This window comes from Capra hircus, chromosome 2 (genome assembly GCF_001704415.2).
Source record: "Capra hircus breed San Clemente chromosome 2, ASM170441v1, whole genome shotgun sequence".
Taxonomy (NCBI): Eukaryota; Metazoa; Chordata; class Mammalia; order Artiodactyla; family Bovidae; genus Capra; species Capra hircus.
In genome coordinates this window covers 120,013,821-120,085,909 of record NC_030809.1, presented here as the reverse complement: position 1 = coordinate 120,085,909, position 72,089 = coordinate 120,013,821, and positions in this window count along the sequence as shown.

Sequence of the window (72,089 nt, the reverse complement as noted above, 5' to 3'; positions counted from 1 at the left end):
CTTTATATTTAAATAGTCTATCCTAGACAGAATCAAGTTGCGTCTTGCTTTTTATCTGCTGTAAGTTGAATATGCCGCTTTCCATCCTCTGATTCTTACACTGAAATCGTAAGGTGACTAGGTCATGAGGGCTCTTTTCTCATGTGAGGGCACAGTGAGAAGACAGCTGTCTATGTATCAGGAAGCAGACTCACCAGACACCAACCCTGCCAAGCGCCATGGTCTCGAACTCCCAATCCCAGAACTGGGAGAGTGAAATTTCTGTATTATATAAGTCACTCAATCTATAGTATTTGTTGTAGCAGCCTGAACAGACTGAGACATTATCCAATCTGATAGTCTCTAACTTTTAATTAGTGTTAAAAATTAAGCCATTTTAAAAAAGAGTAAATACGGATATAGATTAACTGAAATCTATCATTTTGCTATTTGTTTTCCATTTGTTGCGTCTGTTCTTTGTTCTTTCTTGTCTCTTTCTCATGGCTTAATTTTGATTAATTTACACAATTCATTTTATCTCCATGATTAGCTTATTATATGTACCTCTTTGAGAAAATGTAGTAGTTGCCCAGGGCTTTCAATATACATGATTAATTAATAACAGTGTACTTCAAGTATGATGCTGCTTTATTTAGAGTGCAATTCGTATAACAGTATATTGCCAATGGTGTATGATGTCATCCGCTTTAAATTTACATATGTATAAACCCTAAGGCATAGCTACTAGTTCTTTACATTCAATTATTTTCTGGAGCAAATAAAAGTGAGAAAAAAATGTCTTTAATATTTACCTCCACTTTATTTCTAGATTTCTTCATTTATACATATTTGTGTGGATCCAGGTTTTTGTCCAGTATCATATTCCTTTTGCCTAAAACCTTGCGTTGCTTTTCTAATTTCCTGTGGTGTAGGTCTGCTGATATTCTCTGATTTTTATATCATTCATTCATCCTTTAGTCTCAAAAGCTATTTCATTTTGGGAAGGCGTTTCTAGTATTTGTTCGTGACTATTTTTTACATCATTTTTTTGGTAAGATTTCATAGCTGTAGAGGCATGTTGAGTATGTTTTCCACTATATTTATAATTTATTACTTATTAATGATAGGTATTTAAAATTCCCTATCTGGTATTTCCAATGTTTGGGTCATTTCTGAGCCTGATTCTGTTACTTGCTTTGTCTCTTGACAGAGGGTGCTTTTTTCTTATTTTCATATATATATAAAACATATTTAAGCCTGGGAATAGGGATGCCTTTTCTGTTAGACCAATAGTATGAGAGGCTGAATCAAAATTTGCTGTCTCTGAACTGGTTTGAGTTTTGCTTCAAGGTTATCGTGTATCAATCTTGGGGGATATGTAGCCAGAGGTTTTTCCTCAAGGTTACTGTTCCACTGTCAGCTCTCAGCCTTTCCTTTGTGCTCGAACCTCAGTTTTCTTACATCTTTCTCAGGGACAGATGTCTGTTGCTTGTCATTTGAAGTAAGTAAAGTCGCTCAGCCGTGTCTGACTCGTTGCAACCCCGTGGACTGTAGCCCACCAGGCTCCTCCGTCCATGGGATTCACCAGGCAAGAATACTGGAGTGGGTTGCCATTTCCTTCTCCAGGGGATCTTCCCAACCCAGGGATGGAGCCCAGGTCTCCCACATTGCAGGCAGATGCTTTAACCTCTGAGCCACCAGGGAAGCTGTGCATTCTAACCTTATGACAGCAATGGTAGGGGGGTTCTCTGCTGTCCTGCTCCAGCTTCATTCTGAGGCAGCCTTGTCCCTTAGCCTTGAAATTGGAGGGGTGTCAATAATACTACTCCTAATCAAGTTTTTTTTTCCGTTTTTCATAAAAAAGCTTCTGTTCTAGGGGCCATAAAAGTAATGCATCAGAATGATTTCCTGTTTTTTCTGGAGAACCGAGTCCTTTCATAGGTCTGATAGTTTTTTTTAATGATTTAAAAAAAGGGATCTCTATCTTCGTACTATTTGTGATATTTTCTCCTCACACCTTAACTATTCTATTTCCTAAGATCTCCTTGTATCACAAAGTGAGTGGTCTGCAAACTACCTACCCTCTGACTCATGTACCTATGGGGAACTGTAGACGAATCTAGAACAGGTCCACAGATATTTTTCTTTTTTCTCACAACCCTTTCAAAACATATAATGTTAGCCTATAGCTGATTTGGTAATACAGCAGCAGAGATAAGTATTTGCAACAGAGGCCATTCGGTCTACAAAGCCTAAATATTTGCTATCTGGATCTCTATAGAAAACATTTGTTAACCTTGGTCTTGAAATTGTGAGTACAGAAATTGTAGGAATTATAGACCCCAGGGTCTAGAAAGATAGAGATGGGTCTTAAGTGGCTGTTAGGAGGTACCTAACCCAGAGGGCAACACAGAATAAGTCTGCTACACATTCTTCTCAGGTTTATATTTTTTATCAAGTGAAAATTTTCCCATTCATTCACTCATTTGTTTGCTGGCATGATTCCCACCACCCCAGTTACACTACCTGAGAGTTCATTCATATCACTTTTAAAAATGTTGCTTTAAATTTAATAATTCTAGTTATATATGTCATTAAAATATATCTAATAGCTTGAAAATCCTGCCAGTACTTTGCTTGTATAGCTGCTTTTTAAAATTCAGAATCCTGGCTATAATCTGATCAAAATTTCCAGTTTGGAAATAATGTCACAAGTTTTCCCCTATACATGCTGGAAAGGAAGCAGGCAAGCAGAGTTCTGATTCATGCCTAAACCCCTCCTGCCAATTTATTTCAATTTGCTTTTCAGACAACTGGCAGGAATGGCTTGCCTATGAATTTTCTTTAAATGAATCAATGTCCAACAAAAACATCAACAGATTTAGGTTACAAATAATGATCTCCTTTGACAGGCAGAAGTTAACACTATTTTTTTTTTAAACTGGATTGGAAATATCTACCGTAATCCCATTTTTTCTTTCATTAGTTAAAAAGAATTCAGGATTTTAGCCAAAGCAGGATTTCAAGTGTAGCTTGTATTTTTACGTGCTATAAAGTTTTACCCTTTGCCCAGCAGCATATAAAACTTGCCTCAGTAACAGCCTTTGAGCTGAAGCCTTATTTTTTCTTGATAATTTATAGATATGTTATATTTATATACACATATGTGTAAACATACATGTATATATCTATATTTTATATGCATATACTTTGCCTATCACTTTAAATTATAGATAGTATTAAAAAATCATGACTTAAAGCTTTATATATAGACAAACCAAAAAAAATCATCTTCTAATTTAAATTTAGTTTATATTTTAGATATGAGTTTGTATTACTCTCCTTATATTTTAAAGTTTGGCTCTCCTGAATATCTTCATTTATTGGTGAGTATATCAACTGCCATCTCCCTTCTTTCACATAATTCCTCCAATGGTGGAATAGTGATAATAAGCATTTAAATTTTATCTCTACCTGTAGATTTTACATAGGAATATAATATTATATAATGCCCTCTCAGAGAGTAGTCCTATTCTCACTCTAACTCAGAAGAAGAAAGTAAAATCAGTGTCAGGATTCAAAAGCCTAAGAGAGGAATTTAGAAGTCAATTTGCAAAATCAAGAATAGCAACATTTAAGGCCAGAGGCAAAAGAAGTATATAAGGAAAACACATAATCATGAAACCTTAGAACAAGAGTTAAAATACTAATATTTACAATAATTTAAACATGGCTTTAACACTTAAACATTGTTTTATTATTATATGTGATAGGAAGAAAATTCCCCTCCAGTTAGAATATATCTATGTTCTACTTTGCATGAAATGTTCCCTTGGTATCTCTAATTTTCTTGAAGAGATTGCTAGTCTTTGCCATTCTATTGTTTTCCTTCTTTGCACTGATGGCTGCAGAAGGCTTTTTTATCTCTCTTTGCTCTTCTTTGAAACTCTGCATTCAAATGGGTATATCTTTACTTTTCTCTTTTGCTTTTTGTTTCTCTTCTTTTCACAGCTATTTCTAAGGCCTCATCATACAACCATTTTGTTTTTTGCATTTCTTTTCCCTGGGGATGTTCTTGATCCCAGTCTCCTGTACAAAGTCACGAACCTCCTTCCACAGTTCTTCAGGCACTCTGTCTATCAGATCTAATCCCCTGAATCTACTTTTCACTTCCACAGTATAATCGAAAGGGATTTGATTTACGTCATACATGAATGGTTTAGTGGTTTTCCCTAGTTCCTTCAATGTAAGTCTGAATTTGGCAATAAGGAGTTCATGATCTGAGCCACAGTCAGCTCCCAGTCTTGTTTTTGCTGACTGTATAGAAGTTCTTCATCTTGGGCTGCAAAAAAAATAATCAGTCTGATTTCGGTATTGACCATCTGGTGATGTCCATGTGTAGAGTCTTCTCTTGTGTTGTTGAAAGAGGGTGTTTGCTATGACCAGTGTGTTCTCTTGGCAAAACTCTATTAGTCTTTGCCCTGCTTCATTCTGCACTCTAAGGCCAAATTTGCCTGTTACTCCAGGTGTTTCTTGACTTCCTACTTTTGCATTCCAGTCCCCTGTAATGAAAAGGACATCATTTTTAGATGTTAGTTCTAGAAAGTCTTGTAGGTCTTCATACAACTGTTCAACTTCAGCTCCTTCAGCATTACTGGTCGGGGCATAGACTTGGAATACTCTGATACTGAATGATTTGCCTTGGAAATGAACAGAGATCATTCTGCCGTTTTTGAGATTGTATCAAAGTAATGCATTTCAGACTCTTCTGTTGACCATGATGGCTACTCCATTTGTTCTAAGGGATTCTTGCCCACAGTAGGAGATAACATGGTCTTCTGAGTTAAATTTGCCCATTCCTGTCCATTTTAGTTCAATGATTCCTAAAATGTCAACATTCACTCTTGCCATCTCATGTTTGACCGCTTCAAATCTGCCTTGATTCATGGACCTAACATTCCAGGTTCCTATACAATATTGTTCTTGTGATCAGTGACCAGTACAAAGAAATAGAGGAAAACAATAGAATGGGAAAGACTAGCTGCTGCTGCTTCTGCTGCTAAGTTGCTTCAGTAGTGTCCGACTCTGTGCGGCCCCACAGATGTCAGAGCACCAGGCTCCTCTGTCCAGGATTCCCCAGGCAAAAACACTGGAGTGGGTTGTCATTGACTTCTCCAGGAAAGACTAGAGATCTATTCAAGAAAATTATAAATACCAAGGGAACATTTCATGCAAAGATTGGCACAATAAAGGAAAGAAATGTTATAAATCTAACAGAAGCTTAAGATATTAAGAAGTGGCAAGAATATACAGAGAAACTATACAAAAAAAAGATCTTTATGACCCAGATAATCACAATGGTATGATCACTCAACTAGAGCCAGACATGCTGCAATCCAAAGTTAAGTGGGCCTTAGGAAGCATCACTATGAACAAAGCTAGTGGAGGTGATGGAATTCTAGTTGAGCTATTTCAAATCCTAAAAGATGATGCTGTGAAAGTGCTACACTCAGTATGCCAGCGAATTTGGAAAACTCAGCAGTGGCCACAGGACTGGAAAAGGTCAGTTTTCATTCCAATCCCAAAGAAAGGCAATGCCAAAGAATGCTCAAACTACCGCACAATTGCACTCATCTCACATGCTAGTAAAGTAATGCTCAAAATTCTCCAATACAGCCTTCAACAATATGTTGGCTGTAAACTTCCAAATGCTCAAGCAGGATTTAGAAAAGGCAGAGGAATCAGAGATCAAATTGCCAACATCTACTGGATCATGGAAAAAGGAAGAGAGTTCCAGAAAAGCATCTATTTCTGCTTTATTGACTAAGCCAAAGCCTTTGACTGTGTGGATCACAATAAATTGTGGAAAATTCTGAAAGAGGTGGGAATATCAGATCACCTGACCTGCCTCTTGAGAAATCTGTATGCAGGTCAGGAAACATGACCTGCATGGACATGAAAAAACAGACTGTTTCCAAATAGGGAAGGGAGTAAGTCAAGGCTGTATATTATCACCCTACTTATTTAATCTATATGCAGAGTACATCATGAGAAACACTGGGCTGGATGAAGCACAAGCTGGAATCAAGATTGCTGGGAGAAATATCAATAACTTCAGATACGCAGACAATACCACCCTTATGACAGGAAGTGAAGAAGAACTAAAGAGCCTCTTGATGAAAGTGGAAAAGGAGAGTGAAAAAGTTGGCTTAAAGAGCAACATTTAAAAAACAAAGATCATGGCATCTGGTCCCATCACTTCATGGCAAATAGATGGGGAAACAGTGGAAATAGTGACAGATTTTATTTAGGGGGGTCCACAATCACTGCAGATGATGACTGTAGCCATGAAATTAAAAGACATTTACTCCTTGGAAGAAAAGTTATGACCAACCTTGATATTCAAAAGCAGAGACATTACTTTGCCAACAAAGGTCTGTCTAGTCAAAGCTATGGTTTTTCCAGTGGTCATGTATGGATGTGAGAGTTGGGCTGTGAAGAAAGCTGAGAGCCAAAGAATTGATGCTTTTGAACTGTGGTGTTGGAGAAGACTCTTGAGAGTCCCTTGGACTACAAGGAGATCCAACCAGTCCATCCTAAAGGAGATCAGTCCTGGGTGTTCATTGGAAGGACTGATGCTGAAGCTGAAACTCCAGTACTTTGGCCACCTCATATGAAGAGTTGACTCATTGGAAAAGACTCTGATGCTGGGAGGGATTGGGGGCAGGAGGAGAAGGGGACGACCGAGGATGAGATGGCTGGATGGCATCACCGACTCGATGGACATGAGTTTGAGTGAACTGCGGGAGTTGGTGATGGACAGGGAGGCCTGGCGTGCTGTGATTCATGGGGTCACAAGGAGTCAGACATGATTGAGAGACTGAAATGAACTGAACTGAACTGAACTGAACTAATGCTCTACTTTCTGGAAACTGTGAATATGTTACCTTACATGGCAAAAGGGACTTTATATATGTAATTTATCTTAAGGAGCTTGAGATGCAAGATTTTCCTGGGTTATCATAGCATGTCCTATTTAATTATAAGGGTGCTTAAAATGAAGGAGAAGAAGAGAGTCAGAGGGGGATGTGACAATAGAAGAATGGTCGCAAAATGCAATGTTGCTAGCTTTAACAATGGTGGAAGGAGACCACGCGCTAAAGATTGTTGACAGCCTTTAAATGTTAGAAAAGTCAAGGAAGCAAAACTTCCCCTAGAGCCTTCTGAAAGCAATGCAGCACTTCTGACACCTTGATACTAGCCCAAAAAGATACACGTCAAACTTTTAACCTGCAGAACAGTAAGAAAGTAAGTTTTATTGTTTAAGCTACTAAGTTTGTGATGATTTGTTACATCAGTAGAAAAATAAATGCATTACAATTATCACAGCATTTATGTTCCATTGGTTTTGTTGTTCAGTGATAATTTTCTTAATATCGCTAGCTCCCTGTTTGTATGCTACACATTTTGATTAAAATCTTAGCCTAAAGGACTGACTGTTTGAGGGTGCCCCATTTTCTAGATCTTTCCATATACGGGAATAACTTTCAGTTATCCTGTTCATAAATAGCAACTTGACCGTATAGAATTCTCAAGTCACAATCTTTTATTCCTTTTACCTTTTTAGTCTGTTATTAATCATCTTTTCCTCCTTTCTCTGCTAGACTATCCTTTTTTTTTTTTTTGGTAGGAAATAATTGTTTCCTGTCTACAATTTTCCTAATTCTTTTGTCCTAAAGATGCAAATCTTTTTTAAGAAAAAACTTTTTATTATTTATTTGTTTTCTCTGTTCAGTTCTTTACTCTGGTTTCTATTATTAGTATGTTACATCTCCCAGATCTGTTCTTTCTGTCTCTTATCTTTTCTCTCATTATTTTACCTCTTTTCCTAAATTTTGGGAGAATTATTGAGGTTTTTTTTCCCTATAGTATTGGTTCAATTTTATTCAGTCTAATGTGTCTTGCCCCCATTGTTCTTTTTAAATTACCAATCCTTTTTTAATTTGCAACCTCCTAAGACTGGACCAGGAAGAAATAGAAAATAGGAACAGATCAGTTACCAGCACTGAAGTTGAATCAGTAATTAAAAATCCCCAAGGTAAAGTCCAAGACCAGATGGCTTCACGTGTGTATTGTACTAAGCATTTAGAAAAGAGTTAACATCTATCCTGAAACTATTCCAAAAAGGAGAAGAAGCATTCTTGAACTCATTGAATGAGGCCACCATCATCCTGATACCAAAACCAAAGACATAACCAAAAAATTAAATTATAGGCAATATCACTGATGAATATAGATGCAAAATTCCTTAGCAAAATACTAACAAATTGACTCCAATAATACATTAAAAAGATCATACACCATGATCAAGTAGCATTTGTCCCAGGGATGTAAGGGTTTTTCAACATCTGTGAACCAATCAATGTGATACACTATACCAACAAATAAGAATAAAAGCCATATGATCATCTCAATAGATGCAGAAAAGGCTTTTGACAAAATTCAACACCCAATTTATGATAAAAAGCTTTCAGAAAGTGGGCATAGAGGGAACATGTTCTTGTTTAGTTGCTAAGTCATGTCTGACTCTTCACAACCCCATAGACTATAGCCAGCCAGGCTCCTCTGTCCATGGGATTTCCCAGGCAAGAATACTGGAGTGGGTTTCCATTTTCCCCTTCAAGGGATCTTTCTAACCCAGGCATTGAACCCACGTCTCTTGTGTCTCTTGCATTGGCAGGCAGATTCTTTACTACTGAGTCACCTGGGAAGCTATATATGACAAATCCATAACTAATATCATACTCAATGGTTTAAAGCTGAAAGCATTTCCTCTAAGATCAGGAACAAGGCAAGGATGTCCGCTCTTGCCACTTTCATAGTTTTGGAAGTCCTAGATATAGAAATCAGAGAAGAAAAACTGTTACAGTTTGCAGATGACATGATACTATACACAGAAAATCCTATAGATGCTACTAGAAAGCTACTAGAGTTGACCAGTGAATCTGGTAAAGTTTATACACAGAAAACTCTTGCATGTCTATGCATTAACAATGAAATATCAGAAAGAGAAATTAAGGAAGCAATACCATTTACTGTCACATCAAAAAGAATGAAATACCTAGGAATAAACTTACCTAAGGAGGCAAAAGACCTGTACTCTAAAAACTATAAGATGCTGATGAAAGAAACTGAAGATGACACAAACAGATAGATATACTATAATCTTGGACTGGAAGAATTAATATTGTTGAAAGAACTATACTACCCAAAGCAATCTACAGGTTCAATGCAACCCCTATAAGATTACCAATGACATTTTACACAGCACTAGAGCAGAGAATTTTAAAATTTGTGTGAAAGCGATCTTTTAGTTTCTTTTAAACTACATTTAGGCCATTCAGGTCTTAGTCTCATCTCATGTTTGTTTCCCCTAACTTTGTAAATGTATTATCCCTTAAGGAACATGAGTAAAAGACTTTTCAAAACTCTGTATTCTTCATTCTCTCATTTGCTCTGATTTCTCAGACTAGATACTGACCATCTCTTAAATTAATTGAAGTTTCTCTGTTTTCTTATCCAAAAAAGGAAAGTCATGACCAACCAAGACAGCATATTAAAAAGCAGAGACATTACTTTGTCAACAAAGGTCCATCTAGTCAAGGCTATGGTTTTTCCAATAGTCATGTATGGATGTGACAGTTGGACCATAAAGATAGCTGAGTGCCGAAGAATTGATGCTTTTGAACTGTGGTGTTGGAGAAGACTCTTGAGAGTCCCTTGGACTGCAAGGAGATCCAACCAGTCCATCCTAAAGGAAATCAGTCCTGAGCGTTCATTGGAAGGACTGATGCTGAAGCTGAAACTCCAATACTTTGGCCACTTGATGTGAAGAACTGTCATTTGAAAAGACCCTGATGCTGGGAAAGATTGAGGGCAGGAGGTGAAGGGGATGACAGAGGATGAGATGGTTGGATGGCATCACCGACTCAACAAAGCTGAAATTGGGTAAACTTCGGGAGTTGGTGTTGGACAGGGAGGCCTGACATGCTACAGTTCATGGAATTACAAAGAGTCGGATACAACTGAGCAACTGAACTGAACTGAAGAGAAACTCAAATCCTAACTCAGCTTTTCTCTAGACAAATGAGTTTGATCAAGGCAGTAAGTCTCTCTAAGCTCAGAGCCCTCCTTTATAGAATATTCATAATAATGGCACCTACTATGTAGATGGACAGGGAGGCCTGGCATCAGCAGTTCATGGGGTCACAAAGAGCCATACACAACTGAGCAACTGAACTGAACTGAGAGTACATGACTACTGATGTTATGATTATGACCATTAAAAATGAATATGATCGTTTATTATTAAATTCACTTATGATTAACTGATTTAATACCAGAAAGAGCTTAGCAGAGTGTCGTGCACATGGTAATTGCATAATAAATGATAGTTGCCATTATAATCATTGTTCTTGTCACCATGATAATCATCATCATTACTCTGTCCATGGAATTTTCCAGGCAATAATACTGGAGTGGGTTGCCATTTCCTTCTCCAGGGGATCTTCCTAACCCAGGGACTGAACCTGCATCTCTTGCTTCTCCTGCATTGGCAAGTGGATTCTTTACCACTGCACCATCTGGGAAGCCCCATCATTGTGGAGGAAGGTCTATTATTGACTAGGCAGAAGGTGAGACTGGTTTTGTAAGAGTACCTGGGTTCCTATTCTAATCTGACCAGTCTAGATAAAAGGCTAAAATGAAAATTTAGAGTTGCTGTAATGTTACTTTCCTATTTCAGAATCCCTCTTCTCTGGCACCAGCATGGATAGCGTCTGAGGCTGAGACAACAATGGTAGAAAACTTTACTTTTGGATGAAGGTGTCTTTCCCTTCATGGTTGAGGCAGTCAGAAATGTGCTGGAGTATTCTGCTTCAATCTCACTTCTCATACTTTTTACTTGCCCACTCTCTCTTAGTAAGAGGCAATCACAGCCAAATGCCAGTTCTCTGCCCGACTTTTGTCTACATCAACTGTGTTAGTATGGGGTGTAGTGGTAGAGAAGTGAACATCACCAAGGCTTCCCCAGCTAATATGGACATACCCAATTGGGGGTTCACCTCCAGCCTTTGCCCCTGTGAGTTAGTGGTGACCATGTGGCACTGGGGTAGAGTGGGGATAGGAGGATGTTGGAATCTCTTGTAGTTACTTCCCCTAAAAGGCATAACTTCATAGGTGGTGACTTTCCTCCCCATTCTTATATATATCATGTCTGTACTTACCTTGCAGAAACTGCTCAAAGTTTCTGGGCATGAGTATCTCATTCTCCTAATTTCCACTTGATAAAGCTTTCCCCATTCTTACATTCTATTTTCTATTTCACTAGTCAACTGAGAGGGAGGGCCTTAGACATGGATGCTCATATTAATGCTACAGAAAACCAGCTATTAGTCTTGAAATAACTTTTTTTTGGCAAGCTCATTTTATATCCAATAAAAGATTTATTGTTTAAAAATCATAATAAGCCCAAAATTTTTCTAATGGTTGCTTTCACATTATGACAAAGCTGTAAATGTGAATCTTTCTCCATTTTTTAAAAGTTCTCAAATCTTATTTCTGCTGCTTTAGAATCTATGTAAGGTCCAGTAACTTCTAAAAATACTTTGCTCTATTAACCTAAAATGATCTAGCATTACTCTATTACAATAACAATGAAAACTAAGCCAGGTTTTTATATCTATTGAATTTTTTGTATTTTCTACTACAGCCCAATTCTGCTGTAAAGCTGTTCATCACATTAAATAGGTAGTTACATAGAAGGAGAAAAGATGTCCCTCGATAATACGAAGCAATCTAAAAGGCATAAAAGGTACTTTTAAGGAGATCTCCTTCCAATTGAGGTTAAACAGATGTTGAATAGGTTTTCTGTTTTAAACACTGTCAGTATAGTGTGTTCAACTTTTCCTCCATCTAGCTAAGGATGAAATAATCAGACTTTAAAATTTTCCTCTTTGGATCATTGGAGATAATTGTTTTGTGATGTGGAATTTTTATTTTAGATCATACATTGGTTTATAAGATTCAATCAGTTTTTTACATCTCTTAGTTTGCTTTTTATGAATTTCCACTTAAAGCTAAAAGACTCTGAAATGAGTTTTATTGCCAATTCCTTGTTAAAATCAATTATGTCTACAATATCTATAACAACACTACAAAACCATTTACAATTGCAAATACAAAGAAAACAAAAGCGTATAGCAGGGTTGGGTTGGGTCCTATTTGTGGCTCTAACAATAGGCAGGGGAAATCTCTGATATTTACTTTAAAAAATTAGAAAAAGTTATGCTCCCAGTTCTCCTGAAAAGATCGGGCTTGTGTGTAGGAACAGTCCCTGGTGGCTCAGATGGTAAAAGCGTCTGCCTGCAATTCGGGAAATGCAGGAGACTCGGGTTCAATCCCTGGGTCAGGAAGATCCTCTGGAGAAGGAAATAGCAACCCACTCCAGTACGCTTGCCTGGAAAATTCTATGGATGGAGGAGCCTGGTGGGCTACAGCCCATGGGGTCCCAAAGAGTTGGACATAACTGAGCAACTTCACTTTTACCTACAAGCATTCAACCAAGAATTAGGATTTAAGGCCTCCTGAGAGGAATTATCTCTTATACTATTAAAAAAATCTCTTCTACTGACCTGCAGAGGAATATCTAAAGCTCTTGCATTAGCTACTCATTTATTTGACCTATGGGCAGATCTTTCTGTCCCTCTTTCCCTACCTTCACATCTGTCCCCCGGAAGATGGATATAATCTGGAAGAGCAAACAGTGTTTAGTAAAGGCATTAGACATATGAAATAAACACATACTGAATGACTGTTTTGGTTTTTATTCCTCTTTTTAAATACTCATGGGAAAGGTAAGATGTTAACCTAACATCTGTCAGGCTGGTTGCCAGAACTTCCCTGGGCATAAAAATCATCTTGAATGCTTATTAAAATGCAGATATCCAGCCCCACCCCTTTGAGATTTTGATACAGCTAATCCTTGGTCTACACTGACTGAAACCACTACCCTTGGGGCCATTATTTTGTAAAATAACTGTGACTTGAACACAAGCACTAGAATACCAAAAATAAGTGGAGAACCAAGGATTGTGCAGTATGTCCCCTGAGGACGGATTTATGCCACAGTCCACCTGATAACCAAGATAGCTACTAAGTGACAAACCTGCAGCATATATTGGGTAAAGGGTGATTCACATCTGGGTGAGATGGATAAGGACAGTGTGAGATTTCATCACACTACTCAAAACAGCGCACAATTTAGAACTTATGAATTGTTTATTTCAGTACGTTCCATTCAACATTTTCAGGCCTTTGTGGACCGAAACTGGTAACTAAAACTGCAGAAAGAGACACCACAAATAAGGGGGACTATTGTAGCTAAAATATGGCAGAGGAGTGATAATAATCATAATAATAGAGGAAGAGTTTCTAAACCATAGTGTCAAAACACAGATTTTTTTTTCATATACTTTCATGGAACGTACTACATGTATTTTTGCTAATAATAAAATGCTGAAACTTAATAGAATAGTTTATTTTTCTTCTGAGATCAGGGAAGATATAAGCCTATACCCATAATATGGCTCTTTCTGGGTTTGGTCAGTCTGAGTTTCGTCAGAAAAACAGAGTCCAATTATTCTAGAAATTATTCAGGAATAAGGGTTTGATATAGAAATTAAGGTTTGCACAAATGTGGCAGGAGCTGGGCAGTTACAGGCACTTGATCAAAGAAACAATCAGTATTGATTTCAAAGCCCTGGAGTGGCTGGGAAGTTGAGTTTGTGGTCAGTCTAAGAATATGTCATGTCTGGCTGGTAGGCCTGCAAGGCAGGAACCGGTGGGAAAGTCTCTCTGCTGCTGTATCTGATGGCTTCCCAGGATAATGGATTCTCTTTCATTTCTCCCTTTGCCTCCCCAGTCTTTCACTAGTGCCTCTCTTCAGAGATGTAGACTGAAGCCAGACAGGAAAGGAGGTCTGAGAAAAAGTCCCCAATGTCAGAAGGCATTAGTGGGGATGCTGAGTCAGTGCTACCTGGGGTCATGATATTTACTTTCTTAAGATGGAGAGAAAGTGTGAGGTTAAAGGTAAGACACCAAGAATTATACACAACAGTGTATCACCTGTATGGATGTACCCTTACAAAAAAAAAGAAAAAAAAATAGTTTGAGACATATGATGAGATGTATGTCTGAGTGGCCTATGACTGTTGAAGCCTGGTATGGAGTTTCCACACCTTTCCACAAGTGAGATCACTTTTTTTAGTTTTAATATTTTCATGCTAGATACCATAGAGGGAGGAAGAAAGGCAATTAAATCAATCTACTCATCTTCTGACAGCAGTTATCAACCTCAGGAGAAAATAAGAAAAAGCCATCTCATCATCACCTGTCATAAACTCTGTCTCAAGAGCCTCACCTGTACAATACCCCCTGTGACTCTGATGCTTTTCCACTGATGCTTTTCCAAAAAGATGGCTTTTCCACCACTGCTCTAGGATGGCACTGAACATCTGGGCAATTTAGCTCATTTATAAAACTAGCACCATAAAGCAAATCATTTAGAAACAGCACTGAAAATTCAAGGTATAGTCCTTTGCACAGATGAAAACTTAGGACCTTTTACAATAAGGCAATATTTACCTTTTAAGTGACACAAAATGTGCATATTTATTATTTAATATTTAATGAAGGTGAAGGCCACCAGCATGCTAGGTGTTATACATCACCCTGGGTATGCATATAGGAGTCTGGAATCCTTCAATCATAGCGTCATGCAGTGTATGGGGGAATGGATCATACCCCAAAAGCTCAGATGAACAACATTAATCATAACTGGTTTACATACTTCATTTCCATCAAGGTTTCATCTTTCTTGATACATTAACATTTATATTATACTTCACTGCTTATAGTGCGATTTATTAAAGATTCTGACTGCCTGGAAAGGAGGTAAGCTTTCTTTGTCCAACTGTAAATCACCCTAAACCAAACCTTCTTTTCTTTGATGTGTGAAGTACTCATCTATCTCTATTGTTTTTATGAGTTGCTGATGTAGAGCAATCTGTTTTAAAAAGGGACAGTAGCTGCAGTAGGTATCACATTTGTCAGAAAGGAGAGAAAATATTTTAAGGTGAAAAAAAATCTAAAAATAAAAGAAACTAATAAACTATGTGCCAATAATTGTGCCAAACACTTTCTCAGACGATTTGCCTATCCAGAATAGATTTTTCACCTTAGAAACACCATATTAAAGATTATGATCAGTTTTAAGTATTGAAAACCAGGACTGTAAACAGAAATAGTACTGGGAGATATGAATTTTAAAATGATGCACAAATGCACCAAAAAGTTCTTTGTAAATGAAAAAGAGTTCCCTTGAACAGTTGTTCCTATGCCATTCCATGAGAAAATTTCTTTTGGAGGAGAAAATAGATAGAAACAAAATCTCAGCTCCTTAGTTCTGATTCCTAACTTCTACAAGTTCTTAAAAAATAAGCTAGTCTTCAGTAAGGATGGTTGAATTTCTAAAATTTAAGGTACAAATGAGACCAACGTTATCAAGCTCAGGTGCTTGTAAATTTTTTGTAGTACAGCAGTTTCACATGTACTAATTGATTCACAAGACATTTCTATTACTTTCACAGCTGGGGCTGGATATAATCAAGAAGAAGTACTGTGGCACCCAGAAATAAACAAAAGTTAATGGAACTTTTGCTGAGCCACAAAGAGAGTATTTTCAGTGTTTGGCTATGGGTTCAATTTCACACTGGAGAACTCTCTAGTCAGTCTTCTCTTCCTCTGGTCAGTACCCCTAACACTTCAAGGAGGAATGGAAAAAAGGGAACCAAGCCGACAGGAGCAGTGTCTTTCAGGAAAGAAATACAGTTGCCAAAGAAGGCAAATGAGAACTTTATACAAGCATACAGCCAGCAGGGTATCTGGGGACATCATATTTCGTACCTCATTTCTGTTTACTGTGAGATGTAAAAACAGTCATTCGCCACTGGGGAGATGTGTCATGAATTGAGTGGCATAATTCCATAATCAGATACTATGCTTGTAGGGAACTAGATGTACTTTTCAGGAGATTTTTTTTTTCATATTCTGATCATAAAGCAGGTTCTAGTGATCCCTTAGTAGGTAAATGCTCATGGTTTAATCAGTTCTTTCCTGACCTGAACAAAGAACTTTATAAGTTATCATCCCTTTGCCAAATTCCATTTAAAGATAGCAAACTATTTTAAAAGGAACAATTCACTTAATTTGGGTTTTCTCCTCTCTCGCTCTCACATTTTTCTCTTCATCTCTTTCTTGCAGCAGTTATTTCTTTCCCTACCCTTTCATAGCTTCCCCATGGTTTTTTTTTTTTTTTTTTTTTTGGTTCATCTTTCAATTGTCTAGAACATAAGATATAGACACTTTCAAGAAGCATGCTTGAGTTGAATATTTCATAAATTTTTTGTATATTTAAGTAGAATTTTATTTCCTTGACTCATGAACTTTATGTACATGAACTTGTCTGGCTAGAGAGGTTACAGAGTCACACATTTCTCCCTCCAAATAATGTAGAAAATGCTTTATTTATACTTGCATCTAATATTCAAAGACAGTTGTAATGTTTCCCCCTTTATAGGTGATGCATTTCTTTCTTACAGGTGCTTGTAAGAGCCCTTCTTCAGTAAAATACTTAAAAAGGTTATCAGATCATATCTTAATGTAACTGTTTCCTTTACAAAGGAAAATGGAATGGAAAACACTATGAGTATCAAGACAGAGAAAATGAACCTAATATTGATATGCAATACCAATATGTTAAATGGTTGTATTCCTAGCTCATTCAAACTCATAGGCTGTGAGAGAAGACCTCAAACTGAGTAGTAATGGGGCATGACTTGTGCTTCTGAAGACAAGACAGTAATAGAAAACATTACACCTATGTTGTCTGTCTTTACTGTCAAATAGGGATAATGGCCAGGCCCCAAGTAGAAACAGGACCACCAGTGGCATTTTCACTGACTTGGCTTTCTAACAGCTAAGCACTTGCTGAAAATAAAGCTTAAAAGAGAAGGAAAGAGACAAAACCATATCCTTCAACCTATTTTGAATTACAAAAGACCTCTGTTATCTGAGGGGGAAAATGCACTGACTTACCAAAGAAAAGATCTGGGGGCTTACAACTTTCAACTGGCTTCTTGTTTATCTGCCCTTTTGGAACCAAAGCATCAAGCCAAAATCTCAAGACCGTTCCCTTTTCCATCACAGAAGAGAGCATACAACTACCTTAGAAGACAAGAGGTTTAAAATAAAGGCAGCTGGAAAAAAAAAATAAAAAAAAAAAAATAAAGAGATTTAAAGAGAGAACATACAGACAAAGTTCCCAGACTAAGTACTCAAGGCCACAGCTTTCACTCTACTCTCCTGGGACATCCAAGCCCTACCAGGGAAAGGAATTCAACATTCCAATTTTCAACTTTAAAAGGGAAAACTTATAGAAGAGCAGATAAAGATGGGGCAGAGTAAAGTTTCCACTCGCACTCTTTTGGCAGAAGTAGGAAACTTATGTAGGACTGAATATGTTAAAAATAACTAAGAGAAAAAAAAATTAGTATGCTATCGATGCAAAACTTCTCCAGCTCAAGGTGGAAAGACAATATGGCATGCAAAAGACAGTCAAAACACACATTTGGTAAAAATGTTCTCCAAAGCATTGAAGAAATTTTTGTATTAAGTGCTTTAGAAAGTGCAAAGAGCAGAATCAACATTGCAAAATATCCAAACATGGAAGGAGAACATGATAAAATGATATTAATGGTAAAAATTTAAAAATGAACAGAAATAAGAGCAAGTAGTGAGAAGATGCCATTTATGAAGATATTACCACTCAACTCAGAAATATTACTGGTATGCCTGACGAATTTAATAGAAAAGAATATTATTTTAAAATGCATTAAAGCAGGAATTTTGTCAAATTAGGAAGGCATGAATCTTTAGATATAAATGGTTATGGTTATGGACTTAATGTATCCCCCTAATATATTTGTTACAAACCTATGTTGGAATCCTAACCCCCAATGCGATAGTATCAGGGCTTCCCAGGTGGCACTAGAGATAAAGAGTGCCTGCAAATGCAGGAGATGCAAGAGATGCAGGTTTGATACTGGGGTCAGGAAGATCCCCTGGAGTAGGAAATGGCAAAACACTCCAGTATTCTTTTCTGGAAAATTCCAGGGAAAGAGGAGCCTGGTGGGTTATAGTCCACAGGGCTGCAAAGAGTTGGACACAGCTGAGCACACACATGCACAATTAGGTTATCAGGGATTGGAGTTCTTATAAAAGAGACCTAGGAGGAGGCCCTCTAGCCCTCTTTCAGCATGTGAAGAGACAGTAAGAGGACTTAGTTCTATGAATCAGGAAATAGACTTTTACTAGACACCAAATCTGCCAACCTTGTCTCGGACTTCCAAACCTCCAGAACTGTGAGAAATAAATGCTTCTTGTTTAAGCCACTGGGTCAATTGTATTTTTGTTATAGCAGCCTAAACTAAGATAAAAGGCAAACTCCATCCAAAGATAATTTTTTGGAGCCCACATATAGAGACAGGGAATATATATTGACTTCACAAAACTGGGTCTATCAAATAGCTGAGCAAAGGAAGGTACCACCTTGACAACGTCTCAGTAGCACATCATGTGTAGAAGATTAGAAAAAGGTATTTAAAATATTTTGGGGCCAGTCATAAGAGTATTTTAGGGTAGAAGATATTAATAGTAAGTATAGTTTAGGTAAGAAATGGTTAAAATATGTAAACTAGGCAAGGTCACTAAACTTCTTTCAGTGCTGTATCAGAAAGTACTCTTTGGGGTCTGTAACTTAAAGTTGGAGCTCTCCATCTGTTTCAATGAAAATTAAGTTTTATTCTTATTTTGTTAATTTTGTGGATTTCAGAAAGTAAGATTGGGCAGACCTTTTTCAAAGGTCTTGTTGGCTACTTTAACTATAGGATCATATGCTTGACAATCCTCTTACTCACCACCTAACACCAGGAACAACTGCCTTAAATCATCAAATTGCATCCTCTCCTTCCCTGTGCATAGGCACAGAAATATCCCAAGGGGAAGAGCACAGAATGTCTTAGTGGGCATCACATGTGTTATAGCAGGGCTTCCAGTAGACACAAAGTCCTTGAAAAACATATCATCTTATACGCATGCTGCACAATCTTAGAAATGTTCTGTTCCCTCTTATATCAAGAAGAAGATGCAGATATAAACTTCTTTTAATGTATTATATATAACTACATATTATATAGTTTATATATATATATATGGACATGACAGCATGTGTACAAGCAAAAGTGTATATGTGTGTGTGTGTGACTGTGTGTGTATGTATATGTATGTGTGTAGGCTTATATACATATTTGCTATGCTGTGCTAAGTTGCTTCAGTGGTGGTGAACTTTTTGCAAATCTATAGACCATACCCTCCAGGTTCCTCTGTCAATGGGATTCTCCAGGCAAGAATACTGAAGTGGGTTGCCACTTCCTACTCCAGGGGATTTTCCCAACCTAGGGATGAAACCTATGTCTCTTACATCTCCTGCGTTGGCAGGTGGGTTCTTTACCACTAGCAACACTTAGGGAGTCTTTTTATAAACATATAATTATTGTTTTAAAAACATATACCTTCTGGGTCTGTGCAATATTCTTCCCTCTTAGTGGTCTAAGAAGTTCTTAAACTTCTGAGTAGCAAAGTCCCTAAAGGAACTTACTATTAAAGTCCAGGTATAAGTCTTTGAGGCACTTTCAAATAATAATTTCTTTGTACTTTGTTCAATACAAAGGGATCTATTTCTAGATACTTCCCATAGCTACATGAATATCTAATCAGCCTACTAAAGCGATTGCACCCTGATGCACATGATGCTGCCGTTGGAATTGATTCTTGCACAGCACTGTAGACTCTATTCATTTTGCATCAGTCTTCTAACTGATTCAAGTTCTTGCAAGGTTCATAATGGGGTGCTTAGCCTCTAAGGATCAACAGTTGTCTTATGTCATATTCGTGTGCTGAGTAATTTTTCCCCTGAATACCACACCATGCCAAAGTGGCTGTCTTAAAGGTTGTACTAGAATAAGTCCTCCTTATTAACCTCAGTATGATTTTGTTTCAGTAGCTGCACTGCCTTTCTTGTTACTGGACCTGTACTGGGGTCCCTTTGCTTTATCTGGACAGTTTTTCCTACTGGTTCCTTTCCCTTCAGAAGCTATATTTGTAGTGCATTTTTGAAAATTGATCTATTCCTTCTCAAGAAGATACATATTTTGCCTATGGGTCTCAGGAAATGGCAGTCTTGATAGTCATAAAACTTTCTACAACATTCTTCTCCTACATGTGTATAATCAAAGAACACTGCTCATATGATGTTTGGCAGTTAATATGTTCAGGAAAGATCAAGGAGGTCAATGTGGCTGGGCAGGAGTGATTGGCACTGGGGGAGCATGTAGTGGGCATCAGTGGTGCCTGGTAAGATCCAGGAGATTCAGGTAAAAGGTTTCTGCTGGCCCATATGGCACCTATATGAGACTTAGGAACAGATGCATCAGTCAACACCAGGACTTGTGATCTGATGAGTGGATTTCAGTTTCTATTAGCCACTTCAGCCTGGTGCATGCAGTATGGAGCCTATCAAATACATGGAGCACCCCAGGACTTGAATATCATTATAGGGATACTGGTTTTTACTCTGAGTCAGACAGGAAGTCATTGAAGATGTGAAGTAAGTCAATGGGATGACCTGACCTATTTTTTAAAAGAATCCTTTGGGCTGATTTGTGGGAAATAATGGATAATGGCAGAGGCAAAAAAGCCAGTTGGTGAACTAATGCACAATTTGGATGAAAAATGATAGTGACTTCGATTAGGGTGTTAGCAGTTGAGGCAAAAATAAATGCTTGAGTTCTGGCAATATTTTAATGGGTAGGTCTTATGGTATCATGATAGAAAGAAAAGGGTCAATGATAGCTATAAGAATATAGGGTAAAAAGCTTCCAGATTTTACAAAGAAGGGAAAGAAAGTGTTAGTCACTCAGTCATGTCCAACTCTGTGACCCCATGGACTATAGCCCATCAAGCTCTTCAGTCCATGGAATTCTCCAGGCAAGAATATTGGAATGGATAAACATTCTCTTCTCCAAGGGATCTTCCCAACCCAGGGATCGAATATGGGTCTCCCATGTACAGGGAGATTCTTTACCATCTGAGCCACCAAGGAAGACTTTACAAAATCCGTCACTAAATGAATCATTTGAGGAAATGGCTTAATTCCACTTTCTAACACCATACACAAAAATAAACTCAAAATGGATTAAAGATCTAAACATAAGACCAGAAACTATAAAACTCCTAGAGGAGAACATAGGCAAAACACTCTCTGACATACATCACAGCAGGATCCTCTATGATCCACCTCCCAGAATATTGGAAATAAAAGCAAAAATAAACAAATGGGGCCTAATTAAACTTTAAAAGCTTCTGCACAACAAAGGAAACTATAAGCAAGGTGAAAAGACAGCCTTCAGAATGGGAGAAAATAATAGCAAATGAAGCAACTGACAAACAACTAATCTCAAAAATATACAAGCAACTCCTGCAGCTCAATTTCAGAAAAATAAATGACCCAATCAAAAAATGGGCCAAAGAACTATAGACATTTCTCCAAAGAAGACATACAAATGGCTAACAAACACATGAAAAGATGCTGAACATCAGTCATTATCAGAGAAATGCAAATCAAAACCACAATGAGGTACCATTTCACGCCAGTCAGAATGGCTGCAATCCAAAAGTCTACAAGCAATAAATGCTGGAGAGGGTATGGAGAAAAGGGAACCCTCTTACACTGTTGGTGGGAATGCAAACTAGTACAGCCACTATGGAGGACAGTGTAGAGATTCCTCAAAAAACTGGAAATAGAACTGCCTTATGACCCAGCAATCCCACTGCTGGGCATACACACCGAGGAAACCAGAATGGAAAGAGACACATGTACCCCAGTGTTCATTGCAAGACTATTTATAATAGCCAGGACATGGAAGCAACCTAGATGTCCATCAGCAGTTGAATGGATAAGAAAGCGGTGGTTCATATTCACAATGGAGTATTACTTAGCCATTAAAAGAATACATTTGAATCAGTTCTAATGAGGTGGATGAAACTGGAGCCTATTATACAGAGTGAAGTAAGCCAGAAAGAAAAACACCTGTACAGTATACTAACACATATATACGGAATTTAGAAAGATGATAACAATAACCCTGTATGCGAGACAGCAAAAGAGACACAGATGTATAGAACAGTCTTTTGGACTCTGTGGGAAAGGGCAAGGGTGGGATGATTTGGGAGAATGGCATTGAAACGTGTATAATATCATATAAGAAATGAATCGCCAGTCTAGGTTTGAGGCATGATACAGGATGCTTGGGGCTGGTGCACTGGGATGACCCAGAGAGATGGTAGGGGAGGGAGGAGGGAGGGGGGTTCAGGATGGGGAACATGTGTATACCTGTGGCAGATTCATGTTGATGTATGGCAAAACCAATACAATATTGTAAAGTAATTAGCCTCCAATTAAAATAAATAAATTTATATTAAAAAAATGTCATTTGAGGAAATGGCTTAATTCCATTATATTTTAGACTCTTTGTTTGTTAGATAAGGGTAACATTCCCCTAATCGCTATCCTGGAATGGTGTAAGATCACATGAAATATTGCATGTCAAAATATTTTGAGGTGGTAAAATATAAAATGATATTTATTATTATTTGAAAGGTTAACTACAAGTGATGTTTAAGGGGACCTTGAAGAAACCCTGCCCACACACCTATCATCTTTCCTATGGTGTGTCAGAGGCCTATAAGCACACAATTAGGGATTTATTTTGGAGGGGGTCCTGATTTTTTTTTTTTTTGAGTATTCAAAAGTCCCAGCTGCACTCAAATATTCCTTTGGAGAACAACTCCCTGAGTGATTATCAGTTAGTACCTCAGTGGGTACGAACTGATAACAGTGTAGGAATTTGGCATAGTGGGGACCAGTTTTCAGAGAATGACACCAGGATGGGCTGATTGGATAAGAGAAGACTCTCAAGTCTAAATTTCACCTGCTTCATTATTTTCTATGTACTGTGTTCCATAGACAGACTTTTTAATGGGAAGAAAGTTATAATTTTACATTTTATAGTTTTTAGAAAGAAGGTCAATAATATCCAGGGATGGCTCAGTCACAGTGAATAGATTTAGGAGCAATTTATTCCATATGAATTAAAGAAAAATAAGATGAGAAAACTCTTACTTCTATTGGGAAATCTCCCCCAAATGTATCTAAAATCAACAACCTGTAAGGTCATTGGCCTACAATGAACATATATGAGGAAACACTTCATATTCATTGAATTTAAGATTTCTTTTCCCTAATGAACACCTTTCTCAAAATTTTTTTTTTATATTTAGGATGTTGATGTGATGATTTCAATAATCTGTATTTGAGAATTATATGTGGAAAGTGATCTCGTTTATAAAGGTCAGACATGGGTCCAATATGTGGTATTCATGTCTTCCAATAAAATGTATAGTAATAATCATATCTAGTATGTATTTAATGATAGTCGTGTTCCTAGAAACATATGGCAGTGTTCAACTAGATGACTGAAACTAGTCACTAAACAGTTCTGGGACCTCGCTATCCCCACTTTCCAGATGAGGACACTGAGAGGACTATCAGTTGATATCTCAGTGGAGATGAGTTACAGGTGTAGAAAAACTTGCCCTATAAGAGGGCTGGCAGCAGAGGAAGGCTGAAGATCAAGGAAACTGAACAGGCACTAAATCGTAGGACTGAGATTAAAACCTAAATTATTTTTACCCTACTTACCACCAACCATTTTGTAATACTGTCTTCAGTGTAACTTCCTTTGATGAGAAATTCTTATTAGTGCTAGCCATAATTAAATAACTTTGAAATATGACTTTATGTATGATCTTGAAAAGTATTCAGATAATATACTTTCCTATACTTTCCTATAATATACTCAATATTTTTAGTATTGGCCTTGAAAGGAAACCTACTCAATATAAAATTTCTCATTATTCATAATGCCAACAGCATTTTTAGTTCTTAAAAATTTAAAAGAAGATGTGTTATAACTACTTACCTGTTCAACAATATTTATTAAGCACCTATTGTATGATAGACACTGTTCTGGATGTTGAGGATACTGGTAAACAAACAGCCATAATCCTTGTCATATGAAGCATTCCTGCTAACTGTGAAAAGCCAAACCATACAAAGAAACACTAAATTCTTGGTAGTATTACAGAAGGTAAATAGATCTGAGGGCCAAAACAATGTGCAATTGCAGTTAATTAGAATCTAGAGCCTCAATTATAAGCCATCTTTGGCTTTAAAAGTTGTTTTAGAAGTGACTGTTCAACTTCTCCTAGTGGCAAGCTTAGGGCCAAGCATTGGGATTGGGAAAAAATGATGTCAAATGGGTTTGAATAAATATCCATTTTAAGTTAACTGAAAATTCTGAGGAATTTCTTGGTAAATGTAAAGAAGATCTCAGTTTCTAGAGTTCTGTTTTGGCTGTGCTACGATAACCATATGAAGCCATGCGCTGTGTTGATCTACACAAATATTCATGGATCTTCTGGATTCCTTTCTTCCTTCAGTCTGTGACTCAGTAACAGACCCATTCACTATCCTCAATTTTCTCTGATTTCTCTAAGAGAAAAAAAAAAAATCAGAAAAAATTTGTGTCTCATAGAAGGGAATTCAGGCCAGCAAATGTAATTAGTGATACCACAAAGTGAATTATAACTATAGAATGAATCCCCATATCTCCAAAATGTGGAAGATTTAAAATGCTTAACTAGCTTTTAGGGATACTCTGAAGATTCGTTAATGGAGAGCCTTGAGGAAAAGTGTTTATAAAGCACTTGAAAAGGATAATTACAATGAAAGGCACATTACCAGGCATGTAGAATGTAGTTTAGTTTCCTTTGGTTATAAAGCTCATCACTGTACATAAAAACCCAGATTTTTGCATGAATGGATAAACCAGCTAGAGGAACTCTTGATAGTCAGTTCTGCAAGATATTATATTCAGTAATTAATTTTATAATAACTGGTTCACACATATAAAGTACTCTATTTGCATAAAAAATTACTGCTTAAATGACAAATCAATTATTGCACACAAAGTCAATTATTATACACTTGTTCAAAATTGAATATCATAATTAAAATTTGAGTAATTTGCTGTTTTTCCTGCTACAACACAGTACAGTAATTAGTAATCTAGTTCTGTGAGATTAAGTATCTCCAAAAGTCATTAAAATAAAAATCCCTAAATCTAATGTATAGCAAATGCATGATAACAGTAATCTTTCAAAGAGGATTTTTTCAATAGAAATTATCACTGAGCCTTCTTCTCCTTTCTAAACCTTATGAAAGAGTCCACATGGCTACTGGTTATTACACTTTTTCCTGAAATAGAGGTGGAGGTGACAACTGAGAATGCAAAGCTGGAGAGCAAGCACCTTTTTGATCAAATTCACCTCTATGAAGTAATTGTAATTCTTAAAAAGAGAGTAATTTTAATTCTTTAAAAAGTAAAAAAGGGACTTACTGGTGAGTTTTCTAACTGGAACATGTAACTCTCAGTGAACTAAACATAAACACAGCTTAATTCCACAGAAGTATATGCAAGGGAAAAGCTTTCAAATAGCAGCAGACTCATCAGGAGTGGGTGGAGAAAAGAGATTATGAGGAGGTATTAATGAGCTCTCACTCTGAAGAGGCCCACAGGGCCACATGGCCTTATGGATCAGGCAAGTTGCAGGCATTCACAAGTGTGTTTCTCTCTAATACTTTTCCATGAGCAAAGTACACACTGAATGTCAATTCTAGCTCCCAATTTCATCCAGAATCTGACTTCTTTCCACCTCCTCCACCCTGGTCCAAGCCACCATCGCCTCTCACTCGAATTAACGTATTAGCTTCTAATTCCCACCCTATGCCTTCTTGTATTTCAACAAAATAGCCAACATGGTCCTTTCAAGTCATAACTTAGATGAAGTTATAAGCAGATAAGTTGAGCAAATAACTTCATTCAAAGTCCCTGATGTCTTTGCTACGGAGAACAAGATCCACCTGACCCAGCCTAGCAGTGATATAAGTTATGAAAAACAATGAAGCAAGGTAAGATGTTGCATGGTGTCCAAGGTGCTATTTGAAAGGAGACAGTGAGGGAAGCCCTTTCTGAGGAAGGGCGTTTGAGAGGAGCCCTAAGTGGAACATGAGAGTTAGCCGCAAGGCATCAGGGAAAGAGCCACTGGATGAAACTACTGAGCGGATCAAGCAGAGATTGAGCTTGGTATATTGAGGAGGACGGAGTCCCTGAAGAGTGAGGGGTGAGTTTTAGCCAATTATGCCAGAGAAACATACAGGGCCTGGTTTGGTAAGATGGTTGGATAATATTTCAGTGTGCTGGAAAGCCATTGGAGGGTTTTGGTAGAAAGAAGAGTGACTGGATGGGACTCATATTTTACAAAAAAAGATCACCTGACTGTTGGATGGAAAACAGACTGAAAAGGAGCAAGTGGAGAAGCTAGGAGGCAGAGTCTTACAAGGGAGAATTAAACCCAGTGGTGGTGGGATATTACCTAGAGCTCCTTGGTAATATTTGAGAGATCAGAGAGAAGGCCCAGATCCACCAATCATCCAGGTAAATGAGAGAGCAGAACAACATGGGGCAACACCTCTCAGCCCCACCATCACCTCCCAGCCCACCATCACCTCCCAGCCCATCATCACCTCCCAGCCCATCATCACAGTCATTCTGAAAGTTCAGAATAGAAACCTAGTGTTTAATACATCCAGAATTAGCCTTCCTAGTACTGAAAAAGAAAAATATTATAACAAGAAATACAGTATTTTTCAACCTTTCATCTGCAAAGAGAGTAAAATAAGATCAGCAGAAATAACAGACTCAGGTCCACCCCATCCTCTGGGAAATATGTGGCCAGATTAGCCCCATGAGTCATTTATGTTCACATAAATAAGACATTCAGAGAGGAAGTCACCCTTAACCCCAAAGGGACATAATTGGTAATGTTCCAATGAGTAACATAATTGGTCACTGTAGAAATCTATTTTGCCTTTCACTGTCAAATGTACAGTTTTCTTTTGCTCTACTATTCTGTTAAATATAAGTAACACAGAAGTTTTATTTTACAATAAAAATATGCCCTGATACTCTGCATCAACTATACTAATTTCTTCCATTCTAATTAATCATCTAGTATTTGAATCTGTCATCTATCTGTAGCATAACTCCATTGACTGTGACCTACAGAGGAAATGATGAGTTAATAAAATTCATAAGTCCCTTGGACTCACTGAACTAAAGCTATCAAAAAGTGTGGTATTAATGTTTTTGTCCAAATCATACTTTGAAGCCTCTGCTGCTGCTGCTGCTGCTAAGTCACTTCAGTCGTTTCCGACTGTGCGACCCCACAGACGGCAGCCCACCAGGCTCCTCTGTCCCTGGGATTCTCCAGGCAAGAACACTGGAGTCGCTTGCCATTTCCTTCTCCAATGCATGAAAGTGAAAAGTGAAAGTGAAGTCGCTTAGTCGTGTCCGACTCTTCATGACCCCATGGACTGCAGCCCACCAGGCTCCTCTGCCCATGGCATTTTCCAGGCAAGAGTGCTGGAGTGGAGTACCATTGCCTTCTCCTTGAAGCCTCTACCTATCTGAAATTCCATGAAGCCTCCCGACTCCAAGTGTTCTTGATTGTTTCTGGAAGGGCCTGTTGTTCTCATGGGACTGGAATGCTTAATTTGGTAACAGGTCCACTTACTTCCAGGAAATTCATTCTCTATGGATTGAAAAAAAAAAAAAAAGTATAGTATAACATTTACCAGCTCAGGCTCTGAATTCAGACTGCTTGGATCTGAATTCTAACACTGCCATTTACTAGCTGCATGACAGTGTACAAGTTACTTTATCTCTGTATGCGTGTTTCTTGATTTATAAAATAAGGATAATACTACCTTCCTCCCTCCTAGTAATTATCACTAATAATTATCTTATGACTTAAGGACAATGTCTGACAGCTGATAAATGATTAATAAGTGTTGGCCATTATTACTATGGGGCTTCCCTGGTGGCTCAGTGGTAAAGAATCTGCCTGCCAATGCAGGAGACAGGTTGGATCCCTGGGTCACAAAGATTCCTTAGAGAAGGAAATGGCAACCCACTCCAGTATTCTTGCCTGGGAAACCTGATGGACAGAGAAGCCTGGCATGCCACAGTCCGTGGGCTTGCAAAGAGTCAGACATGACTTAGTGACTAAACAACATTATTATCATGTCTTGGGGAGAGGAGATGGTTTCAGCCCCACCACTGCACCACTGCCCAGGCTGAAGGTGTGTGTCTTGTGAATGCCAATGTTTAGACCCAGCATCCTGTATCCAAGTGTTCCACAGCTCCCCTTATTCAGTGCTGAGATCTGGACCGAGGCAGAAAGATTAACTCTCTCTTTAAAACTCGTGGTCAGGCCCTATCTCCTTGGCCCCAAACAAACTAACTGGGTCCACCAACTTGTCAAGTTCCTGGCCTGTAGTATCTCTTTCTGGTCTTCTCTACTCCCTCATTTGAGTGTTCAGATCCTTTGTGCTTAAACAGGGAGCAGACCTCATACAATCAGGTCCTTTCATTCCCCTACTGGCTCCTGCAAAAAAGAAGGCTAATTCCTCTCTCCCCCCTTAATTACTAAACAGATACTCCATATTTAACATTCAAACATGAAAAAGGAAAGAGGGAGAGAAGTATTTTCTGCACCATCAATGTCTGGGCCTAGTTCATCCAGCCAAATGTGCTCTATTACGTTGGAGTTTTATCTACCCAGTGGGGTCAGATTCAGATAGCCCAGGGTTACCTGTTTTAACAGATATATTGTATCATATACCTTTTAAAACAGGTTTAAGTGGGCTTAAAAATATAGAGGTCAAATGTCTATGGCTCAAATGTAATAAAAATCTTATTTCTTACTCATGTAACAGTCCATGGTGGATGTAACTGTTGGGCGGTTCTCCTCCACTTGGCAATTCAGGGAGTGACCCAGATTCCTTTCTTTTTGAGGCTCTGGACATTGTTATCATCTGTATCTAGTTTTCTAAAGATAAATGGAGCAAAAAGGAGGCATGCCAGCTTCCAAAAGCCTTAGTGCAGAAGAGCCCACATCTCTTCCACTATGAATTAATCACATGGCCACATCTTGCTGCAGGGTTTGTCACAGGCATTCCCTGGCCGAGAAGTCACTTCCCAGCTCTGCTTGTATACTACAGAAGGGGGGAAAAAAGTCTTTGGGTGGGCAGCTAGCCATCTCTATAAATACAGGAAACAACTTCACATGATCATAGTCACTTGATACTAATCAAGCTACGTAAACTTTTGAATACTTCTAAAGTGGAATACTTCAGAACTGACTCACTCCAGAAGAAAATTAAAGTGTATCATGAAGTGCTATGAGGTGAAATGAATTTTTTTTTTTTTAAAAGGGGTAACTTCAATCAGTATATGTATTCCTCCTATCACATTCTCTGCAAAATTTTATGGTTCAACTAAGAGAAAATATTTACTGACAAAGATTATTAAATTAAGTCTTCATTCTAGAAATAACTTTTTGTAGAATTTAACCTTGGTTGAAGAATATAGAAGTAAAAATAGAGATCTAAACACTTTGCTCCCTCATCATTTTGTTGTTGTTGTTGTTTTCTCTTTTCCTCTATCCAATAACCAACATAGAATTCACATAAAGAGGTTTCTGGCAAGGATGGAAATGATAGTATGTACCTCATGGTACTCATTAGCAATATTTTAAAGACTATTTTTAACCTTAATAAGCTAACTCAATTCATGCTCAGGGAGTTGCTAAAATTAAAGGATTTCAAAGTGTTAAACAAATACCCCTGACTCAGGAGGCATCTTTTTCTACATTACTAATGCATTACACATAAGCGTCCTAATATTGGTGCCACTGTGCAAACAGTACTGTCACTTAGCGCCACGTTCACCTTTTGTAAACAAATGATTCAATTAATAAACCTCACCAGGGAATAGTACTTTTGACTTAAAGGTTGCCTTTCTAAGATTGCTTTATAAAACAGCTTTCACTTTCCTGGAGCTTATGACCTACATGCATTCAAGGATTTGCTAATGAACTGCTCAGCTGCTGAGTTGAGTAAATAGAAAAGGCCATTTCTCTTTGCTCTTTTCACACCTTCTAATTGGAAGAACTATGTTTTGGTATGATTCATACTTTTACTTGTATGTGTTAGAAACTTGTGTGAATAAGAATTTGGTTAAAATTATACAGGCAGTAGGAGTCATATTTTTTAACATGGTCAGTAGAGTTGCTTTAATTCTATAGGACGAGGATTAATAGATCATGAGTGACATGATGGATTGGTTTGAGAATTACATTCCAAGCTGTGTGAGTTTTAACTCTCACAATGTGTCTGTCCATGTTTCTAAAGCAATTATTTTCCAAGTAGAATGCACAAGGTGGCCCAAGGAGGTTAGGAGAGATTGTATTAGTCAAGACTCTTTTCAGTTGCAAGCGATAGAAACACTTCTCAAAATGTTATTAAGCACAAATTGGACTGTTCCTCTTCATGCATATGAAATGCAGAAGGTTTGGGCTGATTGCAGGCAAGGTTAGTGTATCACTGGATGTCTCAATACAATAGCTGGTACACTTGTATTAGAATAACAAGAATGTTTTATTTGCACAAAAACTATTATGAAATTGAGGGAATAGTGAATGAAAATGAGCTGGTACATTAATCCAGGTTTTGTAGGAGTACAGCTATTACCACCTCTAGGCCCAATGATATGAGAGGAGGGAGAAGTTACTAGAACCTGGGAGGAATCTTGGCAAACCAGCCTGAGACAGTTCTGCAGAGAAAGCCCAACTACCTCCCCTTACTCTGCTAGTGCTCCCCAGTGTTCCACCCCTCTGGAAGCCAGAAGGCACTCAAACTTGTACCTACAGGTCAGACACTGGGGTGGGGAGCCAGTGGAGAGAGGTGGAGAGTAGTTTTGAAAATGAAAACAGAAGTTGTCCTGCATACCTAGATATGACACCCTCAGAGCTAGGCCTCTATCCACTAGACCTTTTTATTCTCCATCATCACTAGATACGCTTCTCCCATAGTAGCATAAAGACACCAGTAGCTCTATGCCTAACTCCTATCAGCCTGGCCAGACCTGAGAAGGTCTCTTTGCCCTGAGAATTGAACATAAGCCCCCAAATTGGCACACAGATCCTTCCCTGAACCAGTCACTTTACAGACAAAAGAGAGAAGATACTGACAAGCCAGCTTTTCACTATGTGCCAGACTCTGGAGCTGAGATGGATTCCAGCCATACTTCAATCACATGAATTGGGTTAAAGAAGACTGAATCCTCAAAGGGAAAGGCAGGATGTTATGATCAGAAGATAAAGGAGGAAACTGATGTTGAACAGGAAGCAATCCACTGAATAGATATCTATTTCAAGAACCAAGGCTGGAAGCAGGGTATGAACAAATACCCTCAATGTATGAGTTGAGCTCATCTCCAGTTACCTTTTGTTTCTTTTGATAAGATGATTGAAAAGCAGGTGACTCTTTTCTTAGGTAGACCCACTAGAGAATCTAAAGACTTAGTCTTTCTTCATCTCTTCTGAGATTGTCTCAGTTCAGTAATTTAGAAATTATTCTTCTCTTGAATGGAAAATGACTCTGTATTCCCACTAGAGGCATTATCAATGAGGAGAGGTGATACATTCTTCTTAGATTCTTAGCATGGGATCTTTTAAATTGTAAAGATTTTAGTTATATACTTCTTGTGAACGCCTGCAATTATACATGAAATACATTATTTTCCATTTTTTAAAGTGGAAGAGTCCATAGCTTTTCTTAGGTTCTCAGAGAGATGATCCCCAAATAGTTAACAGCCCCTGATGTCTCACCCCCTTTCATGAATAAATATCCTTTCTGATAGCTCATAGCACCCCTAGAGAGCAGCTATAAGAATACTGCATCAAGATCTGAGTTCCAGAGAATCTAGACTGCTGTTTCATCTGGTTTTCAAGTTGTAAGAAAACAGGCCTACTTTATAAAGAGATAGCCATATCTATAAAAAGAGAAGCTTTCTATTATAAAATACCAAAATAAGTCAGCTACTTAATAATGATGCCCCTAAAAGTGATGATGGTTCTAGCAGTTAGCTATATAATGAAAAGAAGTTCTAGTAAATATCCAGGGTTAGTTCTATTTTGAAAACTCATTTTTCTCTCTTCCCCATTAATTGTGTTTATAAATACTATATAGCATATTGGAAATGCCATGTAGTCCTATAACCAAAACACCTTTCCAATCTTGTTTGAACCAGATTTTTCAAACTTATTTGATCATGTAAACATTTTTTTTTTTCACCAACTCAAATTTATCATCTGGCAGAGCTAGTTCTGTGTGCCACACATTTGGGAAAACAATAGGCAAACATTTACCAGGACCTATTCTAGATTCAAATTTTTGTTGCTTTTCAAGAGAAGAGGAACAGAGATGTTGGAGAGGGGAAATTACAATTAAATAATTCCGTTTCTACTTTAAAATTTTTAGTTATTTGTTCTAAGCCCAGTTCCGTCTTTGGAAGGTAAACCATACATGGAAGCCTCACAGCTTAGGCAAAGCCCTAGTTTCTACATGGGAAAATTTACTAAAAATATTGTATCATTAGTGGCTGAGTATTTAAGGGTGAAAGGAAGAGAGTACCTACCTCCAGAATGCTAAGCAAATACACGAATGACTTCAATGGAGCACGGAACAGTCTCATTAGTAAAGTACGCCATGATTTGATCTAGGAGTGAAAAGCAAGGACTGCCTACATCTCAGCCCCAACTTTACATGTGATTAATCCTTGGCATAACTCTGAAGTCAGTGGTATTATCCTAGTTTCACATGTGATGTTGTAATTCTCTGCAATAGATAGCAATAGAGCTGGGATAGGAATCCAGATCTCTGTGGATCTGGAGAGCTATGAGATCCCCTATAGCCTATGTCCTCACCATCACATACTGTTCTGAAAAGATCCTGAAAGACAGGGATAACTTGTTGCATGAGTGAAAATTCCTTCAAGAAGGATAAGAAAAGCATGGGTTGGTCAAAAAGTTCTGTTCTTGTGCACAACATATTCCTCAACTTTAAGAGGGAATTTGTTGTCATTGTTATGGGTACTGTTATTTATGATAAACCTGGAAAATAAGAAACTACAAAAATAATTTTCTCAGACCTATGATTCTCTTGAACAATAGAGAGTCAAAAACTATCACTGGATTCTGCAGTCTGTACTGGATTTGTAGACCTGTGCTAATCGGCAAGAAAAAAAAAAATGAATATAACAATCATTTCCCATGGGAGAGACCCAAATGAGGATCTGTGCAGTGGTTGTACCTGATCTTCAAGATGCCTGCTATGTCTTTGACATACCCTTGATGCCGTAGCAGTTTCTCTGAAACTTATTAATGTCACCAGCCAGACAAAATTAGCCTGAAATGAGGCAATCTGGGATCTCCAAGAGGCTCCTGAAGCCATCAGTCTAAAACAACGGCCAATGTGGTTATATACCTCTGCCCCATGAGGGATACAGATTAAACATACAATAGCAGGAGTCCAAATGCAGCTGAAGAGCAGGTGGAACAGAGAAGCTTTCTCAAGACACTGCAGTCCAATATCACGTGGCGTGGCAGAGATGGGAATGAATAGGAAGCGTCCCTGGCAGACAGAACAATATGGCACAGAGTATCACAGATGGAGTGACTTTTTGACTAAAGGTGTCAAACAGACTGTGAGGAAATGAAACAGATTCTTAGATGGTAGCTGCAGATGAAAATGAAAGGGCAATCTTTGTGTGCCTGCAGCAGAGAGAACACTGCTTTGCATTTTTCAGCATCAGCAACACCCGTATATCCAGACTGTGAGCACTGACAGGATAGACTTTTTAAGTTTTTGAAAGATTTGACTCACCAGAAAAATCCTTACAGCATGTAGAGCCTTCTAGCATTGTGATTTCCTATGGGATTTTGTGCTCAGTGCAATCTAACCTCCAACTCATACTTAGTGTAAAGCATGCTTTGTATGAAAGTTTCTGTCTTTAAACTATGTGGGCTTTTTCTCCCAATGAAAAGATAAATGGGACAAGATGGGGGAAGGGGCAGAAGTATCTTAAAATGTCATTACATACAATTTTTAAAGAAGAAAGTAGTGGGGTTTAGTTGGAAGAAAATAAAGACGTTTGTTGAAGTAAATTGAACCCAAACGGGAACAAAGGGTCTTCATATATTTAAAAGACTATCCTGCAAAAGACAAATCAAATTGTTCTTGATTCAAAAGACCAGAAGAAAAATCAATAGAAAGAAACCACAAGGAAACAGATTTTAGTTCAGTACAATGAAGAACTTTCTAATTATGTTTCAAACTTACAGAGTAGATTGCAGTGCGGTAGCCACTTAGCTGGCAGTGGTCAGTGATGGGAGAACCATTTGTTTGGGATGATAGAGAATAATCTCATTATTGAGTCAGACGTTAGAGTAGGTGTTCTTTTTTCTTTTTTTGGTCTCTTATTCCTCCTACTGGATTGTATACCCCTTGGAGATAAGAATAGGATATTCTAAATATTTCTTATTTCCACACCTAACAAAGAACCCTTAAAATGTATGATTCAATTAAATTTATGACTTGCATCATCTTAAGACTTCTATGATATAAAGAATTCAAAAGTATCCATTTAATTCAATCCAGCTACATCAGTCCAAAAGTAATCAAACCAACAGCTTAGAAAATTACTACATTTTCTAAGACAACGTGATTCTCAAAAAAAGAGCTTAAAATCAGTTCACATTATTTGTATTAGGACTAATGTCAGATGACTGATAATATTTCTTACCTTCCAACCTATACTATCAATAAGATGTAACTATTTGCATGAGAGGGTAAAGATTATACCTTTACGGGATTCACAAGAGTTAAGCAAAAGTAAAATCAGACCACTGTCAATACTTTCTAAACTTTAGCCATTCGTGCATATCCTATTGTTTTAATTTGACTATAAGAAATTCCAGTTATATTCTTTTAACACTTCATATATGTTTGAATGACCTGCTTCAAAATATCATGTTGACCTTTGGAATTCTCCACTTGAGTCCATCTTCAAAAGTACAACACTGACGTTTTTGTCTTAACTGACCTTTCATTAAGGTCACTGCTACATCTGATATAATAAATAGAGGAGAATTAAGAGCTAACATCACTGCCGTAGTACAACACTGACTAGACTGAATTATGTGCCTAAGGAGAGGAATTGATTATTGGCAAACTCTGCTAAGGAGATTGCTGCCTTGAAAAAGTATTTCAGAGAAAAAGTATTTCCGTGAACAGTTTCCCTCCTCCAGCATATTTTTATTTTGATAAAATACACCCATAAATTAGAGTTATCTTTTAAAGATTCATACTGGGACTCTGTGATTTAACTACCCTCTAATGAGCTCACAGGGATCCCTGTCATAGCAGCGACTTGGAGCATACTCTATGAAAACCTGTCGTGAGTGCTCATTGAAAATATGAGTGGTTCTCCTGACCAAAGGGAGTAATCAAATTGCTGTCTGGTTTTTTAAAAAGGAGGAAACTGGAGAATTGTTGAAATAATGAGGAAATATGCTAGGTGTGCAGTATGGAGCATATACTTGGAGCTATTTAAAATACCCTTTGTGTAAAATGAAACTCAATCTAATTCCAAGTATGGTGAGCGAGCATGGCAAATCCAATGTAGCTAGAAGGCAGTTTACATTGTATCTTACCAATGTTCAATTTAAGAAAAGATTGAAGAACATCAGGCTGCTATAAAAACAATTTGCGGCAGAATAAATTTGGTATTTGCCAACTGCTTCTAGAGATAGCCTCTTTTCCAGCAGAGCCAGGATGTCATGAGACGTGGGTTATTGGTACTCAAGCAGAATGACTATTTGGCATAAAATTAGTTTAAAAAATAGACTTATAAAAAAATTCAATGTTTGAACGAGAGCAATGCCCACTATTTAAATAGTATTTAAATTTTTCTAACTGAGAATCAGTAGTGAGAAAAGTTAATTTTGTACTGAAGATTAAAGGATTTTTTTTTTTCTGTCAGATTTTTGCTACATCAGCCTACAAAATAATGGGGCTTCCCTGATAGCTCAGTCGGTAAAAAATCTGCCTGCAATGCAGAAGACCCAGGTTCGATTCCTGGGTCAGGAAGATCCCCTGGAGAAGGAAATGGCAACCCACTCCATTATTCTTACCTGGAGAATCCCACGGACAGAGGAACCTGGCAGGCTACAGTCAGTGAGGTTGCAAGAGTCAGACACAACTTAATGCCTAAATCACCACCACTGGTTGTTCGAAAGATTAAAAGAGATATATGCATGTAAAGCTTTTAGAATAGTGCCTGGCATTTAATAGATAATCAATAGAGTTAACTATTGTCATTACTATTATCACCATCTTCTTTTTCATTATCAGCATCATGTGGTTTGAAGTTCATTTTATTTATTCTCTTTAACTTCATTTTTATCCTTAAAAATGTGGCATATTTTGTATTTATTTTCACAAAGAGTAAATCAAAGGATCATGCTTGTTGGCAAATCAACATGGACTTTAGAAAGCATGGTGGTAGTGGTTTAGTTGCTAAGTTGTGCCCAACTCTTGCGACCCCATGGACAGTAGTCTGTGCAGGCTGCTCTGTCCGTGGGATTCTCCAGGCAAGAATACTGGAGTGGGGTGCCAGTTCCTTCTCCAGGGGATCTTCCCAACCCAGGAGTCGAGCCCCTGTCTCCTGCACTGCAGGCAGATTCTTTACCAGCTGAGCTATGAGGGAAGTCCTTAGTGTAGTTGCTTAAAAAACACACACACACACACACACACACACTATTATATCAGATTCCTGTTTTCTTTCTCTAGACGTATGAGTGGAACCCAGAGTTTTCTGTCCCTTTTATTTTGTAAAGCATTCAGTCCAATTTAAAAATCACATCTCACATATAATTCGAAGTGCTCTTCTTCCCCCAACCATGGTTTAGACATTTGATTGAACGGTATTAGACTGGAGAGTTAAGTGTAGCTGTTCTTAATACATCTCTCTTCCTCTGCCTTCTAGCTTCTTCAGTACTGGGGCGAAGGGGGTGGTGTGGCAGGATGGGAAGAAGGACAAATATCCTTTTCTCGACTGAATGAGGCCACAGCATTCTGTGTATAAGTTGTTGCTGTTTCTCTGGCTAACACTCACTGATCATCAGCGCCTTCTGTGTGGCTGGCATCAAAATGTTCTCTTATTAGGCACGTGTTTGGGTTCTTTGAACTGTCCTGCTACTTAATGGTTCACTGTCATGGAAAGTCCTTCTTTGGCTGAACCTCTTTCACCCCAACCCCTGATTTGGTTCTTGTCATTCATGGTTGATACCACAGGCTCTTACTGCCTGGATGTTCAGGCCTGATAAACAGCCTTCTTGGGTTAGCTATCTACTCTGGTAGCTTCCTGATGAAGGGGAAATTCATACAGCCAACCATGGAGAGCAAACGATTTCTCATTTCTTCTCTACACCCTACCATCTCTTTTTAGTTCTCTTCAAGATTACGTAGACTGGAGAAATGCTGTTTAAAGCTCAAATTTCCAGCTAGAAGATAAATAAGTCCTGGAAATCCAATCCACAGCATGGTGATTATAGTCAACAATAATTAAAATTATTATTTAATAAAAATGATTATAAATGTAAAAATTTCTAAGAAATTAGATCTTTTTTCTCACCACAAAACAGAAATAATATTAATTATGTGACATAATATAGTTGTTAGCTAATTCTACAATAGTAATCATATTGGAATATATAATTGTATCAAACCAACACATTATACTCCTTAAACTTACACAATGTTATGTGACAATTTCATCTCAGTAAAGTTATATTGTGCAGTCAGAGGAGCAGATCTGGACCTCTTCTCCTAAGCATATATTTAAAGGAGATGAGAAGCCATCCCTTCTTGCATATGCCCCCAACTTGTCAGTGACTCACCTGGAAGCCGCCCCTTTGCATAATGTGAAGGTAGCCCCTCTCTCATTCCTAGCCATCTCCCTCCTTTATTCTACATGTATGTGGCCTGAAAAGGAAGAAAGATAGTGGGATGAGATGTAGGCTTATGGATGGTTCTACAAAGCTGGGCAGGAAGTGTTTGGTTGGTGAACTTCTTCAGAATACGAGGTTCTTGCTCGCACTTTGAGTCTTTACTGCACTTCTGGGACAATGTGAAAAGTCCTCCTGCACATCCTATAACACAGAGTTAGTGCTCACTCCATCTATGGTGAATTTAACCGATTTTATGTTTATATTGCTAAATTCACTTTGCAAATTGCACTTCAAATGGTGCCTGTTCACAAATATAACCCTGACTTTTGGTAGTTGAAAATGTAATTTCTTATCTAAATTCCTATGGTCCTTTATTTAGCAACTCTCTGACTCATTACATATTCATGTGTTTTATGTTTATTTGTTATCATAATTTTTTTATTAATTTAGGTGGTGAGATTCTTGGAAATAAACTTTATACATGAATAACACTTGTATTTCCCACAGTACCACCAATACTCTTAGGATGAGATCATTCTTATTATGTGTAATTGAAGTAATTTTAATTCAGGGGACTAAACTCTACTTAATACAGCATCTTAGAATGTGTTAATAGGCATTACTTCTAACAAATGGTAGGAAAATTTTGTTATCAGCTTGAATGGTAGAATTGCTTACAAACATAATAAACTTCTAGAAATATATCATAAGGAAATAATTCAAGAAGCACAGACATACTTAAATGTACCTACTCTAGCATTATGTGAGGATCTGAAAACAACTTAGTATCCAATAGGAAGGAGATGGCTGCCATTTTTACTCATTAAGTAGATCAAAAACTGTGCAACCATTAAAGATATTCATTTTGAAAATATAAACTAAAAAGATATGGGAAATAATTAAAATAATTGAAAAAGAATAAAAATTTGAATAAACATGATTGAAATTGTTAAAACACTAACATATGAACAAAACTGAAAGAAAAATAAATTGAGTAGGGAAGGAGGTGTTATTTCGAATATATTTAATTGAAAAGTTAAAAAGACATTTAAAACACACATTGATGAATAAAATAACCTGATGGATAATGCAACAGGAAAAAGTAGCTTCTTTCTGTGCATTAATAATTAGACTGGCTTTGTCAGTGGCTGAAAGGTCTCCATGTCTTTTCCAAGTGATTATTATATTCCCTAGCTCAGTACTTTCTGTCATAAAGAAGTGTCATTTTTCTTTGGATCTCTTTGTCATTTTTTCCTTGGGTCTCTATTTACTCCCCCATCTAAAGTAGAAGTGTCAAGTGACCTTGACGAGTCATAAATGAGAACTTGGCTAACAGAGAAAGCTATTTAATTCTGTCAATCTCTATTAGACGCTAATGGCTGTCATGGTATCGATTTAAATCTTTTTTCTTCCTTATATTTTGTCATCAATGTTTTCTTCACTGGAAAATTGTGAGTTCTCTCAGAAGAACAGAGTTAACAAATTTGGGGTCTGGACTAGTTGATACATAGTTAACTGCTCAATAAATGAAAGCAGCAAAAATCTGTTAAAAAACAAATCACTGCGGCCAATCACCTCCACTTCTATCCAGCTCAGTAATTTCTGAAACATACACCATTGTTTCATTTTCTCTAAAATACTGACATCACAATAATGTATATGGGGGTATATATAGAAACTTTCCCCATGTAGCTAACTGAATTTAATGTATTGACCTAGGTACAACAAAATATTGCAGTATTTTAATACCCTCAAACCTTCACACTTTTAGTTGTTTGTGTTGTTAAGTTCTTTGGACCACAAAGTTCTTTGTGATTATGGGCTCACATTTCTGAGAACACTGATTTAGAGCCTGATGAGAGTTTGTTACCATAAACCATTAACAAAGTAACAAATCTGCCTCAGAATCAACTCTGTGTCCTTGTCCTTAATTTAGGCAATTAAGCTAACTAGCCACAACCACCAAATTTTAATAGTTTTTCCTCTTAAAATTATCATCATGTATGGTGCTGTTCTGGAAAATTGCCTTCTCTTAATAGAGAAGAACCATTTCAATTATATTCTTCCTTCTTCACACCACTCTAAGCCCTCATGTTCTCATGCCATTGGTTGTTGTTGCTCTTTGTTTGTTTGTTTTGAGGCAGTTTATTATGACAGTGAATTTTCTTTTGCAAAATAAACTCTACAATGGGATATTATGCCATTACAACCCTACCTTCAATTAACCTTCTTTCCAGTGATTAAATTAACACAAATAGATAGGATGCCATTCCAGGGTATATAACTTTAGGGTTATAGTAGTGGTCATCTCATAAAAGTAGTGCCTCTGTCAGAAAAAAAATATCATTTTGAATGCATTACTGCACCTAGATTTCATTTATCTCTTGGTCCCTATTATAAAGTGATATTCCTGGAATTCAGTAGGTACATAATGTCAGTTTATTCTGCTTTATTCCTCCTCATAAACTGGAATGTTCTAACATAGCCAAAACAGCATTAGGTCTTCCACATTACATTTATTAGTCAGGCAGGAACTTAATCTTCTGACTATACATGCAAGCTTCTACCTGTTCAGTAAGGCAATATTTACTTTCTTTTTATCCTTAGAGATAGAAAGCCTGATTCATAGAGGAAATTGAAATTGACAAGCCTTGAGAGGGACTGATTTCTGCATAAAATATTGTCCAGTGTAATTTCTCAGATAGAGATGTCCAAGCTTTTTATGATAAGGAGAGTGAATCTGTCCCTCAGTTAAGACGTGGTGAGTTGAGAGAAGGTGATGATCGATGAGTGAGAAATGAAGAAGAATTTCATATATAATTTCCAATTCATAATCACAATCACAATACTCTCTCTATGTTTCGTTGAAATTTAGAGGGATGCAGAAGGTGAGCCAACAATTGCCAGTTTGGATTCCTATCCTTTCTCCTAGAACCCCAGTTATAAATTCTGGAAGTCTTTGGGGAAAGAAGACTGACAACCATTGTTAGCCCGAAAATAAATATCTGATCTCCTTACTGAGCTATAGATTGAACCTCAGAAAAAATATGTATAGTAAGTATTACTTGGAAGTCACTGAATAGAAAAGACCCATTAAGAGATTCCAGAGAAGGAAATGGCAACACACTCCAGTACTCTTGCCTGGAAAAATCCCATGGACAGAGGAGCCTGGTGGGCTGCAGTCCACGGGGTCGCTAAGAGTCGGACACTACTGAGCGACTTCACTTTCAATTTTCACTTTCATGCATTGGAGAAGGAAATGGCAATCCACTCCATGGTTCTTGCCTGGAGAATCCCAGGGACAGGGAAGCCTGGTGAGCTGCCATCTATGGAGTTGCACAGAGTCGGACACTACTGAAGCGATTTAGCAGCAGCAGCAGCAGCATCAAGAGATTCAAGCCCAATTTACCAATGAGCTGGAAAAATGTTAGGAAATTATTCAACATATTTTAAAAATTATCTTAGATATTCAGTTCAGTTCAGTCTCTCAGTCGTGTCCGACTCTTTGCGACCTCATGAATCGCAGCATGCCAGGCCTCCCTGTCTATCACCAACTCCTGGAGTTCAGACTCACATCCATCAAGTCAGTGATGCCATCCAGCCATCTCATCCTCTGTTGTCCCCTTCTCCTCCTGACCCCAATTCCTACCCAGCATCAGAGTCTTTTCCCATGAGTCAACCTTCACATGAGGTGGCCAAAGTACTGGAGTTTCAGCTTTAGCATCTTTCCTTCCAAAGAAATCCCAGGGCTGATCTCCTTCAAAATGAACTGGTTGGATCTCCTTCCAGTCCAAGGGACTCTCAAGAGTCTTCTCCAACACCACATTTCAAATGCATCAATTCTTTGGCGCTCATCCTTCTTTACAATCCAACTCTCACATCCATATATGACCACTGGAAAAACCATAGCCTTGACTAGACGGACCTTAGTCGGCAAAGTAATATCTCTGCTTTTGAATATGCTATCTAAGTTGGTCATAACTTTCCTTCCCAAGAGAAAGCGTCTTTTAATTTCATGGCTGCAGTCACCATCTGCAGTGATTCTGGAGCCCAAAAACATAAAGTCTGACACTATTTCCACTGTTTCCCCACCTATTTGCCATGAAGTGATGGGACCGGATGCCATGATCTTCGTTTTCTGAATGTTGAGCTTTAAGCCACTTTTTCACTCTCCTCTTTCACTTTCATCAAGAGGCTTTTTAGTTCCTCTTCACTTTCTGCTGTAGGGGTGGTGTCATCTGCATATCTGAGGTTATTGAGATTTCTCCCTGCAATCTTGATTCCAGCTTGTGTTTCTTCCAGTCCAGCGTTTCTCATGATGTACTCTGCATAGAAGTTAAATAAGCAGGGTGACAATATATAGCCTTGACGTACTCCTTTTCTGATTTGGAATCAGTCTGTTGTTCCATGTCCAGTTCTAACTGTTGCTTCCTGACCTGCATACAGATTTCTCAAGAGGCAGGTTAGGTGGTCTGGTATTCCCATCTCTTTCAGAATTTTCCACAGTTTACTGTGATCCACAGAGTCAAAGGCTTTGGCATAGTCAATAAAGCAGAAAAGGGTTTTTCTGGAACTCTCTTGCTTTTTCCATGATCCAGCGGATGTTGGCAATTTGATATCTGGTTCCTCTGCCTTTTCTAAAAGTAGCTTGAACATCAGGACGTTCACGGTTCACGTATTGCTGAAGCCTGGCTTGGAGAATTTTGAGCATTACTTTGTTAGCGTGTGAGGTGAGTGCAATTGTGCAGTAGTCTGAGCATTCTTTGACATTGCCTTTCTTTGGGATTGGAATGAAAACTGACCTTTTCCAGTCCTGTGGCCACTGATCAGTTTTCCAAATTTGCTGTCATATTGAGTGTAGCACTTTCACAGCATCATCTTTCAGGATTTGAAAGAGCTCAACTGGAATTCCGTCACCTCCACTAGCTTTGTTTGTAGTGATGCTTTCTAAGACCCACTTGACTTCACATTCCAGGATGTCTGCCTCTAGGTGAGTGATCACACCATCATGATTATCTTGGTCTTGAAGATCTTTTTTGTACAGTTCTTCTGTGTATTCTTGCCACCTCTTCTTAATATCTTCTGCTTCTGTTAGGTCCATGCCATTTCTGTCCTTTATCGAGCCCATCTTTGCATGAAATATTCCCTTGTTATCTCTAATTTTCTTGAAGAGATCTCTAGTCTTTCCCCATTCTGTTCTTTTCCTCTATTTCTTTGCACTGATTGCTAAAGAAGGCTTTCTTATCTCTTCTTGTTATTCTTTGGAACTCTGCATTCAGATGCTTTTATCTTTCCTTTTCTCCTTTGCTTTTCACTTCTCTTCTTTTCACAGCTATTTGTAAGTCCTCCCCAGACAGTCTTTTTTTTTTTTTTCTTTGCATTTCTTTTCCATGGGGATGGTCTTGATCCCTGTCTCCTGTACAATGTCACGAACCTCATTCCATAGTTCATCAGGCACTTTATCTATCAGATCTAGGCCCTTAAATCTATTTCTCACTTCCACTGTATAATCATAAGGGATTTGATTTAGGTCATACCTGAATGGTCTAGTGGTTTTCCCTACTTTCTTCAATTTAATTCTGAATTTGGTAATAAGGAGTTCATGATCTGAGCCACAGTCAGTTCCTGGTCTTGTTTCTGTTGACTGTATAGAGCTTCTCCATCTTTGGCTGCAAAGAATACAATCAATCTGATTTCGGTCTTGACCATCTGGTGATGTCCATGTGTAGAGTCTTCTCTTGTGTTGTTGGAAGAGGGTGTTTGCTATGACCAGTGCATTTTCTTGGCAAAACTCTATTATTCATTGCCCTGCTTCATTCTGCATTCGAAGGCCAAATTCGCCTGTTACTCCAGGTGTTTCTTGACTTCCTACTTTTGCATTCCAGTCCGCTATAATGAAAACAACATCTTTTTTGAGTGTAGTTCTAAAAGGTCTTGTAGGTCTTCATAGAACCGTTCAACTTCAGCTTCTTCAGCGTTACTGGTTTGGGCATAGACTTGGATTACTGTGATATTGAATGGTTTGCCTTGGAAATGAACAGAGATCATTCTGTTGTTTTTGAGATTGCATCCAAGGAGTACTGCATTTCAGACTCTTTTGTTGACCATGATGGCTACTCCATTTCTTCTGAGGTATTCCTGCCCACAGTAGTAGATGTAATGGTCATCTGAGTTAAATTCACCCATTCCAGTCCATTTTAGTTTGCTGATTCCTAGAATATTAACGTCCACTCTTGCCATCTCGTTTGACCACTTCCAATTTGCCTTGATTCATGGACTTGACATTCCAGGTTCCTATGCAATATTTCTCTTTATAGCATCGGACCTTGTTTCTATCACCAGTCACATCCACAGCTGGGTATTGTTTTTGCTTAAGCTCCATCCCTTCATTCTTTCTGGACTTATTTCTCCACTGATCTCCAGTAGCATATAGGACACCTACTGACCTGGGGAGTTCCTCTTTCAGTATCCTATCATTTTGCCTTTTCATACTGTTCATGGGGTTCTCAAGGCAAGAATACTTAGGGAATGGTTTGCTGTTCCCTAAGAAATCTTAACTTAAGATCACTCTTTTCTGGTTATAAAGGATACTAAATAGGATCCAAATGATTAGCAATAATAGTAGTAAACAGATTATCTGGAAGGCTTCTGTTTCTAAAATGGCTAAACAAAAACCTTTACCTCTCTTCTTTTGATAAAACCCATGAACTTGGAAGAAGAAATAGACAATAAAAATACATGTGTAGTATCATAGAAATGCTGTCAACAGATCTGAAATTAAGAAATTTCTAAAAAGTGTATAATATCATATATGAAATGAATCGCCAGTCCAGGTTCAATGCATGATACTGGATGCTTGGGGCTGGTGCACTGAGACGATCCAGAGGGATGGTATTGGGAGGGAAGTGGGAGGGAGGTTCAGTATGGGGAACACATGTATACCTGTGGCAGATTCATGTTGATGTATGGCAAAACCAATACAATATTGTAAAGTAATTAACTTTCTATTACAATAAATAAATTTATATATTAAAAAATAAAATAAAAAGTGGACAACAGCTGAGAAGAGAACAAACATGAAATCCAACTTAGTTGAAGAGAAAGACAGGATCTCTCCCCAGAAGTAAATCTTCCCAACAGCATCAAAGAGTAACCCCAAGATCAGGACTGGGTGTTGGAATAGCAGTAAGCTGTCCACCAGTAGGCATCACAATTAATTTAAAGGCTGTGGAATATTTGCCCCTGTTTTCCCAATCTCAGGTTTTGGCTACAATGTTTGTCCTCAAGAAAAAAACTATTATTAAGTCTCCATAAATAAAGTGACATTTGTTGAAGGAAACTCTCATTATTGAAATGGGAGTAAGAGAAAAGCAGGGCAGCCCATAAGCAGTCATCACAATAGATAAAGGGTCAAGAGGGAAAACTCTCTGGATATCAAGGACCCACAAACTCTCTGCACCCACAAACTGAAGCCAGTAATTTTTGTGAGCATTTCTTGCCAGGGGAAGAGAGGTTTTCATTTGTCCTAGGGAGACTGCATTCAGTTAATAGTATTGTAAATATGAATAAACCCTAGATCACCAAGCTTTGGAGGAAAATTTAAAAAAAATCCAAATGAACATTTTGATGCAAAAAGTTAGAAGGGAACTTTAAAATGAGCAATATTACTATCCTCCAAGTAATTCAAAGAGCTGTCACATCCATACAATAAAAACAGGTTGCTCTGAAAAAAGTAATTAAATCTTTGAGATGAGAATCATGATGGTGAAAATTAAAAAAAATAAATCAATAAAGCAGCAGGACTGGGGTAACAGAATACTTATCTCTGTTTTTCTATATAATCTTTCATGAAGATTAATGTTTCATCTTCAGGCTCCAAATGATGGCCCTCTCACCCAGCTCCAGGTCCTTCAAAAATAACCACAACCCTATGGGTCTCAGATTTTTTTTTTGACAAGCATCCGGCATCAGACAGAGATCTCTTGTAGTAGCTGCTGTATGAGTCCCAGGGTCCAGTCCCTCACAGGCCTGAGCTTTTCAGGACCCATATTCTCCCTGTGGTGATAGATGTAGGGTCAGTCTTATCCAAAACACTTGAAGGAGAATGGGAATGAGGGGACTGCCCCAAGGAGAAAAACAACCAACTGGTGGGGAAAAAAAAAGAAATGGACATTATGGGGCCAATAAACTATACAAATCAAACAAGTTTAAACAGTAAGAATATGGAGAATCTGAGTAACATTTAACATGCTAATTTTAACAGTCATATGCCTGGATGTGTAGTCATTAATGTATATTTTGGGTAATATACAACAATACATTTTGATCTGTACATTTATTTAGGTAATTTTTCCTTTATACCACAGGCTGATAGAATTTAATATTAACAACAAAATGATAGAATAAAGGATAGAATCCAAAGGCATTCCTATAAAAAGTGTCTAGAGTTAAAGAAAGTCAAAATGAAAATTACAGATTATTTGGACTCTGTGTTCAACAATAACTTGGTTGTGTGGTAACAATAACTGAGGTCTGGATATCAGGGAACCAGACTCTCATTTCCTCTTTTTCTCACCCACTCAATGACTTTAAGTATGTCACCTAAATGCTCTCAAAGTTACTCTGCAGTCTCTACAGAGTCTCGTTCTACTTCCTGTTAGCTTGGGAAGAAAAGAAAATTATTTTTAAAATGTTCTAATATCTATCTATCTAGCCATCTACCTACCTACTTAAATAATAAGTATGAAAGTGAAACTGTAGTCAATCAGTTGTGTCAGACTCTTTGCAACCCCATGGACCATGCCTGCCAGGCTCCTCTGTCCATGGAATTCTCCAGGCAAGAATACTAGAGTGGGTTGCCATTCCCTTCTCCAGGGGGTCTTCCTGACCCATGGATCTAACATGGGTATCCCTCATTGCAGGCAGATTCTTTATCGTCTGAGTCACCAGGGAAACCCAAATCATAGGTATATATTACTATATGTAAGAAGATAGAAACAACAATAGCATAAGCATGGATGCTGTTACTTTTAAAATAATTTGATACTGTTGACCCTGAAGACATCAGATGTCATAACTTCTAAAGATAAATACAAGAATAGTAAACTAAGCAGTTTTATTCTCTGTGTTTATATCTTAAGACAGCAATACTGTATATCACACATATAACACAAACCCACTATGTGAGGTAGTATGAAGGACAGAGTACAAATACCAAATCATTTGCCTTGATTTTTTTTTTTCCTACAAAAATACAAACTAACCAAGCTTCACAAGTATATATAAGTATCCACAGAAGTTCCCTCACTTGTTTCAAAGAAGAAAGATATCAGCCCCAAATTCTCCAAACTAATTCTCTTGAAGCTATACTTGACATCCTAAAAATGTGTCTGGAAAAAAATGTGTAAGCATCACTGATAAGAATGATTACAAGTCATCCTTGAGATAAACCAGTTGATTTTTTTTTTTCCCATGAAATTATGTTCAAGGCCCTGGTTCTTGAGAACTTTATCAACTTGGGAAATTTAAAATACAATTTTGTCACGAATTAGTAATATCCAAAATTATATTAAGTTGAAAATATTTGCAGTATATGATAAAGAATAGTGTTGGAGTCAGCCCTATGGAAGCTCAATATTTTCAAAACCTCACCAGCATTCATATCCATACAAAGTGAATAAAATAATATGATTTTAAATGATAACAGAATTTTTGCATTGTAGAGTTCCTCAATGATGAAGTTAAGCCTGTTTCAAGAGGATGAACATAGTTTTGAAGGTCAATGATTGAAGATGAACAATTAGTGCATCCCTCAAATCATAAAACAGACAGTTGTTGGACCAAGATTACATTGCTTCTTCTAATCACTGCTCATCCTATCCCCTGCTGCAGCCACATTGCCACATATCCACAATGAAGAATGTTCATTAAGCTTCAATAACAGTGAAGAGCTCCAAGTATTAGGAAAAGAGCATTCCCCGCCCACCTCCCCCCCCCCCCCGCCCCGCCGCCCACAGTTTTAGGCACAGATTGAGCAGAAGTAAAGGTTAAACATAAATTTCCTTCATGACAGTCAATAGAGAAAAAGGACAATAATTTGATATTTGGGAAACTGGGGATTTAATATTCTTATTTAAACCTTTTGTTCACTTTTGACTATATATTTAGATAAGAAAATATTCTAAATTACCATTTCAATTTCCTCTCCAAGTAATGTTTTGGCAAAATACTCAGAATACAAAGTTTCACAAGAATTTCTCAAATGGAGTCACTTCCCCCCCCATAACAACTACGAGGGCCATATTAAACAAATTTTCACAGCCTCTAGAGATTGCTGGCATATTTTATTACCATTTAAGCTCATATACTTCGATGAGTTGCACTTGCTAAAAAGAATCACCAGTAAAAGAATTAAAAATAAGTTTTTATGATTTTTATTCAAGTCAGAAAGTCACACGATATCACAATGTCTATAAACATAAAACTTGCTGAGAAAGTTTCATACTATCTTTTGTAGCATTTATTAATCTAAATTTGAGTCAATCATTTTTTTTTTCCATTAGCAAACATCTTCAAAAAGCTGTCACTGTCTTACTGGCAGATGAATAAAGCTGTGTGTTAACTGATGGGTATGAAATGTTCTAGACACCTAGGAATGTCTAAGACTCAACAGCTGAAATTTATTTTCTGTATCTACCTGTCTCTCCCTGACCATAACCCCTTACATGTTAGGATACTAGGGGATGACTTCAAATGACCCAGCTTTGATAGTGATCTCATTTCTGTTATGATGATACATGTTACCTTAAGCAGCAGGTGAAACATAACATATAAGGGACTTTTTAAGATTCAGCGCTAGTTATTAGATAAAGTATGCCTTTTTACATTAAAGCATAACTTAGATACAGTGGAAGAGCAGATTTAATATAAAGTGTAGTTAGCTTTGACAAATGTATATACCAGTGGAACCCAATGCCCTATCAAAATATGAAACATTTCCATCATGCCAGCAAGTTGCCTTGTGTCACTTCCCAATCTATCTCACCATGCCCTTCTCCACTACCCCACTGCCAGAAGCAATCACTGTTCTGTTCTCTATCACCATAGATGAATTTTGCCAGTTTTAAAGTTTCATAAGAATGTATGTAGTCTTTTATATCTGGCTTCATTCACTGAGCATAATTTTGTTTGCAATCCATCCATGTTTTCCCATGTGTCACTAGTTTATTTCTTCTTATTGCTGAGTAGTACTCAAGCTTCTTAGTATGCACAGTTGGTTTATTCATTCTCTTGATGATGGAACATGGGTTGTTTTCATACTATTGTGAATAGTGATGCTATCTATACACTTGTAGAAAGCTTTTTGTGGACATAAGTTTTAATTTCTCTTTGACAAGTACCTAGATGTTGAACTGATTGATAATTAGAAAGATGTATGTCTAACATTTTTATAACCTTCAAAATGTTTTCTAAAGTTTGTACACACCCAGCAAAATATGAGAGTTTTGGTTAGTCCATATCCTTCTCAATATTTGCTCTTGTCTTTTTCATTTTAGCTATTCTAGTGAATGTGTAGTGGTATCTCACTGTGATATAAAATTGCATTACCCTGATGATTAATGAAGAATTGATGTTTTTGAACTATGGTGTTGGAGAAGACTCTTGATAGTCCCTTGGACTGTAAGGAGTTCCAACCAGTCCATCCTAAAGGAAATCAGTCCTGAATATTCATTGGAAGGACTGATGTTGAAGCTGAAACTCCAATACTTTGGCCATCTGATGTGAAGAGCTGACTCATTGGAAAAGACCCTGATGCTGGGAAAGATTGAAGGCAGGAGGAAAAGGGGATGACAGAGGATGAAATGGTTGGATGGCATCACTGATTCAATGGACATGAGTTTGAGCAAACTCCAGGAGTTGGTGATGGACAAGGAGGCCTGGCGTGCTGCAACCCATGGGGTCGCAAAAAGTCGGACGTGACTGAGCAACTGAATTGAACTGATGACTAACACTTAGCACATTCATATGTTACTGACTATATATGTATCTTCTTTACTTATGTGACTATTCAAGTTTCTTGACCACTATTAATTAGTTGTTTATCTTATATTTTGGTCTCTGTTTTCAGATTTTTTTTTTAGGGAGAGCAGTTTTACATTTACAACAAAATTGAGAAGAAGGTAAAGAGACTCACTTACACTTTCTATCCCCACATAATGTCCTCCATTAGTAACATCACTCATCAGAATGGTACTTTTTTTGTTTAACCAAGGATGAATCTACATTAACACATCAAAATCACCCAAAGCCCATAGTTTACCTGAGGGTTCACTCCGTTTTTTCAAAACCTTTATCCAGATTGATTTATTGTTAATCTTTTACCCCATTTTTGTAGCTGAAGTACAATAGACCTACAATATTACATGAATTTCAGGTGTACAACACAGTGATTTGACATTTTTATATATTATGAAATGATCATCATAAGTCTAGCTGTCATCTGCTACCTTATAGTTATTGCAGTATTGTTGAATATCCTCCTTATGCTGTAGTTTATGGTTTACACCTCTGTGACTTATTTATTAATTGGAAGTTTGTACCTCTTAAGCCCCTCTTGATGTTGTATATTCTATGGGCTTAGAGAAATGTTTAATGGTATGTATCCATCATTATAATATCACACAGTATTTTCACTGCTTTTAAAATCCTCTGTACTCTGTGTGTTTATATCTCTACCAGCATCATGTTGGCAATCACTGATCTTTTTATTGTCTCCATTGTTTGCCATTTCCAAAATGTCGTATAGTTGGAATGCTACAGCATTCAGCCTTCTCAGATTGGTTTCTTTCACTTACTAATATCCACAAAAGTTTCCTCCATGTCTTTCCATGGATTGATAGTTCAATTATTTTAAGGGCTGAAAAATACTCCATTGTCTGGATGTAGCATTTATTTATTTGATTACTGAAGGACGTTTTAGTTGCTTCCAGATGTTGACAATTATAAACAAAGTTTCTATAAACATCGTGTGTGCAAGATTTTGTGTGCACATACATTCTCAACTGCTTTGGGTAAATAGCAATTACCAAAATTGCTAGACGGTATATAAAAGTATGCTTAGTTCTATAAGAAATTGCCAAACTCTCTTCCAAACTGGCTGTACCATTTTGCATACCCACTGGCATTGCATGAATGTTCCTATTGCTACACATTCTCATCAGCATTTGATTTTGCAGATTTAGGTCATCCTAATAGTTGTGTAGTGGTATCCTATTATTGTTTTAATTTGCATTTTCCTATTTACAGGTGATAAGGACCATCTTTTCATATGCTATTTGCCATGTGCATTTCTTCGATGAGTTGTCTATAAAGGTCTTTGGCCCATTTTTTAATTGAGTTGTTTGTTTCCTACTAAATTTTAAGAGTTCTTTGTATATTTTGGATATTATCCTTTATCAGACATGTCTTTTGAAAATACTTTATCCTAATCTCTGACTTGTGTTCCAATTCTGTTGATAATGTTTTTAGCAGAGAAATTTTCACTTTTAACAAAGTCATGTTTATCAATTACTTTAATATTTAGGTCAATGATACATTTCTTAGTTACTTTTTATGAAGGTCTATATTTAGATTCACTTTTTTTTCATATGGATGTCCAGTAGTTTCAGCACCATGTGTTGAAGAGACTATTTTACCTCTCTTGTTTTGCCTTTGCTGCTTTGTTGAAAATCACATAACTGGTTCAGTTTTGGAAAGTTGTACTTTTCTAAGAATTTGTCCATTTCTTCCACGTTGTCCATTTTATTGGCATATAATTGCTGATAGTACTCTCTTATGATCCTTTGTATTTCTGTGTTGTCTGTTGTGATCTCTCCATTTTCCTTTCTAATTTTATTGATTTGATTTTTCTCCCTTTGATTCTTGATGAGTCTGGCTAATGGTTTGTCAATTTTATTTATCCTTTCAAAGAACCAGCTTTTGGCTTTGTTGATTTTTGCTATGGTTTCTTTTGTTTCATTTGCATTTATTTCTGCCCTAATTTTAAAGATTTCTTTCCTTCTACTAACCCTGAGGTTCTCCGTTTCTTCCTTTTCTAGTTGCTTTAGGTGTAGAGTTAGGTTACTTATTTGACTTTTTTCTTATTTCTTGAAGTATGCCTGTATTGCTATGAACTTTCCTCTTAGCACTGCTTTTATAGTGTCCCACAGGTTTTGGGTTGCTGTGTTTTCATTTTCATTTCTTTCTATGCATATTTTGATTTCTTTTTTTATTTCTTCTGTGATTTTTGGTTATTCAACAGCGTGTTGTTCAGCCTCCATATGTTGGAATTTTTAATAGCTTTTCTCCTGTCATTGAGATCTAATCTTAATGCATTATGGTCAGAAAAGATGCTTGGAATGATTTCAGTTTTTTTGAATTTACCAAGGCTAGATGGAGAAGGTTCCGCGTGCGCTTGAGAAAAAGGTGAAATTCATTGTTTTGGGGTGAAATGTCATAGAGATATCAATTAGGTCTAACTGGTCTATTGTATCATTTAAAGTTTGTGTTTTCTTGTTAATTTTCTGTTTAGTTGATCTATCCATAGGTGTGAGTGGGGTATTAAAGTCTCTCACTATTATTGTGTTATTGTTAATTTCCTCTTTCATACTTGTTAGCATTTGTCTTATATATTGTGGTGCTCCTATGTTGGGTGCATATATATTTATAATTGTTATATCTTCTTCTTGGGTTGATCCTTTGATCATTATGCAGTGTCCTTCTTTGTCTCTTTTCACAGCCTTTGTTTTAAAGTCTATTTTATCTGATATGAGTATTGCTACTCCTGCTTTCTTTTGGTCTCTGTTTACATGGAATATCTTTTTCCAGCCCTTCACTTTCAGTCTGTATGTGTCCCTTATTTTGAGGTGGGTCTCTTGTAGACAACATATATAGGGGTCTTTTTTTTTTTTTTTTTTTTTGTATCCATTCAGCCAGTCTTTGTCTTTGGTTGGGGCATTCCAAATTCTTAGAAAAGTACAACTTTCCAAAACCGGCCCAGGAAGAAATAGAAAATATAACAGACCCATCACAAGCATGGAAATTGAAACTGTAATCAGAAATCTTCCAGCAAACAAAAGCCCAGGTCCAGACGGCTTCACAGCTGAATTCTACCAAAAATTTAGAGAAGAGCTAACACCTATCCTACTCAAACTCTTCTAGAAAATTGCAGAGGAAGGTAAACTTCCAAACTCATTCTATGAGGCCACCATTACCCTAATACCAAAACCTGACAAAGATGCCACCAAAAAAGAAAACTACAGGCCAATATCACTGATGAACATAGATACAAAAATCCTTAACAAAATTCTAGCAATCACAATCCAATAACACATTTAAAAGATCATACACCATGACCAAGTGGGCTTTATCCCAGAGATGCAAGGATTCTTCAATATCTGCAAATCAATCAATGTAATGCATCACATTAACAAATTGAAAAATAAAAGCCATATGATTATCTCAATAGATGCAGAGAAAGCCTTTGACAAAAATCAACATCCATTTATGATAAAAACTCTCCAGAAAGCAGGAATAGAAGGAACATACCTCAACATAATAAAAGCTATATATGACAAAACCACAGCAAACATTATCCTCAATGGTGAAAAATTGAAAGCATTTCCCCTAAAGTCAGGAACAAGACAAGGGTACCCACTTTCACCACTACTATTCAACATAGTTCTGGAAGTTCTGGCCACAGCAATCAGAGCAGAAAAAGAAATAAAAGGAATCCAAATTGGAAAAGAAGAAGTAAAACTCTCACTGTTTGCAGATGACATGATCCTCTAGATGGAAAACCCTAAAGACTCTACCAGAAAATTACTAGAGGTAATCAATGAATATAGTAAAGTTGCAGGATATAAAATCAACACACAGAAATCCCCTGCATTCCTATACACTAATAATGAGAAAGTAGGAAAGGAAATTAAGGAAACAATTCCATTCACCATTGCAACGAAAAGAATAAAATACTTAGGAATATATCTACCTAAAGAAACTAAAGACCTATATATAGAAAACTATGAAACACTGATGAAAGAAATCAAGAGGACACTGATAGACGGAGAAATATACCATGTTCATGGATCTGAAGAATCTATAATATAGTGAAAATGAGTATACTACACAAAGCAATCTATAGATTCAATGCAATCCCTATCAAGCTACCAGTGGTATTTTTCACAGAGCTAGAACAAATAATTTCACAATTTGTAAGGAAATACAAAAAACCTTGAATAGCCAAGGCAATCTTGAGAAAGAAGAATGGAACTGGAGGAATCAACCTGCCTGACTTCAGGCTCTACTACAAAGCCACAGTCATCAAGACAGTATGGTACTGGCACAAAGACAGAAATACAGATCAATGGAACAAAATAGAAAGCCCAGATATAAATCCACACACCTTATCTTTGACAAAGGAGGCAAGAATATACAATGGAGTAAAGACAATCTCTTTAACAAGTGGTGCTGGGAAAACGGGTCAACCACTTGTAAAAGAATGAAACTAGAACACTTTCTAACACCATACACAAAAATAAACTAAAAATGGATTAAAGATCTAAACATAAAACCAGAAACTATAAAACTCCTAGAGGAGAACATAGGCAAAACACTCTCTGACATACATCACAGCAGGATCCTCTATGACCCACCTCCCAGAATACTAGAAATAAAAGCAAAAATAAACAAATGGGACCTAATTAGAATTAAAAGCTTCTGCACAACAAAGGAAATTATAAGCAAGGTGAAAAGACAGCTTTCTGAATGGGAGAAAATAATAGCAAATGAAGCAACTGACAAACAACTAATCTCAAAAATATACAAGCAACTCCTGTAGCTCAATTCCAGAAAAATAAACGACCCAATCAAAAAATGGGCCAAAGAACTAAATAGACATTTCTCCAAAGAAGACATACGGATGGCTAGCAAACACATGAAAAGATGGTCAACATCACTCATTATCAGAGAAATGCAAATCAAAACCACAAGAAGGTACCATTTCAGGCCAGTCAGAATGGCTGCAGTCCAAAAGTCTACAAGCAATAAATGCTGGAGAGGGTGTGGAGAAAAGGGAACCCTCTTACACTGTTGGTGGGAATGCAAACTAGTACAGCCACTATGGAAAACAGTGTGGAGATTCCTTAAAAAACTAGAAATAGAACTGCCTTATGACCCAGCAATCCCACTGCTGGGCGTACACACCAAGGAAACCAGAATTGAAAGAGACACGTGTAGCCCAATGTTCATCGCAGCACTGTTTATAATAGCCAGGACAAGGAAGCAACCTAGATGTCCATCAGCAGTTGAATGGATAAGACAGTGGTGGTACATATACACAATGGAGTACTACTCAGCCATTAAAAAGAATACATTTGAATCAGTTCTAATGAGGTGGATGAAACTGGAGCCTATTATACAGAGTGAAGTAAGCCAGAAAGAAAAACACCAATACAGTATACTAACACATAAATATGGAATTTAGAAAGATGGTAACGATAACCCTGTATGCGAGACAGCAAAAGAGACATAGATGTATAGAACAGTCTTTTGGACTCAGAGGGAGAGAGAGAGGGTGGGATGATTTGGGACAATGGCAGTGAAACACGTATAATATCATATAAGAAACGAATCACCAGTCTAGGTTTGATGCAGTATACAGGATGCTTGGGGCCGGTACACTGGGATAACCCAGAGGGATGGTATAGGGAGGGAGGTGGGAGGGGGATTTCAGGATTGGGAACACGTGTACACCCGTGGCTGATTCATGTTGATGTATGGCAAAACCAATACAATATTGTAAAGTAATTAGCCTCCAACTAAAATGAATAGATTTAAATTAATTGAAAAAATAAATAAATAAAATAAAGCTATGTTATCAAAAAAAAAAAAGAAAGAAAGAAAGAAAATCACATAACCGTATTTAGGTGAGTATTTCTGGGCTCTCAATTCTGTTCTGTTGTTCTAGTTCCCTCTTTCAACTCTCCCTGCCTCTCTCTCTCTCTCTCCCCTGTCCTTCCCTTCCCTCCACTCCCTTCTCAAATGTGACACTGTTTGTTCTTCGATTTCCTTATAGTAAGTCTTGAGATTGGGTCACATTAAATTTTTGACTTTGCAGGTCAGGAAGCAACAGTTAGAACTGGACATGGAACAACAGACTGGTTCCAAATAGGAAAAGGAGTACTTCAAGGCTGTATATTATCACCCTGCTTATTTAACTTCTATGCAGAGTACATCATGAGAAACGCTGGACTGGAAGAAACACAAGCTGGAATCAAGATTGCAGGGAGAAATATCAATAACCTCAGATATGCAGATGACACCACTCTTATGGCAGAAAGTGAAGAGGAACTAAAAAGCCTCTTGATGAAAGTGAAAGAGGAGAGCAAAAATGTTGGCTTAAAGCTCAACATTCAGAAAACGAAGATCATGGCATCTGGTCCCATCACTTCATGGGAAATAGATGGGGAAACAGTAGAAACAGTGTCAGACTTTATGTTTTGGGGCTCCAAAATCACTGCAGATGGTGACTGCAGCCATGAAATTAAAAGATGCTTACTCCTTCGAAGAGAAGTTATGACCAACCTAGATAGTATATTCAAAAGCAGAGACATTACTTTGCCGACTAAGGTCTGTCTAGTCAAGGCTATGGTTTTACCATTGGTCATGTATGGATGTGAGAGTTGGACTGTGAAGAAGGCAGAGCGCCAAAGAATTGATGCTTTTGAGCTGTGGTGTTGAGAAGACTCTTGAGAGTCCCTTGGCCTGCAAGGAGATCCAACCAGTCCATTCTGAAGGAGATCAACCCTGGGATTTCTTTGGAAGGAATAATGCTAAAGCTGAAGCTCCAGTACTTTGGCCACCTCATGCAAAGAGTGGACTCATTGGCAAAGACTCTGATGCTGGGAGGGATTGGGGGCAAGAGGAAAAGGGGACGACCGAGGATGAGATGGCTGGATGGCATCACTGACTTGATGTACGTGAGTCTGGGTGAACTCTGGGAGATGGTGATGGACAGGGAGGCCTGGTGTGCTGCGATTCATGGGGTCGCAAAGAGTCGGACATGACTGAGCGACTGAACTGAAGTGAAATGATACTTCAATATTGTGTTAGCTATTATGAGTCTTTTACCTCTCGCTATAAACTTTACAGCACTTTCTTGATATCTGTAAAATAATTTACTTATATTTTAATTGAGATTATATTTAATCCATAGATGAAATTAGGAAGAACTGACTTCTTAATATACTGTGTCATCCTCACCATGGGTATGGCATAGCTCTCCATTTTTTTTTTTATTTCATTCAGAGTTTTGTAGGTTTCCTCATATAGATCCTTCCTGTATTTTTTTAGATTTATACTTAAGTATTTAATCTTTTTGGAATGTGCTACTGTAAATAATGGTCTTCCCTAGTGGCTCATATGGTAAAGAATCTGCCTTCAATGTGGGCAACCCACTCCAGTATTCTTGCCTGGAGAATTCCATGAACAGAGGAGACTGGAGGACTGTAGTCCATGGGGTGGCAAAGAGTCAGACACGACTCAGCAGCTAACATGCGCTTGCGCACACGCACACACACACACACACACACACACACACATACACACACACAATGTAAATAATATCGTATCCTTAATGTCATTTCACTTTTCCATTACTGGAATACAGAAGAACAATTGACTTTTGTGTATTAACTTTATATCCTACAATCTTGCTAGAATTGCTTATTAGTTACAGGAATTTTTTTGTCAAATCTTTTGGATTTTCTACGTAGACAGTCATATCATCTGTAAACCAAAACAGTTGTAGGTTTTCTTTCCTAATATGTATAGTTTTTATTTCCTTTTGTTTACCTTTCACATTATCTATACCTTTCAGCATAACATTGAAAAGGAGTAGTGATAGGGGTCATCCTTGATGTTAGCTGTAGGTTTTTGGTAGATAATATTTATTAAGTTGAGAAAGTTATCCTCTGTTACTAGTTAACTGGAGGTTTTTTTTATCATGAATGAGCTATGAATTTTTTCAGTTGTTTTTTCTGTGTTTATTAATATGATCATGTGATTTTTAACTTTAGTCTATTGACGTGATGAATTACTTAATTTGAGTTTTCCAATATTGAGCAAGATTTGCACACTTGACAAAAGTCACACTTGGTTGTGGTGTAGAGTTCCCTTTATACGTCCTTGGATTTTATTTGCTAGTAAATTGTTGAGAATTTTTACATCGATGTTCATGAGAGATATTGGTTTGTAGTTTCATATAATGTCTTTGTCTAACTTTAGTGTTAGGATAATGTTGGTCTCATAGGAGAAGTTAGGAAGTATTCTTTCTGCTTCTGTCCTCAGAAAGAGATGTAAATTTCTTTCTTAAATATTTCTATTTCTTTCTTAAATATTTTACAGATTTCACCAGTGAACCTACCTAGGCCTGGTGCTTTATGTTTTAGAAGGTCATTAATTATTGGTTCATAGGAGAAGTTAGGAAGAAGCTAGGAGAAGTTAGGTTTTTATGTTGAGTTTCTTTCATATACATAGGCCTATTCTTATCATCTAGTTCTTCTTATGTGAATTTTGTCAGATTGTGTCTTTCGATGAATTGATCCATTTCATCTAGGTCAAATTTGTGCCAAAGGGTTATTTATAGTATTCCTTTCTAATCCTTGGGTTTCCCTGGTAGCTCAGCTGGTAAAGAATCTGCCTGCAGTGCTGGAGGCTTGGGTTCAGTCCCTGGGTTGGGAAGATCCCCTGGAGAAGGGAATGGCTACCCACTCCAATATTCTGGCCTGGAGAATTACAGGGACTGTATAGTCCATGGGGTCACAAAAAGTCAGACAGGACTGAGCAACTTTCACTTTCTAATCCTTTCAATTTTAATGAGATCTATAGTAATGTCATCTCTGTATTACCAATATATGTTCTCGCCTTATCTTTTTGTTAGCTAGCCTGGCTAGAGGGTTAATGATATTCTTAGCCTTTTCAAAGTACCACCTTCTAGTCTTGTTCAACTTCTCTACTAAATTTCTGCTCTCAATTTCATTGACTTCTACTCTAATTCTTATTATTTCTTTTTAATTTTCTCTTATTTTTTTCCTATTTTCCTGAGGAAGGAACTTAGATGACTGAATTTAGATCTTACTGCTCTTTATAAATATATATATATTTTCAATGCTATATATTTCCTTCTATGCACTGCTTTTGCTGCATCCTGCAAATTCTGACCTAACTTTTCATTTAGCTCAAAATTTACATATGTTAAAATTCTCTAGATTTCTCCTATGACCCATGTGTATTTAAAAGTATGTTATTAAATCTCCGTGTATTTGGAGATTTTCCAGTTATCTTTGTTACTGATTTCTTGTTTAATTTCTTTGTGTTCTGAGAGCAGATATTGTCTGATTTCTATTCTTTTAGATTTGTTAAAATGTGTTTTATGGCCCAGAATGTATCTATCTTGCTAAAAGTCCCACGTGAACGTGAGTAAAATGTGTATTCTGCTGTTCTTGGATGAAGTAGTCTATAGATGTTATTATAACCAGTTGATTGATGGTGTTGTTCAATTCAATGATGTCCTTACTGATTTTCTTCCTACTATATCTTTCTATGTCTTAGGAATATTTAAGTATTCAGCTCTGATAGTGGATTCATCTATTTCTTCTCTTTTCTATCATTTTTTGCTTCATGTAATGTGATCCTTTTTTGTTGGGCATGTACACATTAAAAATTATGTTTTAAAAATTAACTCATCACTATGTAATGCCCTTCTCTAGCCTTTTAACTTTCCTTATTTTGAAGTCTGCTCTTTCTGATATAATATAGCTACTCTTGCTTTCTTTTGATTATGTTAAGGTGGTATATTTTTTTCTCCATCCATTCACTTTTATACCATGTGCTTTTTATATTTAAAGGAGGGTTCTTGTAGGCAACATATAGTTGGCAACTTATGTTTTTTTTGATACAGTCTAATAACCTCCATCTTTTAAGTGATAAATTTAAACCGCTGATATTCAACGTGATTATTGATATATTTACACTGTTACTGTTTTCTTGGTGTTGCTCTTGTGCTTTCTTTTCTTTTTTAAAGAGTAAAGTTAAACTTTACAGTAACTTTTTTTCTATATGAGAAGATTTATAGGACACATTTATGGCGACTCCTAGCACAGGCCTCCCCTCTTTTTCACTAAGAGTTTCACTTACTGCTGACAATCTACAGCCATGAAGGGGGTGCAAATGCTCTTTTTTCATATTTTTGTCTTCTATAGTTTTTCTGCCTTTCTTTGTTTGAATTGAACATTTGATATGCATACATTTTCTCTTCTTTCTTAGCATATCAGCTATACATTTTTTTTTAACTTTTCAGAAGTTTTAATTGAATACCAGGCATAGTGGGCTAAAGAATGGTAGACTGATATAAATTACATTAATGCATAAAAAAGGGCACACTTCTCCTCTCTGATCACCAGCATCAATCTAGTCTTTCAAATGTCATGACTCAGTCTTTGTTCTTAATTTACCTAGATTCAGTTTATCACAGGGTTCAAATGATGTGATGGCAGGAAAAAATCTTTCCTTCATCAGAGCTTAGGGTCTAGGGCCTAGAGCCCTAGGTTTTCTGTCCTTTTAGCAGGTTCAGTGTACCTGCCTCTCAGAAAAATCTCTCTTCTGTTCTCACCCCTAGCTATAGACAGTCACTGTCTGGTCTCAGTGTAAGGCTTAGAGTGGACTGTTAGGTGTTCCTCAATTCTTTCTCTGACTTCAGGAAGCTCATACACCTCAGAAAGGGTTTCTTTCCATTTTCCAGCTCCAATTTCAATCTTTCTTATTAGTAATTGGTGAAGAACCTTGGAAAAGAGTTGTGGGTAGTCAGTCTTCTTCAAGGCTCCTGGGTATCCTAAATGATCATACCTTCCCATACCAGCCTTTACAAATTCATCACAAGGTCATCTATTCTCTTCTTTCCCTCTGCTCTATGATTTCCTCTCCTTTCCACTGCTCTGCCAAGGGTGCATAGAGGTATGGGTCTCTTCTTTCATAGGAGGGATTCATTTCTACCTGAATTTCAGTTCTCTAATTTTCTTTACAAAACCATACTTCTGATGGGCATTTTAAAAATGTGATTTTATAAGTTTTTCAGCTTGTTCTAACTTTTCAGTTGGAATCAATGCTGTCTTGAGATTTCTAACATGTTCAGTGACTCATTGGAAAAGACTCTGATGCTGGGAGGGATTGGAGGCAGGAGGAAAAGGGGACGACGGAGGATGAGATGGCTGAATGGCATCACCAACTCAATGGACATGAGTCTGAGTGAACTCCAAGAAATGGTGATGGACAGGGAGGCCTGGTGTGCTGTGATTCATAGGGTCGCAAAGAGTCGGACACGACTGAGTGACTGAACTGAACATGTTCAGTCTCAATATAATGTATTGTATTCATTGTGTATAATATGAAAAGCAGTTTAAATTTGCATTATATGTTCAATATATAAATAACAAATATGTGTCAGACCTTCAAATTATTAAAACACTGATACATGATTTCTTAATTGATCTCTTGAATATTTGATTTTAGCAAGAGGATTTTAACAAATTTTTCTCTCATTCTTTTATGAAAACAATAGCAATCCTTCATTTCCAAATAAAATTTAGTTCTTATAAGGACTATGATTTTTAAATTATATTACCTCCTACCTACCTGAAAATTCTTGTGTGGCCTACTGATGGAAAATCAGGATTCAAAATGTGATTTTAAAACCTCTACTTGAAAATTAATGAGACACATGACATATCTCATTATTTATTGCCAGACTTGTTTCTTTCTTAAGTCAAATTAAATCTAGCTTGTTTAACCCCAAATGTCAAAAAATTTTGAACTTTTATGACTTTCAGGTGTCTCTTAAAACTAAACTAGTTCTTAACATATGGGCAACAGAAGCATTTCTAGATGAGTAATAGTAAAGTTGGTTCCATGAATGGAGTGCTTGAGCACTGCCTTACCCTAATTGGGTATTATAGACTTTTAGTCCTTCTGAATATTTTTACTTTTTCAGAATGCTAAGGTTTAAGAAGATTTAATTATCTATTAGAAGAGTTGGTATTACTATTTACTGAAATAATTCAAACACTATACCAGGGAGAAAAAATGGCTTTGAAGACAGCTTCAAAAATTTAATTTCAAAATTGAGCAATGGAAACCATCCTAGGTAAGCCCTTTGACATAAAGATCCCTCATTAGAATAACTGATTAAATTTGTAAAAAATCAGTTACATTTATTTATAACCACAATTGCATTATTTCAGTGGTCTCTGTCAGTGAAAAGAGATTCATGTTTTCCAAGTAATATGGTGCCATTAGGTTTTCTATCACTTTATTCAAATTTCATTAATATGTCATTATATAGAAAATTAAATAAAAGAAGAAGGTACAGTAGTAAGTTATTCATGGCATGTGGTTACATGCAATGTGTTACTCTACATTCACTTTTTATCAGGAAATAATTTATCTAAATTGGAAAATTTCTTTCATAATTGAAAAAGTAATCAGAATCCATGTCAACACACTTGTCCAAGAGTCAGTTTAAATTGAAACAAATAAAAAACAGAGCATAATCTTGAGAAACAAAATACTTAATTTTTTGTTTTTTTTTCCAGTTGATATATTTCACTGCATTATGCTACATTTTTTAGAATTCAAACACTAACTTGTATTATTGTTCCTTTAAGCATTTTATCTTTACAATTTAATGTAGCATCCAATTTTGAAAGTAATCTCTGCATACTAGAAATATGAGAAAGAACAACACAAAGATAATGGTATTCATGATTGATATTTGGCTATCCTCACTCTGAGAACTTATTCTGAAATGTTGCAAACATATGTACAACAAGGCACATTGTTTTCATCTCTAATAACTTACATGATGAACACAACTGACTGGGAGTAGCCTAGCCATTCGCAACTTCATTTCCACTTACAAGTCAAGAAATTTATTAAACAGACTATGTCAGGTAGACTTAGTTAAAAGATAAATGCCAAGATGTTCATTCCTGCTCTTAAGAGGTGCTCTCAGATACAATTTTGACTAGGAGGAATTCTAGTTATATTTCATGTGCATCCATAGCAAATTGTGTTGAAACATACAAATTACACACCAAAACACATGTACATATGCACAGCTAATTATACACCCGTAACTTTTAAATGCATATGTAAGTATTGATGCAGTCATAAAGAAATATGTTTCTATTCCACAGAATGTGAATCCATCTTTTAGTAAATGGGACAACAAGGTGCAGTGTGCTACAATTACTTGATTATTTGGGAGGAAAGGTTGTGATAGAAACTTTGTGTCATGTAACATGACCATCAGTCTTTACTAAGTCACTGAAGTACTTGAAAACGTACCTTTTATCCTAGAATGAAATTCTCCAGAAGTAAACATTCTAAAGTATTTTCTAAGTTACTGTATCAGAACAAAAGCAATATACATCTTAAGTATAGATGATAAGAACAATCATATCTTAAGTCTCTCAACTGTATATTGTCTAAGAGTTATCTGCCCAGTTCATATTAAAAAATACATATTTTTATAAAGTTGGATTCAAAATATTTTTCAATGTTAATATAACTGAAAGGGTACACACTCAAAAACACAAAGCTTAACATTAGGATTTCCATGGCATCCACAGTTCTAGCCATTCTTCCCTTTTAGCTTTAAATTTTATTGCGTTCTGAGTAATATCATTACTTTTAACATGGAAATATATAATATTCAAATATTTGGACACAAGAGGCACTTTCATCCTGTGTGCCTCTGTAGATACAGATATAGATACATGCCCCACAAGCCATGTTGTAAAATGGCACTTTATTCATATAACTCCCCTCCTCAATATATACTGCAGGTTCTACGGACAGAGATCATTAATTTTCTAATCACTATTGATCACTCTTGTAGCCACAGTGCTAATATGTAATTAGTGATCAATATATTTTTGTTGAACTTTTATTCATTCATTAAGCAAATCCTTATCAAACACATTCTATGGGCACTTTGATGGCAATGAGGATTCTGACATGAATATAACTAAGAAGCTCATAGTCTAATAGGAGGAGTAAATAAAATGCAGTGTGACAAGGACAACAATAAAAGAGCGCATCATTTATAAAAGTATCAAAGAAGAAGGAGGACTTAATTCTTTCTGTTGATGTCTATAAAAGATTCCTGAAGGAAGTGACACCTGAGCCGGATTTTCAAAGATGAATGGGTCTCTACCAGATGGATCATGGGGGCAGCTGTGATAAAATTCTAAATAAATGGTACACTGTTGGAAAAAGCCACACTGGACATGATGCTAAAAATCGACTCAACACATATTACTAAAACATAAAATAAATCAGTTCTTTGAATATAAAGTATTTCTCACACCACAAAAAGTGAAGTCTCACTCCAAAAATCTTGACATCTCTGACACTTCTACTGCTTGATCCTAATCTTTTATGATATGATCACCTTCAGAGTTCATTCTAATTCAGTCAATATGTCCCACTTACCAGCATGAGAGACAAAATTAAGTCACATTTCTTCCATTCAAATTATATTTTTAAAGACTCTATTCCATTTCTTCAGAATCCTTCAGCACTAATTGCTTTCAGACTCCCCGGAGTGACATCTTCATCCAGAGGGTCCACGTTAGTTACTTCCAAGTCAGGGAGAGAATCTAGGAAAGTATGCTCTGTCAGAGGAAGGGTCACGTTCCTGCCTGCTGCTCCGTGGCTGCTTGCACTGGATTGCTGGTGTAACCTGGGCAGTCAGCCCAAGCAAACGCAGTCCAGGAAGGCAAGACGTTTCCTGGGAACAGTGGCTTGGGCACACACTAAGCCCAGTGTTTGGTGAGCCAGCGTCCAGATACAATTCTATTGCTACTGAATAAAGTGCTTCCTGCCTCCATGCCTGGACCCAGATGAAGGCATAAACTAGGCAGTCTCATGCTTATGTCTCAGCTCCTTGCAACCTTCTATTTGGGCTCCTGGAATGAAAATCATTTAAGACACAAACCTTTCTATTTATATACACATACACTACACACACTTATACACACCTATACTATGCCTATAGAAATATTTTTCAACAAAAACAAGCCCAGATTTAGAGGGGTTTCCTATTTCAGCCACATGCTATACCCTGAACAGCCTTTTTTGCATAGTTACCTGGAGTTCCTGTCTCTTCCAGGCACACTGCTAGCAGTGATTACTGTTTCCCATCCTTGGGTGAATGATATTTCTATTTGTGAAAATGTTGAATTCAATCTGACCTATACAATACTTCTCAAATAAATGTCCTAAAGCATAACTTTTACTGTATCAGTTTAAAATGTTTAGTGTTTCTCTACTTCATATCCAAATGTGGCCACACACTTAGCCTAACATCCAGGGGTTTCTATGCTCCAGTTACATGCCTTTCCACTAATATTATAGTCCTTCACATAATTATATATTCTGATACTTTATTGTCATAAGGAATTAGATATCATCTACTTCCAATTCAATCATTTTATTTTACTGATGAAGAAACAGACATGGAATTTTGAAGTAATAATATGGACTTCACATTTCACCATGGTATATTCAGTTCTGAGAAAAGTGCCATAAAATGTGCTCATTAAATATTTGTTGCACATAGTTTCAATCCATTAATTTTTCAGTTTACTTCCAGGGTATATATTGAAGTATACATACAGAACCTGACTCACAACATTCATAGTGAATATTAAAACAAATCAAAATTATACATTTATCCATATTAACCCATCAAAGGACATAAATTTGTGACAACTGTAATTACCATATTACTTGTATTTTTAAAAATTACTACTTTTTGAACACTTTAGCATGTGTCAAGCATTGTTCTAATACTTAAATGTGTTGGCCAATGCAATCTTCTAAAAAATCCAAACTATAGATTGTTGTTGTTCAGTCACTAATATTAACCTACTCCCATGGACTGCAGCCAAAGCAAAAACAATACCCAGCTGTGGATGTGACTGGTGAGAGAAGCGAGGTTGGATGCTGTAAAGAGAAATATGGCATAGGAACCTGGAATGTCAGGTCCATGAATCAAGGCAAATTGGAAGTGGTCAAACAAGAGATGAAAAGAGTGGACGTTGACATTCTAGGAATCAGCGAACTAAAATGGACTGGAATGGGTGAATTTAACTCAGATGACCATTATATCTACAACTGTGGGCAGGAATCCCTCAGAAGAAATGGAGTAGCCATCATGGTCAACAAAAGAGTCCTAAATACAGTACTTGGATGCAATCTATAAATGACAGAATGATCTCTGTTCATTTCCAAGGCAAACCATTCAATATCACAGTTATCCAAGTCTATGCCCCAACCAGTAACGCTGAAAAAGCTAAAGCTGAAGTTGAATGGTTCTATGAAGACCTACAAGACCTTTTAAAACTAACACTCAAAAAAGATGTCCTTTTCATTATAGGGGACTGGAATGCAAAAGTAGGAAGTCAAGAAACACCTGGAGTAACAGGCAAATTTGGCCTTGGAATGCAGAATGAAGTAGGGCAAAGACTAATAGAGCTTTCCCAAGAAAATGCACTAGTCATAGCAAATACCCACTTCCAACAACACAAGAGAAGACTCTACACATGGACATCACCAGATGGTCAACACCAAAATCAAATTGATTATATTCTTTGCAGGCAAAGATGGAGAAGCTCTATACAGTCAACAAAAACAAGACCAGGAGCTGATTGTGGCTCAGATCATGAACTCCTTATTACCAAATTCAGAATTAAATTGAAGAAAGTAGGGAAAAGCACTAGACCATTCAGGTATGGCCTAAATCAAATCCCTTATGATTATACAGTGGAAATGAGAAATAGGTTTAAGGGCCTAGATCTGATAGACAGAGTGCCTGATGAACTATGGAGTGAGGTTCGTGACATTGTACAGGAGACAAGGATCAAGACCATCCCCCTGGAAAAGAAATGCAAAAAAGCAAAATGGCTGTCTGGGGAGGCCTTACAAATAGCTGTGAAAAGAAGAGAAGTGAAAAGCCAAGGAGAAAAGGAAAGATATAAACGTCTGAATGCAGAGTTCCAAAGAATAGCAAGAAGAGATAAGAAAGCCTTCTTCAGCGATCAATGCAAAGAAAGAGGAAAACGACAGAATGGGAAAGACTAGAGATCTCTTCAAGAAAATTAGAGATACCAAGGGAACATTTGCATTTCGTGCAAAGATGGGCTCGATAAAGGACAGAAATGGTATGGACCTAACAGAAACAGAAGATATTAAGAAGAGATGGCAAGAATACACAGAAGAACTGTACAAAAAAGATCTTCAAGACCAAGATAATGATGATGGTGTGATCACTCATCTAGAGCCAGACATCTTGGAATGTGAAGTCAAGTGGGCCTTAGAAAGCATCACTATGAACCAAGCTAGTGGAGGTGATGTTATTCCAGTTGAGCTATTTCAAATCCTGAAAGATGATGATGTTAAAATGCTGCACTCAATATGACAGCAAATTTGGAAAACTCAGCAGTGGCCACAGGACTGGAAAAGGTCAGTTTTCATTCCAGTCCCAAAGAAAGGCAATGCCAAAGAATGCTCAAACTATTGCACAATTGCACTCATCTCACATGCTAGCAAAGTAATGCTCAAAATTCTCCAAGCCAGGCTTTAGCAATACATGAACCATGATATTCCTGATGTTCAAGCTGGTTTTAGAAAAGGCAGAGGAACCAGAGATCAAATTGCCAACATCCTCTGGATCATGGAAAAAGCAACAGAGTTCCAGAAAAACCTCTATTTCTGCTTTATTGACTATGCCAAAGCCTTTGACTGTGTGGATCACAATAAACTGTGGAAAATTCTGAAAGAGATGGGAATACCAGACCACCTGACCTGTCTCTTGAGAAATCTGTATGCAGGTCAAGAAGCAACAGTTAGAACTGGACATGGAACAACAGATTGGTTCTAAATAGGAAAAGGAGTACGTCAAGGTTGTATATTGTCACCCTGCTTATTTAACTTCTATGCAGAGCACATCACGAGAAACGCTGGACTGGAAGAAACAGAAGTTGGAATCAGGATTGCCAGGAGAAATATCAATAACCTCAGATATGAAGATCACACCACCCTTATGGCAGAAAGTGAAGAAGAATTAAAAAGTGATGAAAGTGAAAGAGGAGAGTGAAAAAGTTGGCTTAAAGCTCAACATTCAGAAAATGAAGATCATGGCGTCTGGTCCCATCACTTCATGGGAAGTAGATGGGGAAACAGTGGAAACAGTGTCAGACTTTATTTTTTTGGGCTCCAAAATCACTGCAGATGGTGACTGCAGCCATGAAATTAAAAGACGCTTACTCCTTGGAAGAAAAGTTATGACCAACCTAGATAGTATATTCAAAACCAGAGACACTACTTTGCCGACTAAGGTCTGCCTAGTCAAGGCTATGGTTTTTCCTGTGGTCATGTATGGATGTGAGAGTTGGACTGTGAAGAAGGCTGAGCACTGAAGAATTGATGCTTCTAATTGTGGTGTTGGAGAAGACTCTTGAGAGTCCCTTGGACTGCAAGGAGATCCAACCAGCCCATTCTGAAGGAGATAAGCCCTGGGTGTTCTTTGGAAGGAATGATGCTAAAGCTGAAACTCCAGTACTTTGGCCACCTCATGAGAAGAGTTGACTCATTGGAAAAGACTCTGATGCTGGGAGGGATTGGGGGCAGGAGGAGAAGGGGACAACAGAAGATGAGATGGTTATATGGCATCACTGAATCAATGGACGTGAATCTGAGTGAACTCCGGGAGTTTGAGATGGACAGAGAGGCCTGGCGTGCTGTGATTCATGGAGTCACAAAGAGTCGGACACGACTGAGCGACTGAAATGAACTGAACTGAACTGAACTGATGGACTGCAGCATGCCAAGCTTCCCTGTCCTTCACCATTTCCTGGAGTTTGATATCTATTGCATCAGTGATGACATCCAACCATCCCATCCTCTGTCACTCCCTTCCTCTCCTGCCCTCACTATTATCATATTCATTTTATAAAAGATAAAACTGAGATCCAAAGAAATCACCTAACAAGTACACCAAGAGAAGAACATAAGAAACTTTGGGCTCTATCTTGCATAGGAACAGAGAGTGTCACAGATAATTTCAAGTTGTCTGGCCCAAGAATCTGGTTGGATGGAATTGCTAACAAGATGTCAAACTCTGTATAAACATTTAGGTTTGGGAGTGTGCTTGTATATTTTAAGTGTTAGATCTGGTTAATTCTTTTGTTAAGGGAGATCTAAGACATCCAGGAATAGATATTAAGATGGCAGTTGGCTTAGTGTTCAGAAGAGAAGTCTTGAGTGGGGATATAAATCTTGGAATAATTGACTTATAACTTATATAGTATCTATATATGGCATGTACATATATATATATATGTAGGCTTCCCTGATTCTGCCTGCAATGCAGGAGACCTAGGTTCAATCCCTGGGTTGGAAAGATCCCTTGTAGAAGGGAAAGGTTACCCACTCCAGTATTCTGGCCTTGAGAATTTCATGGACTATATAGTTCATAGGGTCACAAAAAGTTGGACATGACTGAGTGACTTTCACTTCACTTCATTTCATATATATGTGTATATATATATATATATATATATATATATACACACACACACACTCACATGCTCATACACATATACATACAAATATTTAGATAACTAATACATAGAACTAGCTCAGTTTCTGAATTCAGAATACCGATCTTTTTGATCCTAAAGTTTAAGGATCTATATAAGTTAGGATTGAGTTTAGCTGCTTGCAACAAAAAACCAGATTACAAATATTACTTCGGTAACATGTCTGCAAGTAGGTATTTTGGGGTCAGAGAGATCTGTTAGGAATTTGGCCTCGTTACATAGCTTCCTGCTCTTCCATTTGAACAGTGATATTTGCTTTCATTATGTTGTGGTCTATTCTAGACAGAAAGAAGAAGAAAGTTAAAAGGAGAAAGGATAGCATCTATATCAGGAAAATAAAGCATTCTATTTTGTTTCCACTGACTCGAATGTGTTACAAGGTCATCCTTATAATTTTTTTTTTTTTAAAGAGAGATACCTGGGAATCGAATTCTTATCTGAATACTGTAACCTTAAAAAAAATTGAAATTCTATGAACCAGATAACCATGGCACTGTGATCACTCACCTAGAGCCAGATATCTTGAAGTGTAAAGTCAAGTGGGCCTTAGGAAGCATTACTACGAACAAAGTTAGTGGAGGTGATGGAACTTCAGCTGAGCTATTTCAAATCCTAAAAGGTGATGCTGTGAAAGTGCTGCACTCAGTAAGCCAGCAAATTTGGAAAACTCAGCTGTGGCCACAGGACTGGAAAAGGTCAGTTTTCATTCCAATCCCAAAGAAGGACAATGCCAAAGAATGCTCAAACTACTGCACAATTGCACTCATCTCACATCTTAGCAAAATAATGCTTAAAATTCTCCAAGCTAGTCTTCAACAGTATGTGAACCGAGAACTCCCAAGTGTTCAAGTTGGATTTAGAAAAGGCAGAGGAACCAGAGATCAAATTGCCAATATCCATTGGACCATAAAAAAAGCAAGAGAGATCCAGAAAAACATCTACTTCTGCTTCATTGACTACACCAAAGCCTTTGACTGTGTGAATCACAACAAACTCAGGAAAATTCTTAAAGACATGGGAATACCATACCACCTTACCTGTCTCCTGAGAAATCTGTATGCAGGTCAAGTAGCAACAGTTAGAACCAGACATGGGACAACAGACTGATTCCAAATAGGAAAAGGAGTACATCAAGGCTGTATATTGTCACCCTGCATACTTCACTTATATTCAGAGTACATTATGTGAAATGCCAGGCTGGATGAAGTGCGAGCTGGAATCAAGATTGCTGGGAAAAATATCAATAACTTCAGATATGCAGATAACACCACCCTTATGGCAGAAAGTGAAGAGAAGCTAAAGAGCCTCTTGATGAAAGTAAAAGAGAAGAGTAAAAAAGTTGGCTTAAAACTCAACATTCAGAAAAACAACAAAAAAAAGATCATGGCATCTGGCCCCACCACTTCATGGCAAATAGATGGGGAAACAGTGACAAACTTTATTTTCTTGGGCTCCAAAATCACTGCAGATAGTGACTGCAGCCATGAACTTAAAAGACTCCTGCTCCTTGGAAGAAAAGTTATGACCAACCTAGACAGCATATTAAAAAGCATACATTACTTTGCCGCCAAAGTTGTATAATCAAATCTTTGGTTTTTCCAGTAGTCATATATGGATGTGAGAGTTGGACTATAAAGAAGGCTGAGCACCGAAGTATGGATCCTTTTGAACTGTAGTGTTGGGCAAGATGCTTAATAGTGCCTTGGACTTCAAGGAGATTAAACCAGTCCATCCTAAAGGAAATCAGTCCTGAAGATTCATTGGAAGGACTGATGTTGGAACTGAAGCTCTCATACTTTAGCCACCTGATGCGAAGAACTGACTCACTGGAAAAGATCTTGATTCTGGGAAAGATTCAAGACAGAAGGAGAAGGGAATGATAGAGGATGAGATGGTTGGATGGTATCACCACCAAATCAACGGATGTGAGTTTGAGCAAGCTCTGGAGATGATGAAGGACGGGGAAGCCTGGCATGCTGCAGTCCGTGGGGTCACAAAGAGCTGGACACAATTGAGTGACTG